This window comes from Molothrus aeneus, chromosome W (assembly GCF_037042795.1).
Source record: "Molothrus aeneus isolate 106 chromosome W, BPBGC_Maene_1.0, whole genome shotgun sequence".
Taxonomy (NCBI): Eukaryota; Metazoa; Chordata; class Aves; order Passeriformes; family Icteridae; genus Molothrus; species Molothrus aeneus.
Genome location: NC_089679.1, coordinates 3313391 through 3377798, shown reverse-complemented (window position 1 = coordinate 3377798; position 64408 = coordinate 3313391). Strand labels below are relative to the sequence as shown.

Here is a 64408-nt window from a genome sequence, read left to right as displayed (position 1 = left end):
CTAATAAGTGGGAGGGCCTGTACGACCTTATCACTTGGGGCCGCGGGTATGCATGTGTTCCCACAGATACTGGAGTATCTGCAGATACTGGGTACCTGCAAGGTGTGTCGGCCCTGATTTGTGACACCAAAACCAGAATGTGGCCAACAGGCAACCTCCGAACAATGATCAAGATGACAACCATCAATCAGATGGCCCCTTCATGAGTGGGGAATGAACATACTATCCTTTCCTTGTTTCTAGAAAAAAACTGTTGACAAGTTAAGACTGTCAGTTCTGATTTGTGGGAAAAAAACCTAACTCCACAACTTGTAAAAGTTGTAAAGCCGGTATGTTTATTACAGCGCTGGATGCATGTGGGGATCGTTCCCCCTAAAGGACATGTGCACCCCTGAGAATTCTGAACCATTTTTTATCCCCCTTACTTGTACATATGCATAGAATTCCACAATAGGTTCATGCATATTCATTTTACTGATTTTGTGTTACACTTGCAGCTAGTTTTTTTTATCAGTCCTTGTACAGAAAGAACTCCCGGGTCATCCTGTCTGTCTCCTGCAGCCCCAGCTTTGGCTCTCATCTTTGTTTCAAAGTTCAAGGCCCCCCCCTTATCTTTCTTTCCAGCTTGGAAGTTCGCATTCTTTTTCCTAGGCTGAGACATTTTTGTGAGCACAGGCTTTTTTTGCGAGAACAGGCAGTCTTAAGCACAGCACAGAGTTAACAGACTAAACAACATATTTCATCTATGCAAGCAAGCTACAGACTAAATAATTCAAAATGGCACATTTCACCTAAATCCGAAATGGATTTTTACCCTGTTAAATTTTCACTCTGTTTCAGTTCTTTGAACAAACTAATGATAAATTGCTACTCTATTAGACTTGATATTGTATTAGAATAAGTAACTGATTTTAAGATCATTAGTGTATTTCTTGTAAGAGGGAATCACAAGATTTGATCTCTCAAACCATTTCAAAATGGCGTCCGATTGAGGTTCTGATTGATAACTAGCAACTACTAGAGGAACCTCTGGAGCTGTGTTTGTTCTCCTTTCTGCAAGGGGCCCCACAGAGGATTACAAATACCGCCTCCTCCTTTAAACAAAAAGGGGGACCTGTGGATGTGACAGCCTGGTCAGAGAGTGAGAAAACTAGATAAGTTTTCCCAGAATCAGCCTGAGAGACTTTAGGGAGTTGAAGATAAACAATAATAGCCTATTATTATAAAAAACCTGCAGGTGTTGTTTTCCTACTGTCTGTTTTCTTGTTTTTCTCAAAGATTGTTTATAAGAAGGCCATCTTGTTAATTAGCCAATAAGGTGAAATGTATTAACTGAATGACCAACCAAATCTACCTGGATCAGAACAGCTTATAAAAAGGAGCAGTTCCAAATATATGGCGCGCACATTAGGCCAATCAGCCTTCTGATGAGTCTGTGTCCATTTCTTACTCAATAGCGACAGATATGGGATAAAAAAAAAACCAAAACCTTAAGACACCAACCCTCTGAACTCCAGTGATTTATGAGCATGAGGCAGGGTGAAAATTCCTTCTTTCTCCATTGCAGATCTGGTGCCCTGTTTGAGCAGGAATGGTTATAACAGAATGCCTCAGTGCCCACCCACTCTGGGTCTGGGGCTTCACAGGTAGCTCTGGCAGGCTGGAGGGCATGGATGCATAAGTTGTATATCCTAAGGTACTAGACTAATAACTGAAATGTGAAAGATTATACTTCCCCTCCACCCCCAAACAGCTTCCTATATATACAGAAACATCAAATCCTCGAATTTTCTGTGGCCAAGATGTTCCTGCTTAGTTGCAATCCCTCCATAAGCCACCTTAAAGCAGTTTTAGCTCCATACTTCTCCAGAGAGCTTTTCAGATGCTCCCTCCTGGTACTTAGCAATTATTTTGTAACTGGTGGCTAGTCATTGTTGTGACCAAGGTAAAAGCATTGGATAGCACACTGGTATTTGCTTTAGAGCACTGAGAAACTATATACCAGCACATGATGTGCATTTAAACCCTCTGATACAACCATGTGGCTGTAGGCATAGAATAAATCCATATCACAAAGCTAAAGCTGGCCCAAAATGTCTCAGTCCGAGCACCTCTGTGCTGCCCCAGGGGCTGAAAGATGGCCCCATATCAGACTCCAGCCCACACTGTTACTATTTGCATGTCCATGGGGGTACTGGAGTGACCCAAGGCTGGGTTTGCCACAGGGTGATGGCTATGCACCAGGGGGTTCTGTAGCTGCCTTGGGGCATCTGGGGTAGGTGCCACTAGATGTCCACTAGTGCTCCATCTTCTATGTCTGAAAACATGGGGGTGGGGGGTGGGGGGGAGGAGGGCAGCTTTGGGAGCATCCCACAGATGGTGTGGGTCATGTCTCCTTTTGGTCATGTTCTTCATAGATATAGGATGGCAGCAGAAGATGGGGACACCCTGGGGCAGACTGGCAGTTTGGGTTGATTTTGTTGATTACTTGAGTCAGGGTGAAGCATTGTCTTGAAGTCAATGCAGCCAAAGCAGTGCAAAGCAGCGCAAAGCAGCATGGCCATGCTCAGAGCAGGGAAGCCACATGGCCAGTACGATGGCAGGTGTAGGTGCTGCAGTGAAGCTGCCTCTGGGTGTAGTGACATGACCAAGGGCACATAGTATGGTGATAGCAGAGGTGGGAATGGCTGCTGTGGGTAGGGATCCATGGGGACACCTGGGCAGCTGGTGTCAGCAGCAGGAATGAGATGCACCACTGACATGCCACTAAGGTTAGCACAGGTTGAGGGAGCAGACCCCAAGTGGGGAGCAGGCATGGAGCATCCCAAGTAACAAGCAGTAGGATGAGTGTCATGTTGTGCCAGGGGCAGTTTAAATTGGAGATTAGAAAAAATTTCTTCCCTGAAAGGGTGGTCAGGCATTGGAATAGGTTCCTCAGAGTAGTAATGGAGTCACCATCCCTGGAAAGATTTAGAAAGCATGTAGCTGTGACACTTGGAGACATGGCTTAGGGGTAGACTTGGCAGTGCTGAGTTAACAATTGGACTCTGATTTTAAAGTTCTTTTCCAACCTATGTGACTATATGGTCCATATTTCTTTTCCCCCTTGACTTATGGACAGAGAATGGTTTAGATTGGAAAAGACCTTTAAGACCATTGAGTCAAACCATTGACCCAGCCATGCCAAGTCCACCACTACACAATGTCACACCCTGGGGCAGGTACCTGCCAGCCTCAATATTTTAGATTTCCTACAGTTCCTGGTGCAGCTCATTTGCCCAAAACCCATTTGTTTTCTTAGCAACAATCAGCACCCTCCCCTCAGCTACTTCAGCTCATTTTGCATGGATTTATTTTAAACTTTAACCCAGCAGCTCCTGGAAACTCTTCCATGCAACTTTGGGAAAAATTGGGCCAAGGGTATTTTGGGAGAAAAAACCCACCAAAAAAAAAACCCACAAAACCCCTCAATTTTTGTTTATACCAGTTCAACTTCTTTCAGGAGCGGAGCTCTGCAGCACTGGAATGGGATCCCACCAGCCTGAGCCCTGCACATGAAATACTAAGCACCAGGAATGCCCCTGCTTGCGTGGGGGACATCAGCCAGCCCCAGCCTGCCTAAGCTGCTCTAAGTAACAACTATGAAGAGAGCAAAACATTCAAGTTAATGGAAATAAGTCTTTATTAAGTAACTTTTAATATCAGAAAAATAAAACTCTTATAATTCTCTTTACAACAAATATATAATATCAGTGCTTCGGCCATCATAATTTAAAGGCCCTTTATCATAAAATATATAGTTTTTAAACTTTACCAAAATTTAATTTATAATCCCTATGACCTCCCTACATATACATAACAAAGAGTGTAGTAAAATTAGCAAATACTAAGCTAGATCAATAGTTTATCAGTTTATTCTTAGTTTGTTGTTTATAGAAGTGGTACACGTACCTTATGTCTATTGATTCCTTGGCTTATTAGTTGCAGTGTACAATGCAATAAAACAAAATACACGCTCAGTGAACATTTGTTTGCATCTACAAGACTGTAGCTAGAGATCAGATTTTAATACTGACATATAACTATCCTACAAGCAATTATAGCATTAAAGTTATGCAGTACGTAATATGCCTTCAAGGCAACTCCTAGTTGTAAACTTTTATACGAAATGTAACTCTTCAAGTGGAAATAAAAATAAAATTTTCTGCATATTTACTAGTTTAATACATAATTTCTTTTTTGTTGTTACACTGAGAAAAAGATTGTCTTGGGAAAATAATGCTTTAAAAAAGAGGAAAAAATACATCAGAACTCTACTTTTGTGTCTTTTTTTTGTTTTTGCTGTTTTAATATATCTCAGCACAGATTTGGTAATGTACTGAGGATGAAAAAGCTAGAAACATCCACAGGTTGAAATGTAAGAAGCTCATTCAAGAGACTTTTTTTTTTTGGAAAGACAGTTTTGAAATGAAGTAAACTGATTACAGGGCCACTGTCACAGCTGCTGTCATGAATAATACAAGGACATTACACAACTCCCCCTTTTTCCTTTTTCTTACTAAATATATATATTTATGTGTAAGACATGAATTTAACATAAAAATGCTTCACATTTTGAACTATATACTCTCTAAAAAAGGTCAAGAACAGCTTGATCAGACTAATGAACAGAATGTCAGCATCATCACTCTTAGTCAAAGTATGTGCATCCCAAAGCCCTTACTGTAACTAGATGAAGCCAGACAGACTTTTTCCACATTACACTAACAAAAGCAGTGGGTAGGAATTCACAAATTGAGACATTCCTGATCCTCTGGACATACTGTCCTTATCAAGGACAAAATGAAGGTGCATCTGGCAGTTTCTCTCTTCCCACCTGTCATTTATTATCTGAACCTGCCAAATAACACAATCCGTTTCAATAAATCAAACTATACTTTAAAAGATATTTGCAATGCTGAAGAATTAGGCATAAGTTGTCGCATAAAAAAAATATTTCCTCAAAGCTGGTAGAAGATAGCATTGGAAGTGTTGTTTGATATATAGATAAGACTACACATCCTCCATAGCAGACAAGTACTTTTGCATTTAGGCAACAAGGTTCATTGCTGCCAACTCACAGAAGCCAAACAATTAACAGAGATCCTTTAGAAAAGCCTGGAAAATTTTAGGGTTTTTTTCAGTTGTGTAATTTATGAAAACTTGCCCTCACTGTGCCATAACATTATACCAGATGTATCTCTGCTAAACATGCCATCTGCTTACACTGTACCAGACAGAGACCCCTTAAGTTTAGTGTTACCATAGCAGCCTTTTGAGAAAGTAAAAATTTATTAATAACTTCAGTCTAATCCCAAGGAAGTCAAACAGTCAGAATTCATTAGAAAGTTTACTAGAGGGTACCATTACATCTATGCCTTCAAGTCTTTAAAAGTCCACATATAATAATATCCCTATAATATCTCTATTTAAGAGTGAATTTGAATTGCCTGAGTAACAGCTATCTGGCAAACAGGACACAATGGGACTTCCTTTTCACAGATTTTGTTGGCACACTCCAGGCAGAAGAGATTGTGACCACAGGGGACCAGAGCCGCAACAACTTGGTTCTCGAAGCACATCACGCAGTCGAGCTTGTGTCTTGACTCAGGGGGTGAGCTGGACGTGGAGCCACCATTGGAAGATGAATAGCTGTTGGTGCCATTGGAGAATGCAGGGATGTAGATAGGAAGGCCTACTTGGTGGCCAGTGCTAGGTGGGTCATTATTCGCTCTCCCAGCCAGTGGGTGATCCAGGCTTTCTGGAAATGTGGGTGACAGGCAAGGAGTAGATGGCTGTCTCACTCGGCATTGAGGCTTAGTATTAATAGCAGGGTCACTACCAAAGCCAGGGAGAGGGTTTACAGGTTCAAAAGGAGTCCAAATGGTTTGGGAAGGCATTGATAAGGAGTCATACACAGGAGAGTCAACCGCGAGGTCTTCCATGCCCACTGAAGGCAATGTTTCTCCAAACCAAAAGTTGCTTTTGCTGAATGGACTTGTTGGGCTGAAATCAGCCAATCTATTGCTTCCAAAACAGGAATCTGTGGAACTACTTCCCAAGGAGCTGGAGCTGTCATTCCTATAATTAGAAATCATTCTGGTGCAACTAAGAGGGACAGGATTAGAAGCAAGCCATGCAGACCTGAGAGTGCCTCCTTCAAAACTCACATCTGTACCATTGTAGTGGAAATCATTCTCTTTATTCAGCTTGATGTGGTTCCCAGTACGCATGGCTATATGCATCTCTATCTCCTCACGTGCACAGTTGACATTTTCAGGCATTCCTGTGACTTCAAAGACTGGCTCCTTGTCCCTGCTGGGGGTGACTATGTAGGTATGGGTCTGCTGCTGAATTCTTTTGATTGTAGCTCCTTTTGGTCCAACCACCAGCCCAACTACACGGTAAGGCACCCTGACTTGGACTGTCATCTGACCTGGCAGATTAGGGGTACATGGCAGGCCTCCCAGAGCAGGACCACTCTTGTTGCGTGATGCTCTGATCATGGAGAAGTGTTCAGCAGCTGAGAGAATTTCCATTTTAGCCATGGCTACGTCCTCCTTTCGCCCAGTGACAACAAAGACTGGTTCTTCTCCCCGAACAGGGGTCTTAATGTAAGTATTTGTCTTGGCCCTTAGTGCTTTTATTTTGCAACCTGTTTAAAGGAAACATATACAAGTTTGGCAAGACATCCAAGTTTAGAAAGCCACAAGAAAGCCATCTAAGCTGTTTGAGTTTCAAGAAACCATAGGGTGAAACCAGAAGCAGCTGTTTGCATTTCTGCAAGCCACATCAGCAAAATCAGTATCAACTTATACCTATTATTTCCAAACAGCCCTCTGATACTTATAGCCACAAACTATTTTAGCAATGTTTCTTGGGCTGGTTTAGCCCAGCAACTCCTCAATTGCTATTAGATGGTGAATAAACATGAATGGCTTTTTCCTCCATCAGCCACCTTTGTGATTATCCCATACATACTAGTAGGTTTAAATTTTTTCCATTGATTTGGTACACTTCAGTTATTTCTAAGATCCTGCAAAAGGAGTAAAGGTTCACACACAAATTTGCTGATATATTAGTCTTCCACCAACAAGCATGACCTAAAAGCAAATTAAGCATTTACAAGTGAGAGAAGTGTCTGTATTGCAACCTGTATAGGGTATAGATAAAATCAATTAACTGAGAACTCTTCATTTGCTTCCTTTTATCAGTAAGTGTTATTTAAAACTTTATTCTTCCCTGGGAGATGAAGGAGCCACTGCTTGAACTGTCAAGTAGGAGTTCAAGCAGTTTGTTGCATGCAAATAAGGCTTACTCTGTTAATAGTATATGCCTACATGGAATTTCTCTCATTCATTAACTGAGTAAATACAGTCGGAAATAAAAGCAGAAAGTTAATGAAATATTTGTCTTTGATTTTTGGGGACTGAATTATAAAGTTTGCCATGACACAGTGACAACAGGCTCTTTCCTGAGATACTCAAGGCATTTTGAAATACATACAGAAGCCCCTTTTACCCATGACAGGACCAGAAAAGCAGGCATTGCACAATAAAGAGACACAAGCAGGTCCATGACATGCAAGACAGTCTACTGGATTCAGTCTTAATTGAATTTATCCTATTGTAAACAAATTCAAAAGCATGTAACAGTAAATGTTATTTTATAGTGAACCTCATCTTGAAAAAACTATAACTAACATTTTCAGATCAAGTGTTTTAAGCATCATTCCACTTGCAGCAATTTATTCACCTTTTCCTTATTTACTTTAAGCATCTCATAACCATTTGGATACTTAAAATAGTGTAAATAGTGTTTTGTTAGTCCTTTGCACCCAAGGTATCACAAGCAATAAATTGTACAGTTAGAAAACCACACAAAGGTGCACTTTATTCAGTACTATCTACTAATAAAAAGAAAGCAGCAAACATGCAGATGCTGGTTGGAATAGAGGGGAGGAAGAGCTGCTTCTTGAAGGGCCCCTGCACGTAGCAAGGACAAAGGCTGAACACAACAGTCCTTTGTTTTCGTGACACAGCTGGAAAGAAAGTTCATTAATCTTCAATAGCTAGTGAGGGCTCTGAGAGGCCCTACCTCCCCCAGAAAGCACATGGAGGAGCACAGGAGGGCTCCCAGAAGAGAGGGTGTGAGGCACAGACATACCTGTGCAAAGGAGGGGATACAGACCAGAGAGCCAAACATGTTGATCAGCAAGTGTCAGCAGGAGAGAGCAAACCCATAAGCCTCAACCTCCCACTACAGCCCACTGAGAAGGCATTAGTGCTCTACTAGATAAAAAAAAAGGGAAAATGGATATGAGATGCCTTACAGAGGTGGCAAAGCACACATCCTTTGAAGCCATGCCATTTCCCTACATGTACTAGAGAGCAGCACCTCACTGGCAACTTACCTTTACTCCTTCCATCTCTTTGTTTGCATTTTTCCCTGTAGTAAATCTGCTTGCTCACTCCATTCCCATTCTGAGAAACAACTGCTCACTTTAAAAATTGCAAATGTTTATTCAACATTAACAATAATACAACAAAAGGACTAAATAAGGAAGAACAGGCCTGGGAACCTCCCTCATGGCTGCCTACCACATGGCTGGCTCATCTTAAAGATGGATGCTTTGCCTTTTTACATCTCTAGCGCCTCCTAGAGCCTTTGTCAGTCAACTCCTTCCTTGCTGTCCAGTGGTAGAAGTCACTTTCTTACATTCTGATTGGAGGTCAGGTGCTGCCATAGTAACAAGCCAACCTTCCCAAATGCCCAGATTACCAAGACCATCCCATTATAACACATACTGGGGGGAGCACATTGCAGTAACATAACTATACATTTATAAAACTTCTTTTAACATACATATAATGTTTACCCCTTAATTATGAGAGCCAACCATTTACTCATCTATAACGATTCCTTCCCAGTTACTCAGAAAATATAGTGGGCTCAAACATTAAACCCTAAGGATCTGTAAAATGGTGTCACTGACGTTTTCACACTCTTTTTACTGAAACACCTAAACACAAAGTCAGTCTCCTGCTGTGTATCAATTATTCTCCAATATATACAGATTACTTTCATTTACTCCATTCCACCCAAGTATATATCCTTATTTCCCGAAAAATTACAGAGGCAACATTTAAAGAATACTAGAGGCATTTAGACATAGACATCTATATAGCAATATAATTCTATATTATATATCACAGTTCAGAGCCCACTTAATTCCAGATTCCAAACAGCCTTACCAAGTCTTACAGCTTACATTTTAAACAAGATTTTCCTGATATTTTAGAAATTCAAATTAAGTTAGAATTATGCACCTTCAACTCCATTCCCTGCAAATTCCCAGAGATGGCTTTGCCAGTGTCACATTTCCAAACCACTCTAGTATAAAGAAAAGCCTTCTTGCCTTTCTTCCTCAGGCTGCAGAACACAGACCAAGATGGGTATAGCTTTGCTTTTAAGGTATGAGTCACATACCTAGAAAGCAGAGGCCAAACACTGCCTCAAAACTTTGTAGCAACAGAATAAGACTTTTAAACATCAGAAAGTTTGCTTCAGTGGAAAGCTGACTCCCCAGACCATCAAGACCAACTCTCAATCTGTATCTGAAAAGTTAGGAAGAACTGAAGAAAGTCACCACATACAAAACCCAATATTTCTGAATGAGTCAGTCAATACTCACCGGATTTTGCCTACAAGGAGTGCTGGAAATCCCCACAAAAGACACTCATGTCAAAATACAAGGTCAGTAGCCCATAATACCACTCTAGCCAAATGACCTTTCTATTTGCTTTTACTCAGCTGCTCTGGTTTCCCACTCTCTTCCATTAGTCACTACTGAGGCAATGCTGCAAAGCACAGTTGATCCCATCCCCTCTACAACAATTCTGCAGCCACAATGACAAGTTCTGCCAGCTATGAAATCACAGGGCCAAAGGATAAATCAAGAAGTTTCTGTATCTAAGCTCAGGAGACTGGGAAAGACAAAGGGGAAGAAAAAATATGTCACCCACACTTTTGCAATAAGATTTTTGTATTCAAGATTTTGAAGTACATAGAAAAAAAAGCCTGAAAGGGGGACTTCTAGACCAGAAATTTCATCTAATCAAACCTTTCCAAGTGATTTTAGTTTGGTGTGATAACAAAAGTCTATTCAATACCAGTTACCATCCTTGGTTCAACAGCATAAGCATTCCTAAGCAGCACATTCAGCCATAAGTACATACAGACACAGTTAAAACAAGAATCTTTTAGTTTGTTTTTATTTAGGCAAAAATTTAGTGCTTGCATGCCCAGGCACCTGACGAGGAGCCAAGCCTGAGCCAAGTTCTGTAGGCAGTGTTCACCCTGTGCTGGCTGATTTGTATCATTCTTCTCAAGCCTTCTCCCCATTTTTTTTCCCCTTAAGAGGATTATTTGACTGTACATTTTAACCACACAATGAACATTATACTCCTAAAGAAACTTAAGGGTAGTTCTAAAGGAATAGTTTACCTCATACACTGCCAATTTGAAATGATCAAATACTTCCTAATTAAAAAGAGATTATAAGAAGACAGAATAATTTTTTTCCCTTGAAATGAGTTAAGTTTAGCAGCCATAGCACCTGCAGTCCTCATCCATCACACAGCAACAACCAGCTCAGCCCTCACTCCCCTTTTCACCTTTCATCATCACTAACAGGATGAGAGACATCAAACCCAATCTCAGGCCATTCAATCCATGAAGGAAACTCCCCAATGAAGCCAGCAGAGCCAAGTAACCACAGTGGGAAGCCTGTGCACACCTGCTTCACATCACACCAGCTGAGCTGCTGCCATGAGCCAAGAACCACCCCAAAAAAGCATTCCAGACTCCTGTTCTGCACAGCCATGGAGACATGTAACCTTTCCCCAGTTTCTTTCTTCTGCTGAATTCACCTCCATGTCACACAGTGGGAATGGGACAAGGATCAATTTATAGATGAGGTTCCCTTTGTTGTGTGGTATCCCCTCTCTCACCACAGGACAGAAGTCCTTAATCCTTCCAATTATCAACAGTAGCAAAATGCAACCTGTCACAGCAGGGACACACACCTTATACCACATTCCTCTTGCCAAGTGCTGCAAAACTGGGGTTCAGGAACACACAGGAACTTAAACCTTCTTACCATCATGTCTATTTCATTTTGCCTCCCCAATTACAGAGGGATCTAGGAAAAAAAAGCTGAAAGAAATTTATCCAAATAGAAGCCTGGAAGTCATGGTGGGTAAAAAATCAGTGAGCAGCCCCTGTGAACCACAATCAAATGAAATCAGTTTGTTTTCCTTCCCTGCTCCTGACAAGTAACTAGCTAAGGGGATCAAAACTGAGAACTTCCTGCAGCTCTTCAAACACAATTAGTGTGTGAAGCTACCAGTACAGCCTAGGCTGGAAAAGCAGCAAGCAGGGTGAAGCTGTATTAGCATCAACTCATCTCTTAAACAGGAGGGAGGGCTGATGAGAAGCCCTGACCAAGTCTGGCATCCTTCAACTTGTCCCCAGAGCAACCACAGATCTCACAGCCCATCAGCACTAAAGAGAAAGCCATAGTTTGCAGGAATATATTTTTCAGTAGCTTTGCAGTTATCTGATAAAAGACAATATTGTATTACAGCCTCTATTCTGAATACAGTCTTTAGTGCTCTGACCACCATAATAAGCTGACACCCAGTAAAAAAGCAGCAACAAAATAATTACTGACATCAACCCCAAACCATGAGCTGCTAGCAGAGCCATAGCTAATTTCTTGCCTAGAAAGCAAGGCCAAGGTCTGGGAAGTCCCTCCAGACCAGCAGGGGATGGCATAGCATTGCCAAGTGTGTTGACAGGAACATGCAGGGATTTGTTTTCTATGAGCCTGTGTCGTGGTTTGAGAAGAAGTGAGTTTTTTTGGGATGCTGTGGTCAAACCAATAGGTGCTCAGATTTGAATATTGGCACCTGGTGTGGCCACTGGGGACATGGATACGCCTCTGAGAAGACGGGAGGTTAAAAGCAGAGCACTCCCAGGAAAATTTCCTCTTGGGTTCCGGCACAGGTCAGACCTCTCCCCTGCCCAGCTGCTGTGGCTGGGCGGGAGAGGGGAAGCCATGCAGCCGGCTTGGACAGAGAGGGGAGGTGAAGAGGCCCTTGCAGGATGGAAGGGTGGAGGAACATTGGAGAGTCATCGGGCAGCCCCCCGCCCCCCCCCCCCCCCCCCCCCCGCCCAGGAGAGAGAGGGAGAGCTGGTGTCTGTGCCTGTGCCACCTTGAAATTTGATAGCAGGCCGGCTGAGAAGGAGAAGGGGGGGGGAGGGTGCAGCGAGAAGGTGCTCGGCAAGGCAGCTGTGGGAGTTCTGGACAGGCAGAGCCTGAGATTTTTAACCCTTTTCTTGCATGATGGAAACCTTACAAATGCTGATCCTTCTCCTGAATGAGAAGAGAGATAGGGATGAATAGCAGGAAATGAGCAAGTATGATGCAGGATTGTGCAAGTGAAAGATGTCCGAGAGAAGTTGAGAAGAATCCTAGGTGGCAGGAGATGATGGAGTGGCCTTTGGCTGGACTTTTCTTGTATAGCCATGGACAGAACCATTTTTTTCCTGTGACACAGAGACTGCATCTAGGGGGAGGCAATGGCTTGGAGCCAAGAGAGCGCAGTGATGTTATGGGAGTGCATGAACAGAGACAACGGATGAGGAGGGTGGTGGTTGGTGCTCTCGATCTTCAGTGGAGGAGAGGATCTCTGTTCCTGAGACCCCTCGGCCCCAGGGGGTGAAATCTGGGGGGGACTGGTGTCCTGAAAGTGAGAGACTGTGCTCTTTTTGGAACTGGACAAAGCACCCTTAAAAGGAAAACCCTAGAAGCAGCTCTGGTTCATGCGCAGTGGTGAGAGCACTGGGCATGGAAGGAAGATGTCACGATGGCAAATGATCTCCAGGCGGTGCCACGTGTGACATGGAAACACAAGAGGTTTCAACTGTGTTTCCAGGGGAAGCCTATGGCACAAGAGGGACTCCTCTCTACTTGATAAACTGAGAATTGATTATCTAAAGGGTGGTGATGGACCAAGAGTTGGTGATCTGAGGGATGGATGTATTGGAAATTTGGTGGGGGGAGGAGGAAATGTTTTTGGAAGGTTTTCATTCTTTCTGTGTGTTTCTTTTTACATATAGCTGTAGGTTAATAAAGTTTTCTCTTCTTTATTTCTAAGTGGGAGCCTACTTTGCTTATTCCTGGTCACATCTCACAGCAGACACCAGGGAGAATGTATTTTCATGGGGGCACTGGCATTGTGCCAGCGTCAAACCATGACAGCCTGCAACAGCTGTATATGGACACAGCTTTAAAGGGAGAGTCTGTTAAGCTGGCACAGCCCTTATTTCATTGCTAGGTTGCCACAAATTTTTAATCAGAAAGCAAGAACCCCTGTGACTATGTGCAAATCCTTTGTTACCTGACTGAAACATTGGATGGTAGTACCACAAGGCCAACAGCTGCTAGTCTGCAAAGCATAACACTGCACACCTGATTAACAAAGAAGGAAAAAATAATCTACTTCATTAAAAATGACTGCTTGACATATTTCAGAAGAGCTGTTCATTCCCAAGCTGCATTCTTTTGTTTAAACAGAACTCTTCCTCTCAGTTGTGAAATAACTAAAAGTATTTCTACAGTTTGTGATTATACAGAACAAAAAAGATAAATGCCCCATTTATTAAGCAGAGATGAAGCTGCATTGGGAGAAAAAATGAAAACCTATTCTAAATTGTTTAATGGCTAAACTTCCTTAAGCAGGCTGGCTACACAAGAAAATTAAAACCAGAACATTTGTGGCATTTTGCTGGGTTATTAAAGCCATTTTAAATACTACCTGTTGTCTAGTCAGTTGATAGACTGACTAGTTACTATCACCTTTCAACTAAGATCAAATAATTTCATCTCACACCTTGTTTTAATTAATGGAGTAGAAAATTTTAACTCTTGACAATTTAATTTTTTTTAACTGGCTGTTGAATATAATTAGTTGATTTAAGGAAGATGGTCATTTCTCTATACTTGCAAAAGATGCTGATCTACATTATACTGAGTTTGTGTGGCCAGGTTTTGGTAGCCAGGGGGCTGCAGGGGTGGCTTCTGTAAAAAGTTGCCAGAAACTTCCCCTCTGCCAGACAGAACCAATGCCAGCCAGCTCCAAGATGGACCCACATGGGAGCAGGTAGATGCTCAAAAAAAGGCTGTGACCCTGTAGGAAGCCTGCACTAGAACAGGATTCTGGCAGGGACCTGTGGAGAGAGGAGCCCACACTAGAGCAGGTTTCCTGGTAGGACTTGTGACCCTGTAGGGGACCAACATTGGAGTAGGTTGTGCCTGAAGGACTGCACCCCATGAAAAGGGGGCCACATTGGAACAGTTCATTGAGAATTGTTGCTTGTGGGATGGACTTACATTATGAAGCCCATCATCATTGTTATAAATGATCAACAAGAAAGCCAAATTAATAAATGTGAAAGATTTTATTTTCACGACCAAAATACAATCCTCAAAAACCACAGTCAAAGAGACAGCGTTGAGCCCGGGATTGGCGCTGGGTGAACCTAGATCCGACCTCTATAGCACCAGATCTCCCTCTGTTCATGAATGCCAAATGCCGTCTCCAGCGGGGCTGTTTTATACAGTTTTTTATGCCTGAGGCAGAGGTGCCCTGATTTCTTTTGTAACCCCGCATATATATGAAGTTTCTTTCACTGTGCAGGGTTGGACAATTGCTGTTTCCTGAGTAGTGGCAGGCGCTGATCATGTCAGGGGAGGTCATGTATTCAGATGTATGTTTCTAGACGACTTCTGTTATCTTGATTGATGATATCTATCAAGTGCTGATCTCCTTCGGTGTTTCCTGATGCTTCCAGAGGAAGCCCATCTCCGCGCCAGCCATGTTCTTTTATTAGTTAATGAGGCATTCTTCTCCTGCTGCCACCAGGAGTTTCATAATTCCAATGTGGTAATCTGTCTCCAGGTTGTTCGTGGTCAGAGGCTCGTTAGATGTTAAATTCATTTTACAATTTTTATTTTATGCATTTCCCCTTAAGCATGAATTATTTTACATTATATATTACAAGCATGAAGGACTGTTTCCCATGGAAAGGATCCCATGCTGGAATAGGGGAAGGACTCTTCTCCCTGAGCAGCAGCAGGAACAACATGTGATTGTTGGAAATTATATAACTTTCCTAATGATTTTTTTCTAATTAATGGCTTTAATTAACTTTTAAACTGTTTTAATTAATCATAAGAAGTTAAGCAGTGTAGTTTTCCACTCTGGCCAGCATATAGCTAACTTTCTTTTATTGTTAGAGTGTGATTATTAGATTACTGAAACTTATAAGTTTTGCTAAACTAACCCTGATAAGCTTCAGGGGCATTTTCTGTGCAGGGCTGCAGGGCCACCTCTGTTCTCAGCCGCATGATTTTCTGCGGTACCAGCAGGATGGCTCGGCAGCTCACAGCCAAAGCGGGGCCCAGCTCAGCTCCACCCGAAGCCGAGCAGAGGCGGCCTGGCCTACCGGCTGTGGTTGGAACTCAGCGGCGGCAGAATCTTAGCCGCACTGCGGGCTGAGCTGGCCACGCAGAAAGCAGCCCCGCGGCTGGAATTAAATGTGACAGGGGTTGGAAAACAGCCAGGAAACAAGAGCAGCCGCCACCCGCAGAGATCACATGACCATTCGCAGGCCTGAGCGAGATATTAACTCTTAGTGCACAGATGAAATTTGCAGACATCAATCCTCTCACGAGTGAGAGAAAAAGGAAAGGGTGAAGACACACAAAGAAAACAACATGGGGTCAGCGAAGGAGTCAAATACCAGATGGGAGGAGAATGAGGAGATGCCTTAGTTTTGGGCTGAAATTCTCTTGTAAGGCTATGGTGACAATATAATTGATACATCAGACTCTTTTTTTTCCCCTCCTAATTCATGGAATACATTGAGGGGATGTAGCGTTCTAGCCATAGTCGTGAGCAGAAGCACCAGTGTTGAAGCAAGCAGATGTTGATGTAGCTGTGATCTAATGAGAAGCTTGAACAGAGAGAGATGAGAAACCTGGCCCCAGGGATGGGAGAAGAAAATCTCTGTTCCCAGAGATAAAACAAAAAAACTTTTGTTTCTATACTAGAACAGCTCATCCTTAAAATTGCACCCCAATAAGCTGAGATGACCCATGGTGGTAGTTGTGGGAAGACTACCAAACCATGGGAGGGACTTCACAATTGCAGATTTCTGGGCGGCTGCTATTCATGACAATTAAAACCATGAGAGAACTGTTTCTTGTGGAAAAGTCTCCATGGCATGGCAGGAGATGCCTTTCCCTAAGTGAACTGAAGAAAGATTATTTTAAAAGTGGTAAACTGACTGAAAAAACCAAATTTGTCTCTTTATACAGTGTCAGTAGGAAAAGAAAGAGCTGGGGGGAGGAGAAGTGACCTGAAGGTATATTCTGATTTCTTACTATTTATTTTTAGTTCTGTTAATAAAGTTTTCTTTATACCCTTTAAAGTTTTGAGCCTGCTTTGCTCTCCTAATCCTTATCTCGCAGCAGAAAATGATAAAATAATTCTAGTGGGTGCACTGGCATTTGGCCTGCACTAGACCCGGTACATTAATTGGTGCATTGGCCGGGAAACTCGGATTGGCTAACCAAAACCACTACACTTAATTGGTGTTTCTGCCTGGTTCAACCAAAACCACCACACCTGACATTTTTGGTGACATGATGAACTGACCATAACCCCCATTCCATGTCTCCCTGAAATGGTGGGGGAGGAGGTAGGAACCCAGGAAGGAGGGAGGGGTGGGGGGAAGGTGTTTTTAAGGTCTTATTTTACTTCTCATTATCCTGCTCTGATATTGTTAGCAATAAATTCAATTAATATCCACAAGTTGAGTCTGTTTTGCCAGTGATAGCTATCTGTGAGTGATCTTTCCTGGTCCTTAACTCTTGAACCTTTCACTACATAATAAAAAAAATCAGAGCATTTTATACTAAAGATATTTTTCCTTGCCTCCTGACCCATCAACAACTCACCCCTGCAATCACAAGCTTTTAGATACACTGCAATGTCCTAGGGTGACTTTATGATGCTTGTATCCCCAATCATCTGTTTTGTTTATGCTGGATATTGAGTTCTGCGCCTTTAAAACTAGATCCGAGAGCGAAGGGGGGAGAAGAAGTGCGCGCAGTTTGTCTGCAGAAACTGCACTTGCTCCCCCGCATTCTCTCACTGACTGTTGCCTGCAGCATGGACAGCAGAAGAGAGCTCTCCTTTGCTGTTAGTTTTTTAGCTAGCTAAGGCAGAGAAGTTCCCCAGACTGTGGCTTTTCTTTTTCTTGGAACCAATCAGCCCTGCTCTGGACCAAAAACCCAGAAAAGCACCGTGAGCTCACACCTATGGCTCACTGGGGCCCAGGATGCGGCATTTTCCAGTGCAGGAGGGACTGATAAGAGACTGAGCGAGCTGAGCTACACCCCACGAGAAGGACTCTCTCTGAATTTGCCATCTCGTCAGAACAACGAGAGGTTCCATTGTTTAATATTATTCATTTTTTCATGTTTGTGAGTACTTAGCTTGTTAAATAAACAGTTTTTTCCACTTTTCTTGAAGGAGGCTTACCTCCCAAACTGGTTGAGGGAGGGGCTGCTTGAATTTGCTTTCTAGAGGAGACCTCTTCAGGAAGTTCCCTCCCAAATCTGTCCCAAATCAGGACTTGCAGTTACCAAACCTCTGTGCCTGCCTGTGGAACATATCAACATGGCTCTGTATTTGGTCTGGCTGAGCCAGAGTTCATTTCCCCAAAGCAGTCCTCACAGTGCTATGCTTTGCATTGGAAGCTAGAAATGTGTTGATAACACACCAGTGTTTTGGCTACTGCTGAGCAGCTCTGGCACAGCATCAGTGCTGTCTCTCAAAATTCCCCCCATTAGGGGCTGGGAGTGGGCAAGATCCTGGGAGGGGACACAACTAGGCCAGCTGACCCAAATTAACCAAAGGGATATTCCATAAGGGATATACAAGCTAAGAAAAGAAGGAGGAAGAGGGGTATTCCTTACTTATGATGTTTGCCTTCTGGAGCAACTGCTACACATGCTGAAGCCCCGCTAGACATCACTTGCTGATGGGAAGTAGAAAATAAAAAATTTTTCTTCCTCTTTGCTTGTGCACACACAAGCTTTCACTTTTGCCTTGGTAAATTGCCTTATCTCAGCCAACAAGTTGTTTTCCATCTTATTTTCTCTCCCCTGTCCAGCTGGGAAGCAGAAGTAATAGAGTGGCTTGATGGGCACCTCGTGTCCAGCCAAGGTCAACCCACCACAGACTCACCTCAAGTTTTGTGCACAGTTTTGGACACCTCAATATAAGAAAGCTATAAAGCTATTGGAGAGTATCCAAAGGAGGGCAACAAAGATGGTGAAGAATCTGGAGGGGAAGCTATACAAGGAGCAGTTGAGGTCACTTGACTTGTTCAGCCTAGAAGATACTAAGGGGAGACCTCATCACAGTCTACAACTTCCAGGGAAGTGGAGGGGCAGGCACAAATCTCCACTCTGGTGACCAGTGGCAGGACCCAAGGGAATGGCCTGAAGTTCTGTTAGAGGAGGTTTAGGTTGGACATTAAGATAAGGTTCTTCACCCAGGGTAGCTGGGCACTGGAACAGGCTTCCCAGGGAAGTGGTCACAGCACCAAGCCTGACAATTCATGAAGTGTTTTGACAATACTCTCAGGCGCATGGTGCAATTTTTCCGGTTGTCCCATGCAGGGCCAGGAGTTGGACTTTGATGACCCTTGTGGGTCACTTTCAACTCAGGATATTCTATGTTTCTATGCTATACATAGGGATCAAGACTGCTCCCGTTATAATTCCATCACACCCATTTCTGAGGAGCAACCAACCACTTACTTAGCATTAGCACATGTAAAAAAATACAAAGCAAAGATGATACATGACTTATCTACTTGTCATTATCCAGCTGGAGCTGTAGAAGTGTTTTTATATGAGATACTTTCCAGACCAGCACTTCAAGTTCAAGTGCACCAGAGGTGCTGCAGCCACACAGGCTTTGCCTAGGTACCAGGACAGAGGACTCAGGAGATCTCAAGTGCTTTAACCAAGAGCCAAGGAATTGAGGTCGACCACTTGGCTGTGCCAGATCAAAGGAAGCAGGACTTTGTTTGATCCGATTTGTGCCAAGCTAAGAGATGGGAAATGTGGGCAGCTTTAAGAGTCTCTGATGATGTTGAGAAAGCTTTCCAAGAGAAGGCTACTCAAAAGCTCTCATGAATATTTCCCTCTTCTAAAAAAAAAGCTGTGGTTCAAGAACCACATAGAAACTCTTTATTAAAGATTTCTTAGGCATCTATTAATTTATCAATTTATATATATATATATATATATATATATATATATATGTATAAATCTAGTACAGAATGAAGTAGTCAGTCCAGGACACTATCAAATAAATCAGCAATCTCACAGGCAGAAGAATACTCCAATTCCCAAAACAGATGGCAACTTTGTAAGCAAGTTCCATGGAGCAAAAAAGCCAGAGGGCAGCAACTTGTATAATTAGTTACTTGCACTGCTGTAGCACCAGGACTAAGGTAGCAGCTGTTGAGCCAAATTAGGAAGGTACAATAGCAGAAAAGCAATAGTTATAAGAGAGGGAGTACATCCAACAAATAACTACAGGAAAAAAGTTGTTTTGATTAGGAACACTGATCTAGTGAATGAAACAGATTTGTGTGAGCAACAGCATTGGGAAAGCTGACCTGCATGACAATATTAAAAAGAAACACTATTCATGCCATGCAGTAAATGGTCAATGTAGGAAAGACATTCTGTGCTGTTCTTGTGAGGCAGCAAAGGCTTCCTGAAGATAAGGAAAGCCCCGTATCTCTCTTGAGGAAGACACCAAGGTTGTCACCATGGAGACATGATGAAGGAGAGAAAGTTAAAAGATATGGACTCTAGCTGGCTCATAGAATGACAGTGGCTCCTTGATCACCTACTGAGAATTTTGTTTCTTTCTTATAACCAATGGACAGTGAATGTGTATGTTAAGTAAATGTAAATATCTTGAAAAAGTATAAAAGCAACATGTTACTATAATAAAACTCTCTTGCACCCTTCTGATGGAGTTGTGGTACTTTGTGCTGTGTCGCGCTCTATAACGACATGTCAATAAAGGAAGGTTGCAAAAGACTATGCAAATCTTCACCTACACCAAAACCTTGATTCAAAAATGCTACTAGACCTGTGTTTTTATAGACGAAATCCCACAATATACTGTCAAAGGTTAAATGATCTAGAAGGTAAAAAGTATCAGATAACGTGTCTGTTCAAAAGAGAAACTGAGAACCTGATGCAGACTGAGAACTACTGACTCACACCAGTAAAGGAAACAGACACTGACAAAATCTCATGCTTTTAAAAGAATACATGAAAGATAAAATGAAAACATTAAGGAGTAACTGAAATTGGAAACAAATGCTTGATTTAGAGCTCTTTGACCTTTTCTTTTGATTAAATAAAAGTGTATTAGGACTCAGCAACATTTTTTGCTACAGGAAGTTTGCAACCTTATCCCTGCTAAATTTTTTGCCTGCAATGAGAAATTGGCTGTATGGGATGGAAGCATTGCATGAAAAAAAAATTTAAGATCTTTGAGATAGCCAACACCTTGTTTAGAACAAAGTTTCTTTTCCAGAAATTCAGACCACAGTGTACTAGAAGAGAGGGTAACAGGATGAGACAGGGAAACACACAACATCTACCGACTTTACAAACAGCTTAAAAGAATTCATCCATTTTCTCATGCCAGACAAGTTAATCCAGTGCAGTTCAGAAGCACATTAATCAGGATTTCTTTTTTATGTGTATGTTATAAATATAAAAAAGAAAACCATACTCTTTTATAACACAGCAATTTTCCAAGAAAATCAAAAGGACCAGACAATTAGAAATTGGTATTTTACCTTCCAAGATTTTTAATTTCAGCTTCATTAAAAAAATAATCTTATGATGCATTCACACATTAAAATCTACAGAATTTCTGGCAGACTACACAAAGTCTCCTGAGTGTGCACTGTGTTTGGTGTCCTTCCCATCCAAGAAGCCAGACAAGAACAGCATTTATGAGCAAGGATTTACAATCCCAGCTGGAAAACTTGCACCTTTCTAACACACTCCACAACTTGAGTTGGATCTTTGCATAGCAGAAATGACAAATAACAACTGAAATCACATTTGTTACATGGTATCAGAGCAATAGGCCACTGAAAATTCAGCAGTAATTTCAGATTATGCCAGGCCACAGTATGCTCACATGTTTCAGATCCTGAAGTTCCAGGCTCTAAAAATGACAAGACTTCAACTACCTCAAAAAATAGCTTTCCGACAAATACCTCAAGTTTTATTTCAGTCTTTAGAACAAGGCATTTAATATAATATTTAATAACTGGCTTCTTATAGAAGATGCAAAAAAATAATATGAAGTGTAATTGCCTTTTTCACTTAAATTAGTTGAACCTGTGGTCTGTTGTCTGTGGCAATCAGTTGGCACCGAGATACATGACAACTTCTGTCATACAAATTAAACTTATCCATGAAAGTAGAAATCTTAAGAATCCAGTTTAAAAAAACCCCCAAAAACAACAAACATGCAATTCAGGTTAGTTAGCTATGCTTATGCTGACTACTCTTTACAGGTAATTAATAACCAGTCAAGGCTATATAAGTACTGTCAATAATTCAGTAATACTATTATCACAACACATCGAGAGATAAAACCAGATATTCAGTATTTTTGAAAGGACTATAATTACTCCCTCAATAGCTACATACAGTACAGATATCCTAACATAAGGTCTAGGATTATATTACTATTATTATATTTTATTATAATATATCTAACTCTAGGGTTGCTTTAGCACTTTTCTACTACCTGAGTGATAGCTATTGCTTTTATTTGGCTGTTCAGCTATGTTAGATAGTTATCAACTGCCAACTTATCAGAATTATGGTTTTGTTTCAATTTCCAGGATTATTTTAAACAAAGTAATATTTTGCTCAAGAGCCCACACTGAAAAACAAAGAACAAAAAAGAGTCCCGGATCATTAAATCTGCATAGAAGCGTTGCTTTAGAGTTAAGCAGCTCCCAACTCTAGTGATGTTTTAGGGAGAAAATCCACTATTGTCAGTTTTATCGAGGATATAAACACTTGGAAAAACCACATTACTTGGATAGTCAAAACACCGGAATGTATTAAATATATTCCAGCAATCACTATCTGAAGACAGTCAATATACTCAGGGATGCAGCATGTCTACAGGACACTTTGTCCCTTCCAGCATCTTTCAGGTTTTCTGTTTGTCTTTAGACACTACCCCTCTTTTTGCATTATTCAAAAGAGATTTTAGTGTTTAAATGTGTCTTACTTCAAGTGCAAAGTGCAGGAGGCACTGAAGACTTAGCATCACCAACTATACATAAGGGAAACAGTTTTCAGGTGATCCACAGAAGACTTTCACAAGTCCTTCACATGATTTAGAGATTAAAACAAAACCTTCAAAATTAGACCTCCAAAAGCTTTTTAAGTCTGGATACCTGCTTATTTAATTCCAGCTTTTCTCATGCAAACAAGGTCACCTCCTCAGCAACACAGCTTTCTTGCTACCACTTCTCAAGAGCACTTTCTCTAACTTGATTTTAGTTTTTTAAACCAATGCAACTTTGTGCATGCAGGATTTTTAGCTGCTGACAGCAAAGGAAGTAGCTTTTCTGCTCAGCATGATGACTGGCCAAGTTAGCAAAGGGTAGATTCAACAGCTAGTTCAAATTCTCACGGGAAGCCTATACACTGCCAGGAATAGAATCTAGTTTTCTTGGCTCCCAGTCACATGCCTTTAAAAGAATAAAAGGATACAAAAATATTTTCCTTTGTTGTTCACTTTTGAGATTTTGCTACCTCAAAGACTACAAAGAAATATATTGCACTACCTCAAAAAGTGTCTGTCAACTTCATTTCTCGAGGGGCAAGGGGAATAAGAAAAGGCTGAGAACATTTAAGATTAATAAAAATAACATTAAAAAAAAGAAAACAAAGGCACAAAAATCTGCCATGTTTTAGAAATAATACACAACTTTTAAGGAGCACTAAACTTATTCATTAAAGTCTTAATCCTTTTCCAGTGATGTAAATGCTTCCAGCAGCAACACATTGAACTACTGTCACAGTAACCCAGCAACCTCTAACATAGTTTCAACTATCAACCACAAAGTACATTTCAAGCACTCCACACCTTCTATAGCTGTGGCATCCCACATCTGTGCACAGCTGCCAGCAAAAATGCCCACACGAGACCCTGGGCTGCAGCAAAAGACATGCCCAGCATTCTCCCCCTCTACTCTGCCCTTCTGAGACCCCACCTGGAGTATCACATCCAGGGGTCTGAGGTCCTCAGCACAAGAAAGACATGGACCTGTTAGAGTGGGTCCAGAGGTGGCCACAAAGATGATCAGAGGATTGGTGCACCTCTCTCCTATGAAGAAAGGCATGGGATTGTCCAGCATGGAGAGGAGAAGGCTTTGGAGAGACCTCATTGCAGCCTTCCAGTATCCTAAGGGGCTTATTAAAAGGAGAGAGGGGCTCTTTATACAAGCAGATAGTGACAGGAAAAGGGGCAATGGTTTTAAACTGCAAGAGGGCAGGTTTAGAGGAGATGTTAGGAAGAAATTCTTTACTCAAACAGTGGTGAAGCACTGGAACAAATTGTCCAGAGAAGTTGTGGATGCCCCATCCCTGGAAGTGTTCAGGGCCAGGTTGGATAGGACTCTGAGCAACCTGATCTAGTGAAAGGCACCCCCACCCATGGCAGGGGAGAGGGTTGGAACTAGATGATCTTGAAGGTCCCTTCCAACCAAACCATTCTATGATTCTAATCTGGAATCCAGAAACCTAGAGCAGGGCTGTGGGAACACCACTGCCTTAAGTGCTGTATTTATTTCTGAAACTCACACACAATGGAAAAAATGTTAAATGCGTGCACCATAAGGTCTTTGCTTGTTTACAGCTTGCTTAGGACTCAGAAGCTCCTTTGGTCTGATAAAGTGTCTAGAGAGTCTCTTCCACTGTGCAAAAAAATTAAATTTGGATAAAGAATACTGTGGAATTCTGGTTATCATTACTTTTTCAGTTAGGACTTACAAAAAACATGCTCTCAGACACAGCAATGAGGCCTCAAGCAAAGCCTAACTCAAACTCAGCATTCCTGGTATTTCAGAGCTGATGTTTTTAGACTACAGACTTTCAAGTTCTTTTTATACCTCAGACAGAAACAGAAAGAATATAAACCTAATCTTTGTAGAAATCTATCAGAAGTAGCATTTCAATCTCATCACCCCTACATAATTAAAGTACTGCAGTACAGAGGAGTCTGGCATAAAACTTACCTGAATTCATTCAAGATAATCCTGGGAAGATCATGGAAGAGATCCTCCTAGAAGCTATGCTAAGGCACATGGAAGACAAGGAGGTGATTCAGGACAGCCAGCATGGCTTTACCAAGGGCAAGTCCTGCCTGACCAACTTAGTGGCCTTCTATGATGGAGTGACTACATCAGTGCACAAGGGAAGGGCTACAGGTGTCATCTATCTGGACTTCTGTAAGGCCTCTGACAGAGTCCCACACAATATCCTTCTCTCTAAATTGGAAAGAGATTGATTCAATGAGTGGACTGTTAAATGGATAAGAAATTGGTTGGACAGTTGCATCCAGAAGGTAGCAGTCAACAGCTCAGAGTCCTGATGGACATCAGTGAAAAGTGGTATCCCTCAGGGGTCTGTACAGGGACCAGTGTTATTTAATATCTTCATTAATGACATAGACAAAGGGATTGAGCGCACCCTCAGCAAATTTGCAAATGACACCAAGCTGAGTGGTGCTGTTAACACACCTGAGGGATGGGATGCCATCCAGAGGGACCCAGACAAGCTTGAGAAGTGAGCCCATGAGAATCTCATGAGGTTCAACAGGACTGAGTGCAAGGTTCTGCACCTGAGTCAGGGCAATCCAGGCTGGGAGATGAAGAGATCAAGAGCAGCCCTGCCAAGAAGGACTTGGCGGTGCTGGAGGATGAGAGGCTGGACATGAGCCAGCAATGTGCACTTACAGCCCAGAAATCTAATTGTATCCTGGTCTGCATCAAAAGCAGCCGGGGCAGCAAGGCAAGAGAGGTGATTCTGTCCCTCTGCTCTCATGAAACCCCACCTGCAGTGCTACATACAGCTCTGGGGTCCCCAGCACAGGAAGGACATTGACCTGTTGGAGTCCAGAGTAGGCCACCAAGATTACAGGGATTAAGCACCTCTCCTATGAGGAAAGGCTAAGAGAATTGGGATTGTTGAGCCAGGAAAAGAGAAGGCTTCAGGGTGACCTAATTGTGGCCTTCCAGTACCTGAAGGGAACCTACAAGAAAGATGGAAAGAGACTATTTACAAGAGCATGTAGTGACAGAACAAGGGGGAATGGATCCAAACTGAGAGTAGGTTTAGATTAGATATTTGGAAGAAATTCTTTCCTGTGAGGGTGGTGAGGTACTGGAACAGGTTGCCCAGAGCAGCTGTGGATGCCCCATCCCTGTAAGTGTTCAAGGCCAGGTTGGATGGGGCTTTGCACAACCTGGTCTAGTGGAAAGTATGATAATGTAACCAGCTGGTTAGGATGTCTGCTAGGAAGAGAATATGCATCTTCATTTTTACAGAGAGCAGAATGATCTGTGAAGGATGCAGCTCTGACCAGCTTTGCTCAAGGCAGATCAAGCTGCACTACAACTGACAACACTTTGTGGGCTAGGGCACAGACACATGCAAAGCAAGTGGATGAAAAAGCAAGAGCCTCGAACCCATGCAATGAGCCAGCAGAGTTCTGTACCATAAAAGGGGATGCAAGGACTAGTATGTCTTAAGACATTTGACAAATATTTAGTGGAACTAATACAACTTACATGAGGCAGTCTTTAAGCATAAGTCTCCCATTAATGAGAATTTTGAAGGGCCTCCTTGCACAAAGTTTTCATGCAAGTATATTTGGTAACAATTTTTTAGTGCTCCCTCTACTCCTGCTCCTTCCTCTTTTGTAGCCGTAATTCTTGGTATTATAAAATCCCTCCCCATCAAGGCTAAATATTTTATCACAAGCCAAACAGCATGACACCAGATAAAAAATAAAAGCAGAAGCAGCAAATGAACCCTCAGGAACAATGATCCTATTTTTATGCAAACCCCATTATCTTGTCATTAAGTGACTCAAAGTATGGAAAAATATACTACAGAGAACAACCCTGATCTGGTGGAGAATAAACACGGCAGCCTAACCAGTCCTTGAAGCCCAGTAGTTTTTATTTCTTTAGAGAACTGTAGCAATCGCAGTTTTCATTTCTGTTTTCCACCCACCCCCCTCTCCTCTGCCTACCATCCCCAGTAACACATGAATAGTCTTAAGACATTGAAACACCATTTCTTGGAAAACAAATTTTCTGCTTGAACAGAACAGACCTGTCTGCATCAGAGGAAGCTACCTGAAAATTTCTGCTGCACAGCCTTCTATTCTCCTTTGACACATACAGCAAAAACCCCACCCTTAACTGCTAAAAACCTAAAATAAATGTAGAAAGAGAAAACAAGTTCGCCTAAGCATTGGTGCTCAGTGGGCCTTTCTTTAGTACCACATTGGTTTAGACCAATCTTACTATTTCTTCCATACTCAAGGGAAAAAAACATTCCACACTGGTGTAGAGAGACTAGGCAGCATAACTGCTCATTAGCAAAGGAGACACACCACCCCCAAAACAATAAAAAATAACACAGAAAGGGAAGAGAGAGTGGCAACTTCATTGTCCGAGTTTCCACACCTACACTTGACACTGCTCAGTGCTTCTTCCAATATATAAAAAGGGCTTTTAAAATTAAGTTCACCACTAGAAAGATGATGCAAAACATCTAACTCCTCCAAGCACCACTCCTACAAGACCATATAAAAGGCACAGAATGATGGTGACATCACTGATGACCTCATCCTAATGACATAATAGAGACCCACCGAGTGTAGCAACAGCAATCAACAGGAAGCCATAACCCAAACAGAAAGACAAGGGCTTTCACACAGAGGAGGGCTAAACATGGCTCCTTTCTCCATCTCGTTGACTCTTCAGGTCTTTGCAATCGGTGAGCACCATGAAAAGCTGTAGGAACAGTGTCAGCCCATACCTTGCTCTCCAAGGCAAATTAAAGCCCTTCACTCAAAAATCTTTGTAAAACATAATACTAAGTTCCTACAGTGAAAGTCAGCTTCTCACTAAAGACCACGAGCCAAGTGTCACTGAAAAGCAAAGCCTATGCCAACACTTACCTGTACGTTGCCAGGCTATCTACTGCATTTTACAGCTCAGATGAACAAAAATGGAAGGTTTGAGCTAATCCAGTCCTTGCTCTCGCCTTCTCAAGCTGGGCTGGCCTGGTGCCAGCATCCTATACCCCATGGGGAAGCTAGAGGCTGGGAGGGAGAGGTCGTCCCCAGGGGGCATAATGCTACTACCGAGGCAAGGGGCTCCTGCAGCTAGCCTCGAAGGAGCATGCCCCAGGGGCGTGCGGGGATAGGCCTGCCACGAACCCCGGGGAAGGGCAGCAGGCCCAGGCCGCCCCACAACCCATCCAGTCCTCCACTCACCCTGGCGGCCCACGATCTCAGCCACATGGTCAGAGCTGGGCACGGGCACGCACTCGGTGGTGTTGACGCTCTTTCCGCAGAGCAACGCCGTCTGCTCGCCGCTGAGGCCCACCGAACCGCCGCCACTCAGGCCACCGCCGTAAGCGTGGGACAGCATTGCCGCCATCATGCCCTCAGGATCGTGCGCCCCGGCCGCTACCTCCTGCTCATCGAGAGCGGGCGAGAGCAGGACGGATCCCAACGCCGGCAGAAGCGGGAGCGGCTGGGAGGGCGAGGAAGACGTGGAGAGCAGCAGCAGCGCGGCCAAGTGGTCCTCTTCGTCCTCTTCCTCCAGCTCCAGATCTCCCTCGCCCCTCGCCGCCGCCTCCCCCGCTCCGCCAAGCCTCGGCTTCCCGAGGGAGTCCGGCGGCGGGCAGGCCGTGGTCGCGGAAGCCGAGGCCGGAGATGTGCTGCTGGAGCAGAGGCAGCGGGGGGGGGGAGAGGCGCGGCAGCTCGGCGGCACAGGAAGCCGCGGCGGCGCTGCTGCTCGGCATGGCGGGGGAGGCACGGCAGGCCGGGCAAGGTCTAGCGGCGCGGAGCCGCCATGCCGTGAGGAGCACGACCCGGACCCCAGGGGCCGCGCTCTCAGCACGCCTTCTGCCCCATAACCCGCCCCGCAGCAGGCCTACAGACGGCGCTAGAATAGAGGGATCAGCGGGGAAGAGGTGATCCCGCCCCGCGCTCGCCGAATCGCAAAGCCGGTTCCTGGGCGGCGCCAGGGATGGATGGGGCCTGCGGGGTGTCAGGAGGCCCCGCCCTCGACCCCGCCGCCTCAGCGCTTCCGTGAGCCCTGGGACGGTGGGGTGCTGTGAATTAAGGTCCGGTGAGACGGGGTGAGCCCCAAAACAGACAAAAATGACAGACACCGTCTGATGGACGTGGTGCCCTCTTTCCCCTCATACCTTGTTGTGTGTTTCCCCGCTGAGGTAAAGGCTCTGTGATTTGACAGTTACCATCCCCAACAGAGCCCATCTCCCTTCTCTGTGGTAAAAGCAAAGGCAATTGGCTGTGGACATCTTAATACAACCATAATAAAGTGCTTGAAAGCGATCTCTCACGGAGTTAGTTGCTTTATTAAACAGAGCATCTTCAAGGGTAGCCCAATGTGTCAGGGACATTGGTATGAGCACTGTGGCTTGAACAATTTATAGCCCATACTACAAATTAGAATCCAATAAAGCCTTTATAAAGTCTGTTTTAGGAATATCAAGTTATTTCTACCGTGCTCATATTTGAGGTGATAGAATTGTATAATGACTTTGCAGTCAATAAAAAAATATGTAATGTCGCAGACATCTTTTTATGAAAATCCTTTTCTCAGGATTTTTCTTCCTGAGAAGCTGAGAGGCTTCAGGAACAAAATGTAAACAATGGTTATCTGCTGCTGTGGAATGCAACAGGTGCATCTGTGATTGGCCCATCTTAGATGTTTATAATTAATCGCCAATCCCAGCCCAGTTAGCTTGGACTCTCTGTCTGAGACACAAACCTTTGTTATTCATTCCTTTCTATTCTTAGCTTAGCTAGCCTTCTGAGATGAAACTTTTCCTTCTATTCTTTTTTGTATAGTTTTAATGTAATATATATATCATAAAATAATAAATCAAGCCTTCTGAACATAGAGTCAACATTCTCATCTCTTCCCTCACCTGAAAACCCCTGTGAACACCATCACAATGTAATTCTCCAAACTTCTGTCCATATTGGTTGTAAAATAGCTACATGAATCTATTGTCTGAAGGAGTTGGCAGTACGGAAGGATTATGGGGTATATCAAATGTAGATGCAGGTGGAAGCCAGTTGATGTAGCTGAAGTTCTGCCTTTTGGTTCACTTCAATTTGCTCTTTTGAATGGCAAAATGAGCTCACAGCTTCAGGACCATCCCTGCTGTGACAGCAACATGACTTCACACACAACAGATGCTCCCCATAAATCCTACATGGCAACTCCTACCAAGGCCAGGTTGGATGAGGCTTTGAGCAACCTGGTCTAGTGGAAGATGTCCCTGCCCCTGGCAGGGATCTTTACAATTCCTTCCAACCCAAAACATTCAATGATTCTAGGATTCTATGGTCCTGGGAACTCTCTGGGGGACACATCCTGCTGCTCACCCATAAATGACCAGCTCATTTTTGAAACAGATTAGAAGTGTCTGGTTTCCAGCACTATCTTGTAAATTCCAGTCATTTCCAAGGCATTTATAACCCCCAGGAGGACTATATTTCTAACGTGCAGGTGAAGTAAATTCCCAGTTTCCTTAGCATTCTCCAAAATGATGTCTCACCAAAAACTGTTGGGATTCATTTATTCAGCTAGACTGTCATACAGGGTAAGGGAAGTAAGTCCTGTACCTGGATCTATTTAACACCATCCCAAGCCCTGCCATGACACCAGAAGTTGACCTTCTCCCAGAAGAGAAGAGGGACCTACAAGGTTCACACACATCTGAATCTCTCAGCCTAGTCTTACTCTTTTTTTTCCTGTTTTTGGTGGAACAAAGAGAAGATGTAGAGTGAGGTATAAATATCAAAGCAAGAAGGATTATGTGCTTAACTGTAAACTGAGATGGAAGATTAAGTCTGAAAAAAGAATTACTTACCTGATGGCTTGTTGGGACCTGTTCCTCACAGCTCACTTCACACCAGGGAAGCTATTTTAACCCTCTGTCTTCCCCCATTGCTTCACTCACCCCCATCATGGCTGAAGGAATTTATTAAAGAACATCATTAAAAGCTGAACTACATTTTGATTGACCCAAGAGGGGTTGTTCAGGCTTGTCACATTTTCTTTCATAAAACACTACTTCATAAAATCATAGAATGGTTTGGGTTGGAAGGGACCTTCAAGATCATCTAGTTCCAAGCCCCCTGCCTTGGGCAGATATGCCATTCACTAGATCAGGTTGCTCAGGGCCCCATCCAACCATGCCCTGAACACTTCCAGGGATGGGGCATCCACTTCTCTGGACAACTTGTTCCAGTGCTTCACCACTGTTTGAGTAAAGAATTTCTTCCTGACATCTCCTCTAAACCTGCCCTCTTGCAGTTTAAAACCATTGCCCCTTTTCCTGTCACTATCTGCTTGTATAAAGAGCCCCTCTCTCCTTTTAATAAGCCCCTTAGGATACTGGAAGGCTGCAATGAGGTCTCTCCAAAGCCTTCTCCTCTCCATGCTGGACAATCCCATGCCTTTCTTCATAGGAGAGAGGTGCACCAATCCTCTGAGCATCTTTGTGGCCACCTCTGGACCCACTCTAACAGGTCCATGTCTTTCTTGTGCTGAGGACCTGGACACAATACTCCAGGTGGGGTCTCAGAGAGGCATACAGCGGGAGAATCACCTCCCTCGACCTGCTTGGCATGCATCTTTTGCTGCAGCCCAGGATGTGGTTGGTCTTCTGGGCTGCAAACATACACTTGGCTCATGTCCAGCCTCTCATCCACCAGAACTCCCAAGTCCTTTTCCACAGGGCTGTTCTCAATTACTTCTTCTCCCAATCTATGCTCATATCTGGGATTGCCACAAATGACTTTCAGAATTCAAATAATATGTGCACTCCCCAATCAAGGGACTTGAGAAGGTACAACATGAGCATGCAGACAGGTGTCTTGGATTGAAAGACAGGTGTCTGCTAAGGAAGGCAGGAGCCTCCCTTGGAATGGAGAATATGACCCCCTTCCCTCCAAATTATTTAAATTTTGAAATTAAGGGGCTTTCAGGCAGAGATATGAGAATAGGAGTAATGGAGTAACAGTTCTTTACTAGTATATATAACAAAGCAAACAAACAACAACAACTATGGTAGCAACAACAAACAGAACCAGAAACCCAGTAACAGCCTTCTCTGCCGCAGGCACTTTCCCCTTTGGTGTAGTGATGGTCACAGCTGGCAGGGGCGCTGGCGGGCTCTTGGTGGGGAGGGCAAGTGCGATAGTTCCTCGCGGCTGCAGGGGGTGCTCCGGTATGAGCTCAGACACCACGTGGTAATGGCGGACTTGACTGAGACGGGAAGGGATGGAAGAAAGGCTTGCTTCACAACCACCCAGGGGCAGCTGATCCCAGTACCCCAGCAGGACTCTCAGCAGCAGCAAGCTAGGCCAGCAGGAATGAGCAACAATCCCAGGTGATAGACAAGATGTATCAAACTCTATAGCTGTAGCGAGAACCACGGGATGTCTCGGCAGGCTGGGGTGCGGGGCTACAGTGTAGCGAAGACTCAGAGCAGTGGCAAAGAAGTGGCAGAGGCAGGGCAGCGACAGCCCGGCTCCGAGCAGGGCAGGGGAAATGTGGACTCGGAATCCCGGGGTTTTCCCCTGAGGCACACAAGCAGATGGTGAAAAGTCCCTCTTTTAGTGAGGTAAGGTCCCAGTGTGTGGAAAAAACTTAAGTTCACTTTCCTGTAAAGATTTAAAAAGTTTAATAAAGGACAATAGGAGACAAAGACAATAAAACAAAGATTTAAGGCCATATGCCTCTTGGCATTCAGCCAAGAGCACACCGGCTGTTTTGGAAGCACCCTTTATATACCCTTTCTATTGCATCAGCCTGTTACATACTCATAAACAATTATGCATATTAAACTTTTCCCCAAATTCATTTACACATTTCAAGAACTGTTTAGCATGGCTTATCTTTGGGTCCACCTTTTTAGAGCATGTGTGTTTCTTGGTTGTGGTTTTAGTCCGTTCTTATCACTGCCAGTTATGGGCTTTGGTCCATACTTTCTACTGATGGTAAGTGTTGATAGTCATATCAGTAGCAGGGGTCTTCATCACATGTTCCTTGAATATTATCCCAACCAAGCAGGCATTTTAACACAAGCATATCTATATCAGCTATTTCAGTACTGTCTAAGCATAATTAACAAGAGAATTAAAAACTATATCTTTATAGCAAAGTTACTTTAACATTATATATATATAGCATCTGTCTTGGTTTGAAAAGACAGGTGTCTGCTAAGGAAGGCAGGAGCCTCCCCTGAAATGGAAAATGTAAACCCCCTCCCTCTGAATTGTTATAATGTTGAAATTAAGGGGGGCTCTCAGGCAAAGATATGGGAGCAGGAATAACAGTTCTTTATTAGGGAAGAAAATTTTAAAAAATAAAATAAACAATGCAGTAATACAAAACAACACTGTTAGAGTCAGAATACAACCTGACACCCTGTGAGTTGGTAGCAGTCCAATTAAATGGTGGCTGCAGTCCTCCTGGAGTTACAGATGTGGTTCTGTTGAAGCAGTGATCCTGTAGAAGGGTATAGTCTTCCTCTCTTCATCTACACCCAGTGGTGGTGTAGATAGGCCTGGTCTTCCTCTGGGAATCCAGTGAAGAAGAAAGCTGCTCTTCTGGGAATCCAGTGGAAAAGGCTGCCTATGGTCTTCCAAATCATTGATTATATCCCGTTAGGAATGCTTGGCTCCTCCCTCTGGGTGGAGCTTCTCACAATGGGATGATGTAATTTTATCAGTCATGCAGTGAGACTCAATGGTCCATTTAACAGAAGGTATCTCCCTGGAGGGAGGATTGGTTTGTGGAAGAGATAAAGAAAACTGCTCCACAGATAGGAATACAATACACACACTTATTTCCAACCTAAGGCAGCATCCATTCTAATATTTGCAAAAAGCCAATATTATAATATATATCTATAACAACCCCTCCTTTTTTATAAATAATTTGGCTTGAGCAAAAATTCTTGTTTTCTAACCTCCATTATTTGTTCATTTTTTTCACAAATCAATTTTGCATCTTCAAAGGGTCTTCCATATTATTTTTTTTCTTTAACACCATGATTTTTTGTGCCATTCCAGATGTAGCCAATTTTGGGTCCATAGGCATTGTTACCACTTGCATGCCTTGGACTACGCTGGTGATTGGCCAAATAAAACAGGAGATCAAGCAAGGAAGAAATATCAAACCAGCTGTAGCACATAAAAGGAAGAAGCCTAATTTCTTCCACCATTCGATCCCCAATACATTATCCCACCAGCTAGTTTTTAGCATTGGTTCACAATTTTGGACCGGTACATGGGCTATTTTTCTGATATTCTTGGCTATATCCAAGATGGCATTTCCATAGTCATCTATTTTCAAACAACAATGTGATGTATTAAATTTTCCACAAACACCCCCTTCTTCAGCTAATAAATAGTCTAAAGCCAACCTATTTTGATACACTGCAGCTCTTGTCTGGCTTTGTTGACTTGATATTAATTCCAATGCCTGACCAGTTCTGTTATTATCGTTGCAACTGCTTGGAGTCTTGTAATACAATTTAACACATAAATTGGGGTTCAATATCCCCAACTCCCATCTTGTGCCCAGGTGGCTGGCCCATATGTTTCCAATATGCATTCAGGAGGCCATTCCTCATCTCCCCATTTTTGGAATCCTCTGATCAATTCTCTTTTATTTCTTTTTAGGTCCTCATAAATTGGTACTCCTAACTGATCTGCATCTGGTCCTGGTAAAAGAAAAAAACCTGGTTCTATGATTCCCAGAGTACAACTCCCTTTCCACAGGGAGGGGAGTCTTGGGTATGCTCTTTTCCCACATATCCAAAATAAGCCATCTGGTGCTTTCCAATAATAATTTTTCTGTTGATTTATATTCTCCCAAAATTTGGGTATTTCAGGGATCCCAAAATAAGGATCCTTACCTGTATCATTACATTGGCAAGTCTAATTTCATTATTATACTTGCAATTTTTTTCTTTTGTTTTTTTCTGAGTCCAATGCAGTTGGTTCCTCTGGAATCCACCATGTAAAAGTTCCATTACTGACTTTACATCTCTTACAGGGAGTATTTCCTACTTTGTTAAAAAAAACTGTCCTGGTGCACCAGAGACATTCTTTTCCTATCACTGTTGAACTTAGAATCCACCCTTCTAGTCGGTTTCCCCCCCCTTATATTTGGTTCGATTCCACTTAAGGAGTTCAACTGAGCCTAAGCTACTGCCTTTCCACTGCCATTCCTCTATCATCAAAGCCCCTCCACAGACCCAACAGTTGGTTATGTTAAGTCCCTTACTTATTCTTTCCTCCAGTTTCACAAACAGGTTTTTCCCAAATCTCGAGATATCTATTTCCTTTTCTAATTGTTGTTTAAGTTTCATATACCAATCTTGATGTGTGGTTGATAGAGTTAGATTACTGCACTGGCTTTGCCTTTTTGTTTACTAATTGTTCTTTTACCAAATTTTGGACTCTACCCCTAAGGATTAATGTGAAACTGTCCTGGTTTAGGGCAAATTTGGGAGAAAACCTCCAAAGGGGGCCCCTCCAGAAAGCAAACCCACACGGCCCCTCCCCCCAAGTGGTTCAGGAAGGATTCCTTGGAGACAAGTGGAAAGAACCTGTTTATTTAACAGGCAAAGCACCCCCCAGCACACAAAATGAACAATATCGAATGACACCACTCTTTCACTGCTCTGAATAAAGATGACAAATTCAGAAAGTTTCTCTCGGGGGTGGTCGCTCTGTTATAAGTCCCTCCGGTGCTGGGGCAGCTGCTGCAGCCACAAGGTGCAAACTCTCGGTGTTTCCCAGGTCCCAGTCCAGAGCAGGTTCGAGTAGATCGAAAAAAAGGGAAAGGAGAAACAGTCCAGGAAAAATTTGGACTGCTTAGCTAAACTAACTAATGAGCAGAAGCAAAAAGCAAGGAGCAAAGCAGAAGCAAGAGCACAGCAAAAAGCCAAGCAAAAAGCAAAAGCAGCACTATGTACTGCCCCGTCTGTGTGTCCCGCCAGCCGTGGGGGAGCAGCTGATAGCAAAACCAAAACAAAACATTCACTCTTCAGAGCCAGTCTTGAAGGCACAGAACATAATATCCAGCATAAACAGAACACACGACTGGGGATACAAGCATCATAACATCACCCTAGCACAGTGACATTATGCCATCTCTCCCCTTTTGGACATTCACTTCCCAACCTATTACCACTTGTTCCTCAGTTTTCCACAATCCAGTATTTTTTCCCGTTCTGCATACAGGCACCTAATTGGAATGGGTTCCTGTCTTGGTTTACAAGATGGGTGTCTGATAGGGAAGGCAGAAAACAAAACCTCCCTTGGAATGGAGAATGTACACCCCCTCCCTCCAAATTATTAGAATCGTGAAATCAAGGGGCTCTCAGGCAACGATATGGGAATAGGAATAACAGTTCTTTACTAGTATGTATAATAAAGTCAATAAACAACAACTACGGCATTAATAACAAACAGAACCCGGAACCCAGTAACAGCCTTTCGGCTGTGGCACTTTTCCCTTTGGTGTAGTTATGGTCAGAGCCAGCAGGGGTGCTGGCAGGCTCCTGGTGGACAGGGCAGGTGCGATGATCCCCACGTGGCTGCAGGGGTCCCTCCGGTGCGGTCTTGGGGAGCACATGGCAAAGGTGGCTTTGTCCGAAGACGGGAAGGGATGGAAGAGAGTCTCCGCTTTACAAAACCCTGGGGCAGCTAGCTCTGGTGCCTGTAGTAGAACTCTAGGAAAGCAGCAAGCTGGGCCGGCAGGATGTCTCGGCAGGCAGGGGGGTGAGGGGCTCCCAACAGGGCAGGGAGAGCCGAGCTCAGGATCCCAACCACCCAAGCAGACGGGAATAGGTCTCTCTTTTAGTGAGGTAGGTGTTAATAAGGTCCCAGTTCAGTGGCTGTTCTCATGAGCACAGGCTCACCCTATGGCAGAAGAATCAGCTCTGGTCCGGGCTCTGACAGCAGCAGTGGAAACTCCCTTTCCCAAGAGCAGAGGCTCCAATCCTTCTCCTCTGAGAAAAAAAACAAACTGAGAGAGGGCCAGCAGCTTAGCCCGGCCCCTTCCCCCAAGGGAAAACACCCAAAAAACCACAGTTCCCCCTTTGTCCCAAGCACCCAGACATCAGCTCCCATCAGCAACTCAGTGGGAAGAAATTCCCTGTGTGAAAAATGCATATTTATATGATTGGCTCTTTGCAAATATTAAAATGAATACTACATGTGTTATGTTGGAAAGTTATGCTGTAATAATCTTTTTAAGTAGTGTGGTAAATATAGTTTTTAGGCTATAGCATAATATTAAAATAGAAACTTTGTGATGTAAGATACTTTTTGTAACTAGCTCAAGGAATGGATAAGATAATCAAGAAATTCTTTGCACAGCGATAACAGCAACAAGACACCAAAATTGCAAGAGAAGAATTATTGCCTCCTTATCTGGACGACTCAGACTTCGAGGGACCAAGGTGACTGATTTATAAGGTGAGGGGGGGAAGTAGACATTAAGCAGAAACACCCTTAGTTTTGAAAGGAATGTTTGAATCATATATGAGATATATGAAGATGCAATAGGCTATTGCTTTTAAGGGTTAATCCTTTATTAGGAAAACATGCTTTGTGGCAGAGCAAAGCACCCGGATGTCCATAATTCTTTGTTTTTTATTGTCTTTTATTGTTCTATCTTTAATTGTCCAAATTCTTATTGTCCTAATTTTTATTACTATTTTCATTACTATTTTATTACTATTAAACTTCTAAAATTTTAACACAAGTGAATGGCATTTTTCACAATTGGTACCATGACTCAGATATAACAGCTTGCTGCCGAAACCTCAGAGGATTCTGAGTGAGGAAGGCACGCCCTGTCAAGTTTGGCAGCCTTGCCAAACTTCTTCTGGCATGATTGGCAGATGCAGGTTCCAACCCGGTGGACAAAAAGAGACAATAAAACAAAGAAAAAGGGAAAAGGCTCCTTAAAACCGTGGTAATTGGCCCCCTAAGACTAAATGTACATGAAGACCCAGAAAGGAAAAAGGATTCTAAGTACTTTTTCTGGGGGGCAGGTACGGGGGAGATGAATGTGTGTGACTGAGAGGCGGGCTGGTTATCCCAGACCTGCTATGTGGGTGAGGAGTCTCCCATGTGTCATGATCCATCCTTACGAACGGGTTTTGTGATGGTTCGTTAATTGATCTCAAAGTGCAAAAAACCAACATGGCAAGGGGATTTGCAGTAATAATCAAAAAACAAATGCACCTTTATTGAATGACCACAGCAAAATGCATTGGGGGAAATTGGGGAAAAAGGGAAGAATAGGAAAAAAGAGGGAGGAAGAGAAGGAAGGTATATGGCTACCAAACGTAGAACAACAAAGTCCTTCGAAGTCCAGCCAATGGAGTTCGTTTGGTCACGTCAGGGGAGATCTCGGAGATTCTAGTTGATTCGAACTCCTATTATACTCTTTTTTGATGGGGAAAGGGGATGAGTCTTGAAATCAAATCAAAAGTAAGTAAAGAATAGTCTATTGTAATTTCTGGGGAAAAAAAGGGTGTTGAAGAAGGGTACAAACAGTCCATGTTCTCAGCAGTGGGCGAGAACCATTGTCTTCTTGGTTTGATGGTCACACCTGAAGGTGAATATCTTGCTTTGGTCAGCTCACCTCCCCCACACACCTCCCCCGGGTTAGGGGTTTCAGTCTCAGTCCTTGGAAGGAGGGGGGGCTTTTCCACATAGGGGTTTCATGTCTCAGTCCTTGAGGGAGAGGCTTCTCCCATCTCAGTCCATTCATCATGGTGGTTGTAAAACAAGTGAGGGGTCTTCTGTGGGGACCACAAAAAGCTACCAAAGGAAAAGTCCCGGCAAGCCAAGGGGTGGGGAAATTCCAGGGCCGTTGTTGCAAAGTGGGTGCAACTGGAGAAAGGGCAGAGTGCCCCTTTCTCCTTTCACTGGGCTCAGTGTTGCATACAGCAAACACACCTGTGAACAATAGCTTAGCAATGCCAGAGGCTGTGCTCAGGCCTCAGGATCTTGGCAAGCAACCATCTCCAAGGCCAGGATTTCAGGCAGGGTCCTTTTTCCTCGGTGGTCCTAATCTCTGTCCTTTTCATGACGATCGTAAGGCAGATGAGGGAAACTTCAGACAGAGACTTACACCATGCTGCATTTCCAACTTTTCACGAGAAAAACGGCCAGTAAAGGGACAAAGCGAGAGATAAAAGGAGTGAGAGAATCCCCTGGGGAAACTGGGACTGGGTCTCAGGGTAGGGGTGGGACCCCTTGGAGAGAGGGACCGAAGGGTTTTCCTGGCATAATCCACTGGGAAAGTGGGATAAAAAAAGTGGAGGGGGCCCCTAAAAGTTCTGCTGGGTTGAAGGATAAAAATGCCCCAGAACATCCAGGATTAAACCTGCTAGCTTGAGGGATTAGTATGCCCAAGAGCATCCAGGGTTAAGCAAAATTCTGCCGGACTGAGGATATGCCCAAGAGCATCCAGGGTTGGACAACACAGCTGGATTGAGGGATAAAAATGCCCAAGAACATCCAGGGTTGGACAACACAGCTGGATTGAGGGATACCCAAGAGCATCCAGGGCTGGCCAATAATATCTGAAATTTGAGCAAGTGATTTGAAAGTAAAAGGTACTTTATTGTTGTCTTGTTGTGTGTGAGAGTGAGTCACACACAAAATCAGCTTCAGCTTCCCGGGTGGGTGGGGGGCTGTGGCAAAAGGTGTATGTGACCCGCAAACAAGCCATTGTTCCCCAGGCGTGTGGGAACTGTGGGGAGAGAGAGTGAGTCACACGCAGACAGCCTCACAGGTGAACTGGCACCAGAGGCGACCAGATTCAGGGTCCTTCCTGAAGGCCCGGTGGTCCTGAAGCCTGGAGAGGCCGACCCCAAGGCAAGGGGGGCTACAGTATTGTAGGACTTTTATAGCACTGCAGCTGTGAAGGGTGGTCGTGTGACCCATTCCTCAAGGGTACGAGGGTGGGAAGTCCAGCTTGGGCAAGGTGTGGAGGTCCAAACCCCTGACTCTGAGGGTATGTCTAGGGAAGAGGGATAGCCAATCCTCAGGGGAGGTGGAAGGAGTTGGGGTTGGGGGGGGCCTACATGGACTAGTGATTCTCTGGCAACAAGGGTTCCCTTTGTGTAAATCTAAGAGGCTTGCTAACATTTCCTTTCTCTGTTAAAAAACAAAAAAAAAAAAAGGAAATTCACAGGGTGCTGAACCTAGGTCAGTGGGGAAAATTAGGTGTATCAGTACTTAAGGTTCTGGGGTGTCGAACAAAAGATACCTTACATAGTCCAGGTGGGCAAGGCACAAGAACCAAGAACTCAGCTAAGCAGAAGTCGAGAAGTATGAATGAACAGGCCTGAGGGTGTGAATGAATGTGTGAGAGTGAGTGAGAAATAAAAGTGAGTAAATGTAGATGAATGAAAGTATATGCAATGTAGATTGTTTATTTTAAGCTTCACTATATCTACTTGGAGGGAGGTGTATTGTATTGAATTGTATTGTGAGAGGAAGGTTTTTTTTCCATTGTGGGAAGAAGGTGGTATTTAGGTTGTTAGAGAAAGTGGGAAAGAGAGGCAGGGGACGAATAGATAAGATCTTGAAAAACAGAACAAAAAACCAGTAAGTTTGGTACAGGAAAAAAAGGGGAATAAAAGGGTACCAGCAGAGATACCCCAAGATAGCCCTCTGAGAATTATGTTAGCTAACAGGGATACAAATCCTTGTATAAGGAGAAAGGACAAGGTAAAGATGATCCAATTTTGTATGATAGAATGGGCAAAGCAGGAAATAAGATCTGACCATGTTTATTGGCCTAGATACGGTTTTTTGAAGTTTGGATTTGTCAGGCTCTAAATGTATTTATAAATTCAAAAGAACCATTTAATCCAGAAGAAAGAGAATATGCCACATGCTGGATGGGAGATTATAGGACAATAAAAATCTTTAAAATATCAGAAACCCCTGAGACAAAGCAAGAAAAGAAAAAGGGGAAAGAAAAGAGCTAGAAACAAGAGGGGGAAAAAAAAGAAAGATCCTTTCCAGGTATTACCTCCTCCATTCCTGCTTGCTCCCCCACTGTTTGTGGCTGCATCACCCCCCCCCCCCCCAGCCCCCGTCCTGGCTCCGGTCTCACCACTTGTGGCTGCACCGCTTGATTCAGCCCCTGTGCCGGCTCTGGCCCTGCTGGTGAATTTGTCTGCTCCAGTCCCAGCTGCCTGGCCAGCGGCTGCTCCGCCGGCCATGCTGAGGGTCCCTCTTGCCTTGTGGTCTGTGGTTGCCGAGCTGACCATGCCGAGGGCCCTGTCTGTCCGGGCCGTCCCATCCCTGACCGCTTCTTCAGCAGTTGTCCCCACTGCCCCACACCCAGCTGCTCTGCCCATGCCGACTGCACTGGGTGACACCACTTGCTGCCGCCCCTGCCCTGCCTACTTTGTCTATGCTGATTGCACTTGGAGCAGCCAACCCAGCTGCCATGAACCATGTGCGGGCTATCCACGCTCTGGTTTGGTTTCCACCGGAAGACCCCCCTTCTTTGGCAGTTCCACCAGCAGACCCCTTGGAGGACCAAGCCTTGGTGTGAATATCTCTCCTCACCCCCCTTCCTCCGACACTTCCATCTGTCCCTGCCCTGGGTTCCATTCCCTTGGTAATGACAGCTCCTGCTGTTCAAGGAAATGTTCTCCCTGAAGAAGAAGCACCTTATCGAAACACAAGAAGCTCAGCCAAAAAGACAGCCCTCCCTTAATCTTTCCTCAAAACGAGGGAAAAATCGCATAGGCACAGCTAAACAATTAAACCAATTCTTAAGTCCAAACATTTTTACTTAAGAAGAAATACAATCTATAATAAAAATAGTTTTTTCTCAGAAGGGGAGGAAACACATGAATAATTATTGTAATTTGATAATCAAGGGAATACAAGAGAGGGCACCCCGAAAGCAAAATGCTAAAAAGGCTTTTAAGGGACAGCAGGGGAAAAAAGAAACTCCAACTGAATGGTTAGACAGACTTAAGAGAAATATGAAACAATATTTTAAAATAGACCCTGAGACTACTGTGGGACAAGCTCTGTTAAGGATTAATTTTGTCACTAATGCCTGGCCAGATATTAGGAAAAAAACAGAAAAAAATAGAAGACTAGTATGATAGATCACTAGATGGGTTATTAAAAGAGGGTCAAAAGATTTATGTCCAGAGAGATGAAGAAAAAGCTAAAGGGAAAACAAAAATTATGGTAACCACTATGCGAGAAAGTAATTTCCAGAGGAATCTAAAACCTCCAGGCACCACTCCTAGACATGAAGGTCGTAGAGACAGGGGAAAGGAAAAGAACAGAACTCCAGTACAAACCAAATATTGGGAGCATTCTTGAAATATCTGCTTTTACTGTTGGGTCGAAAGACATTATAAAGGAAATTGCCCTGATCGGATATAAGATCTGAAAATCTTCCGAGAGATGGACCCAGAGGAGGAATAGAGAAGTCATAAGCTCTATTTTCTGGGGGACAAATACTATCTGAAGCCTGTGATAACTTTAAAAGTGTGTCTCCAAGAAAAAAAAAATAGAATTTGTTGTGGACACAGGGGCAGAAAGGACCTGCCTATTAAATATACCAAAAAGTTGTAGTCTAAGTAGGGACACTGGATGTAGCAAGGGCAAGGGGAGAGAGTTTTGCAGTTCTTGTCATTAAAGATGTGGTAATTGAGAGAGAAACTAGAATTTAGATAGGCGATGTTGTGTTAGTTCCTGGGGCAGGTAGCAACTTATTAGGAAGAGACTTACAAATGATATAAAGTGGACCAAGGAAGATGATGTTAAATTAGAAGACTTGAACCTAAAACTGGCCTCAGTACCAGCTTTAAGCTTACCCTCACTAGAAAAACCCTTTCATCTGTACGTAAATGTAGAAAATGGGGTAGCTCATGGGGTTCTAATTCAGGAGTGGGGAGGAGTAAAGAGACCAGTAGCTTACTGATCAAAGATGTTGGACCCAGTGAGCCACAGATGGCCAGTATGTATTCAAGCTATAGCAGCTACTGCAATCCTGGTAGAAGAAAGTCGTAAGCTTACGTTTGGAAGTAAACTAGTTGTGTGTACACCTCGTATAGTCCGAGGTGTATTGAATTGGAGAAAAGAGGAAAAGGTAGGAAAAAGAAAAGTGAGAAGGGAAGGAAGAGAGGAGTTGAAGAAGGGGGAGAGATGATTGGCAGACTCTGGGATGTTGGAATGTGGAGTGATGATGTCTTGGTGCTGGAGGAGGACAGGAGTTTGAGTGCGGTTTCTGTATGAAGGGCAAGGAAGTGTCTTAACACATGGTTGTTAGGAGGTTGTTCAATGCTGAACTGGGGTCTGGGAAGGGTTAGCAGAACAGGCCTTCCTTGAAGGGAAAAGAGGATATGTTGACTAAGGAAAAAGAATGTCAGGAGCACCTGGGGACGCCAGGTTTGGGGTTGCCAAGGTTGGAAGGTGTTTGGCTGCTCTTGTACGAGTGGTGGGGTCTCAGGGGCTGCGGCAGGGACCAATTCATGGGGGTGACCCGGCGCAGCAACTCCCAGTGTCTGCCCACCCAGTGGAGGTGGCGCAGGGCTCAGTTTGCATGGGGTACCGCTGGGGTTTGGCGGCTGGCTTGGTTGTGCCAGGGTCTCAGAGGGCGAGGGGTTGCCAGATGCACTCGCCAGCCCGGTGGCGGTGCTGGGTGCAGATAGCGCAGGTTTGCTGCCCAGGAGCAGGCTGGCTCAGTGGCAAAGCTGCCGAGGGTGGCTCCCAGCCTGCCGGGGTCACAAGTCCAGGATGGCTGCCTTGGCCCTAGCAAGTGGGTTGAGAGAGAGAGAGAGAGAGAGAGAGAAAGAGAGAGAGAGGGTGAAAGGGAGCCGGGGCATGCCCCCAGGGTCCTTGCACTGGTAGCTGTCTGTGAGTTCCCCCCACTAGTGCAGAGTCTGCCCTGGCCAGGGCCGCTGCAGTAAAGTGGTGGTGGCAGCGGGGGAAGGGCAAGGGACAGCATTAAAAGCACTGATGTGAAAAGAGGAAGAGGGGCCAGCGCAAGAGATAAGATCAAGGCAGAGATAGCCTTAATCTCTCGCTGGCTCTCCAAACCTCACAAATTTTATTTTTTTAAAGCAAGATTTCTTTTTTTCTTTCTGTTTTCTTGCTGTTAAGAAGAGAAGGCTTCTGTTCTGAGGAATGGGTCTGTAATGCCAAAATAGTTAAATGTTGCCCAAAGGGTTAAAAGCAATAGATGTGATTCATCTCGCGTTTAAATCAGTCTGGCCCTTCTTGTTTAACTAATTGTAGCTCACAAAAAAAGAAGAATTTGCCTTTGCAGCTGTTGGCACAGCTGGATACAAGAAGAAGAGATGGCTGTGGAAAAAAACTTTTTGCTAAACCCAGAAAGTTTTGGGACAAGCTGATGGCAAAAGCTGATATAGTATTGTCATCCTTTTATCACCATCCCTGTATCATTGCTGGGAGCCCCCAACGCCACAGTAATGCGCTCCAACTCCATGATTCAGAAGGCTGAACAATGCTTTATTAAGCTAGGTTATATTATACTAATACTATATTAAAACTATACTAAAGAGATACTATACTAAAAAGTTACTAAAGAAAAACGTGACTGAGACAGTCATGACACAGCTTTGACCCAATTGGCCAATCAATCCAAACAACCATCACCAGAATCCAATTAACAAATCACTCTCGGGAAACAATCTCCATAACACATTCCACATGTGCCAAACAACAGGCGCAGCAAGTAGAGATAAGACTTGTTTTCTCACTGCTTTCCCTAGGAAAAATCCTGGGAGAGAGAATTATGTCTCTCTTTGTTCAGAGAATGTGAATAGCACAGTCCCTGTGTTATTAAGAAGTCCTTTTCAGGTACTACTGAAGCAGCAATCCGAACCAGGGAAAGAGGGTAGATTCATGCCAGCAGAATGAAAGGACTTGTGAAGGAACCTGAGGAATGGACTATCACTTCTAAACTGGGTGATACCAAATTGACTTTAAAATGGGGACTAGGTGGTAATGGTTTGGGAAGACCCAAATGATCCAAGGAATGTACAAAGAATCACACCTAATTGAGAAATAAGGCCAAGCTTACATCATTTGTTTCATAGTACTGCCTGAATAAGCCCAGAGATGCCTCCACAACCTCTTTGGGGAGGAATACTTCAAACATGAGAGATATCAGGACTGTTTTGGTCAAAGAGTTCTTATATTCTGGCCTTAGCCTGTGACTTGTACAGGGAAGAGGGGGAATTACAATTTCCATCAGTGCCATACTGTATACTTTATTTGATTCATACCAGTACTGGACACACTAGCTGGGTTATAAGTAAATGTTTAAATTGCGGAAAAAATTGGTATTGTAGTTCACAAAATCTATGCTCTCATTGCAGGAAGTGTCGAGTACTAAATTTATTCCCTATCCAGATAGAACTAAGAACAACTGAAATAACTTTGCTTTGTGGATGGGAATTACTAGTGCCTTTTGAATGGGAGATATTTGAGGAACAGTGGGAAACCACAGTTAAGGAGTGTCAAAAACGATTGGCCTAGAAATTAGTAAAAAGGAAGTGACAAGGGAAAACGAGGGCAAGCCTGGGTTGACCACTGTACTCGCCACCAAGATCATATATACCTGCTATGGGTTGCAACCCCATAGGCAGGGAAGATGGGGGTATAAGCCATACCAGACCTCTGTTATTCTTTTTTCTGTTACTCATTTGTTGTCTTTTCCCTTTCAGGATAGTGGCAAGATCGTGTCACAAATGCTTCCAAAAGCTGTGCATAGAAAGAAACCAAAATTCCTCTTTCATTACACACACCCATGTCAACAGTCACTGTTATAACCCATCCAAATTAAGTACCTGTAGGCAAAACAAGAAAAAATATTGGATTACAAGAAACTCAGGAAAAAGTGGTAATAGACAGGGGATTGAATGTCCAAAAGGAGAGAGATGGATTTGTTTTACATTTGATCTTAGGGATATAGTCCACGATTCGGTAAAAAAACAACTAGTAAACAAAAAGGTAAAACCAGCACAGCAATTTAACTCTGTAATGGCCTCAAATTATATGCTGAATCGTATTCTAAGACTCCAAGCAGTTATAGAGATGATGACAAACAAAGCTGCTCAGGCATTGGAATTAATATCAAGTCAGCAAAGCCAAACAACAACTGTAGTGTATCAGAATAGGTTGGCTTTAGACTATTTATTGGCTAAAGAAGGGGGTGTTTGTGGAAAGTTTAATATATCAGATTGTTGGAAATAGATGGCAATGGGGATGTCATTCTGAAAAAAGCAAAAGATATCAGAAAAATAACCCAGGTACCAGTCTAAAATTGGAAAACAATGTTAAAAACTCGCTGGTGGGGTAATGTATTGGGGATAGGATGGTGGAAGAAATTAGGATTTTTCCTTTTATGTGTTACAACTGTTTTGATATTTCTTCCTTGTTTAATCCTGTCTTGGTTTGAAAAGACAGGTGTGTGCTAAGGAAGGCAGGAGCCACCCCTGAAATGGAAAATGTAAACTCCCTCCCTCTGAATTGTTATAAATTTGAAATTAAGAGGAACTCTCAGGCAAAGATATGGGAGCAGGAATAACAGTTCTTTATTAGGGAAGAAAATAAATATAAAATAAACAATGCAGTAAAACAAAACAACACTGACAGAGTCAGAACACAACCTGACACCCTGTGGGTCAGGGTGTTGGGAGAAATCCAATTGAAATGGTGGCTGCAGTCCTCCTGGAGTGGCAGATGGGGTTCTGTTGAAGCAGTGATCCTGTAGAAGGGTGTAGTCTTCCTCTAAAGATCCAGTGGAAGAGGCAGCTGCTCCTCTGGGAATACAGTGGAAAGGCTGTGCTCGTGTCCCAAAAATCTCAGATTATATCCAGTTAGGAATGCTTGGTTCCTCCCTCTGGGCAGAACATCTCACAATGGGATCCTGTAATTTTATCAGTCATGCAGTGACATTCAATAGCCCATTAACAGCAGATGTCTCCCTGGAGGGAGGATTGGTTTGTGGAAGAGTTAAAGAAAACTTCACAATTAACAGAAGATAACTACCACACTTCTAACAGATAGCAAATAGAATACACATTGCCTTGCAGTCTAGAACAAATCCCCTGTTTTATTTGATTACCAGCGTAGTCCAAAGAAAGCAAGTGGACAAGAAATATTGCTCAAGCCAAATAATTTATAAAGAATAAGAGGGGGGTTATGAAAAATGCATATTATATTATTTGCTCTTTGCAAATATTAAAATAAATACTATATGTGTTATGTTGGAAAGTTATGCTGTAATAATCTTTTTAAGTAGTGTGGTAAATATAGTTTTTAGGCTATAGCATAATATTAAAATAGAAACTTTGCGATGTGAGAACTTTTTGTAACTAGCTCAAGGAATGGATAAGATAATCAAGAAATTCTTTGCACAGAGATAACAGCAACAAGACACCAAAATTGCAAGAGAAGAATTATTGCCTCCTTATCTGGATGACTCAGACTTCAAGGGACCATGGTGACTGATTTATAAGGTAAGGGGGGGAAGTAGACATTAAGCAGAAACACCCTTAGTTTTGAAAGGAATGTTTGAATCATATATGAGATATATGAAGATGCAATAGGCTATTGCTTTTAAGGGTTAATCCTTTATTAGGAAAACATGCTTTGTGGCAGAGCAAAGCACCCGGATGTCCGTAATTCTTTGGTTTTTATTGTCTTTTACTGTCCTATCTTTAATTGTCCAAATTCTTATTGTCCTAATTTTTATTACTATTTTCATTACTATTTTATTAGTATTAAACTTCTAAAATTTTAACACAAGTGAATGGCGTTTTTCACACCCGGGTGATAAGGAATGAACAGAAAAGAAGATCCAACCTTCAACAGTAATAGCAGTGACTGTTGACATGGGTGTAATAACAAAGGAACCTCGGTTTCTTTTCATGTAAAACTTCCAGTAGCATTTGTGACAGATATTGCTGGTATCCCGAAAGGGAAAAGACAACAAATGAGTGACAGAAAAAGGAATAACAGAGTTCTGGTATGGCTTGTATCCCCACCTCCCTTGCCTATAGGGCTGCTGCCCATACCCGGTGTATATGATCTTCTTGGTGGCGAGTACAGCGGACAATCTGGGGTTGCTTTCTATCTCATCGTCACTTCCTTTTTGCTAATTTCCAGGCAAATAGTTTTGTCACTCCTTAACTGTAGTTTCCCACTGTTCCTCAAATATTTCCCATTCAAAAGGCACTAGTTATTCCCTTCCACAAAGCAAAGTTATTATTTCACTTCTTCTTAGTTCTATCTGGATAGGGAATAGATTTGGTTCTTGACACTTCATGCAATGCGAGCGTTGACTTTGTGAACTACAATACCATTTTTTTCCACAATTTAAACATTTACTTATAACCCAGATAGCATGTCTGGTGTTGGGATGAATGAGACAGTGTACATGGTATGGCACTGATGGAAGTTGTAAGTTCTCCTCTTCTTTATAGAAGTCACAGGCTAAGGCCAGAATATGTAGCAGGCTCCATGGAGTTGGCTAGGGCCCTATGGAGGGCCGAGGCTTAACGATAGGAATTGCTGAGTCATGATGAAATAGCAAAATAAGCTCCTGTCTTCTGCCTTTCGGACCCTAGTTTATCTCTGTAACCCCATAGGTCACTTTCCCCTAACCCCTACTATTGGACAAGTTTGGATCCCTTTATACCCTATAAAAAGGGGTGTTTTAGCCCATTCCGCAGAAGAAGAGCCGTCGCTGGAACCCTTCACAGACCCCTCAATAAAACCATCGCTGTGGAACCCCAGGACATTTGCTTCTCCTCTCTCATGTCTGCTTCCCCACTAGCCTGCCAGGCGCCTTAGCAAGCAAAGAGCTGGAATCCTAAGAGAGCTGAATTACTAAAGAGCTGATATCCTTTGGGCTTGCTAAGGTAGCCACGGCTACGAGCGGCCTGGGTATTCGGACACTCTGTCCCCGGGAGGGATTGAGCTATCCGGCTCGTGCTGCCTGCTCGGGGGCAAAACCAGCCCTGCAGGCTGTCGGGTTTACGTGGCGCATCGAACAGGAGGAGAATACCTCAGGAGAGCAGCGTTTTCCTTGGAAAACAGTAACTGCCTTCAGAACGCCGCGTCCTCTTGTGGAGAGAGCTCTTCGTTTTAGAAGATCTCTGCAGGGGGTGTCAGTTCGACACTCAGAAATTTACATCTAAACGAAATTGTTCGAGGAGACTGACGAAAGCAGACTACCTTCCAGCAGTCCTCGGACCCCACACGGCTAAAGTGTGTTTTAAATCAGCCTCTACTGCGTGCTTTTTTCTTTGGGTCCTAATTCCCTTTTTGTTTTTTTTCTTTTTTTTCTCGTTTTTATCTGCTGGAAGGGACACGTTATTATGGGATCAAAACTTCGTACTTTGAAATGATCCCAGAACGAGAGAGATTTATATTTACTAGTCCTTTCCTCCCCCACCCAACCCCCCAAACGCGGCCTCCCCCTTATCTGAGAACGCAGCCATGCCCTTTCCCTCCGGCTCGGGTTCGCCCACCCCTCCCACCTCCACCCATATCGCCATTTCCCCCGCCCCCGCTGCAGCCCCCCCACGGTGGCTCTGCCTCCCTCCGCCGCGGCTTCCCCCACCCTCCCTCCCGGCCCCCCCATCCCCGCTCCGGTCCTCCCCACTCCCGCCGCTGGTCCCCCGATCCCAGCCCCAACCCCTGCTGCCACCACTCCCGTGTCTGCTTGTATCCCCGCCCCCACCCCTTCCTGCCTGCCTGCCACATAAGGCTGTCCCCCTGCTTGCTGCCACACCACAGCTCTGGCACGCCACCCTGTACCCGAGGCACCCCAGACCGGTCTCACTGGCCCCTCACCCCCGCTCCCCCCTTGCCCCCACCCCCAGCTTTCCCAGCACCCCACCCACCCTCAATGTCACCCAAGTGGAATCCCAGACAACCCCCACGGTACCACCCCTCTCCCCCAGTCCTGTGCACGCGGTGCTGCCATCCCAGCCCCAATGGTGCCTCCCTCTGGCCAAGCTATGCCATGTGCCTCCTCACAGCCCCCTAAGCCCTTGAAAAATCCCACTTCTACATGCCATAAAAAGCATAGGACACGGACTGCTCGCTCTCACTCCTCCTCCTCGGACAACAGTAGTTCCAGTGACTGATTTTAATACAGTGGACATTGATCCATGGGCTCTAATTAAGATAGAAGCGATTAAGACGGGTGATTGGCAGCTGGCGCAGAAAATGAATGCTTTCCATGTAGAGTATAGACAGGGAAGAAATGGCGAGGGATCCGCTATAAAGATGTGGAAACCAAACTCAAATAAGGAACTCATATAATTAAGAAATATAGCCAAAGAACATGGCAGAGGCTCACATATTTTTCGAAATTTCTTAGAAGCTACGTTCTTAGCACGTTTTACTTCCCCACGATATTAAAAATATTTCCCATTGCCTCCTGTCCCCAGCAGAATATATGTTATGTGAAAGGCATTGGAAAAAACAATTAAAAACATTATCAGACTCATATTCTGCAGATGTCGATAAGACAAATTTTACAGTAGAACAGCTGGCTGGGGAAGGGGATTTACAGAAACCGGGGGACCAATTGGAAACTTTGAATAAAGAGGCACTGCAAGATGTGGCACTTGCAGCAAAAACCTCTCTACTTCTCATGCATGATGAGTCAATGCCAACAATGCATTTTTCTACTATTAAACAAGGGATAGATGAAAGTTTTATCAAATTTGTGGACAGACTTAGAGATGCTCTGGAGAAACAGATAGAGAGCTCAGAGGCAAGGAAGGAACTCTTATGTAAACTTGCCTTGAGTAACTCAAATGAACAATGCAAAGCCATTCTGAGGTCTCTACCCGTGGATACAGACCCTACCATAGAGCAAATGCTGGAATGCTGTACACGTCACATGTCCACTGAAAATACAGTGGCCCAAGCAGTTGCTAAGGGTATTGCTGAAGGAGTTTCTGGTGCATATGCAGTAATGGCTTCTAAAGACCAAGCTAAATGTTATCACTGTGGAGATCTTGGACATTATATAAAGGACTGCCCAGACAGGTCACCTCCCCGATACCTCCGCAATACCTATCAAAGACCCCAGAATCAGCAGCACTACCAGCAGTGTTTGGGAAACGCCCCGCGCAGCCCGGTGGGGCCCCGGGCTATGACAGCAAATCAAAGGCCACCCGGACCCAACCCTGCACCATCCCAGGAGATTCCGAACCACAAGAAGAGGATCCAACACACAGGGCGATACAGATGGGAACCTGCCGCCAACTGGTAACTGCTGTGTCCATTGACTTTGCTAATGAGAATGTTTATCGTGTTCCCACAGGCAAATATGGGCCAAAAGGTGGTCCTTCGGACATCTTAATTTAGGTGACTCTCTCCATAGCCCAAAGGAAATTTTTGTTGTTCCAGAAGTGCAGACCGTGCACCCGGGACAAGAGATTCTTCTCCAGGTGTACTGCATGGACTTACCATTTTTCCTTTCAAAGGGAACTCCAATCGCACAAGCCTTTCTACTCCCAAAGAATCACAGGGAACAGATTCCTCTCAACCCTACAGCAATGTGGGCACGAGTTGTGGGACCAACCAAGCCTACCATCGAGTGTGGTCTTACCTGCAGAGGAGAGAAGATCCACCTACCGGGGATGCTGGACACCAGTGCTGATGTGACCATCATCACTCGCTCCAAATGGCCAGCACGCTGGGATCTTCAACCTGTTGCAGGCATGATTTCAGGGATTGGTGGAGCTACGGTATCCATGCGAAGCAAGAACAACATCCTCGTCGAAGGGCCTGAAGGCAAGCTGGCAACCATCCACCCATTTGTGGTAAGGGCTCCCATCACCCTTTGGGGCAGGGATGTTCTATCCCAGTGGGGGGCTTCCCTACGTATTCCCACTCGGGATTTCTAATCGGGGCCACTGAGCAACACGCACTGCCAGATACACCTCGTCTCACCTAGAAATGCTATGACCCAATCTGGATTGAACAGTGGCCACTCTCTAAAGCCAAGCTGTGCGCACTACACACCCTCATGGAAGAACAGCTCGCCAAAGGCCACATCATCGAATCCTCCAGCCCTTGGAACTCTCCAGTCTTCGTACTGCAAAGCCTGGAACAAACAGGTGGAGGCTCCTCCACGACCTTCGCAGAATCAACGAGGTCATTGAGGACATGGGCCCCCTCCAGCCTGGCCTGCCCTCCCCATCAATGCTGCCTAGAGACTGGACACTTGCTATCATAGATATTAAGGACTGTTTCTTCAGCATTCCACTGCACCCTCAGGATGCTCCACGGTTTGCTTTCTCCGTTCCCTCTCTTAAGAAAGAGGCCCCACTCAAAAGATATCATTGGCTTTTTCTTCCCCAAGGACTAAAAAACAGTCCCACTATTTGCCAGTGGTACGTGGCTCACATCCTGTTTCCCGTCTGGAAATTATTTTCAGATGCTATCATCCACCACTATATGGATGATATCCTGGTTTGTGCATCAGATAAAGCTTACTTGGACAAAACAGTTAAAAGGACCATTGAAACCATAGAAAAGACAGGATTTGAGATCCGTGAGGACAAAATCCAGTACACCAACCCATGGACTTACCTTGGAGTCCAGATCCGGGAAAGAACCATCGTACCCCAGCAGCTCGCCATCCGAGACAACCCAAAAACCCTGAGAGACTTACACAGCCTGTGCGGATCCATCAACTGGGTACATCCACTGCTAGGAATTACAACAGAGGACCTTGCTCCCCCGTTCAATCTTCTTCATGGCAACGAAGACCTGGACTCTCCATGCACTCTCACAACAGAAGCCCGAGGTGCCATCACCAAGGTCCAGGAAGCCCTGTCTTCATGCAAAGCCCATCGTTTGAGCCCAGCCTGCCTTTCCAGTTTGTCATCCTGGGAAAAGCACCTCGATTCTATGGACTGATTTTCCAATGAGACTTTCAGCTTTGAGACCCTTTGCTGATACTGGAATGGATTTTTACAAACAACCAACCTACAAAGACAGTTACCACCTTCCAGGAAATCATGGCACATCTAATAAAAAAGGCTAGAACTCGCCTCTGCTCTCTTGCACGGTGTGAGTTCACATGCATATACTTGCCAATAACCACTGGGGACTTGGAGGATTTGCTCCAGACCAATGAAAATCTCCAGTTTGCCCTAGATAGCTATACAGGCCAAATTTCAGTTCAGATCCCAAAACACAAACTTTTTAACCCTGATGTAACCTTTCATTTGACCCCAAAATTAGTCCAAAGTAGAACACCTCTCAAAGCTCTAACCATCTGTACAGATGGCTCAGGGTCTTCCCACAAGTTGGTAATGACATGGAAAGACCCCCAGACACAAAAATGGGAATCTGACATACAAATAGTGGAGGGATCTCCACAGATTGCTGAGTTAGCAGCTGTTGTCAGAGTCTTTGAAAAGTTCAAAAACGAACCCTTCAATCTGTTTACAGATTCGGCTTATGTTGCTGGTATAGCTATGAGAGCAGAACATGCTCTTCTCAAAGAGGTTTCCAATACAAAGTTGTACCAGTTGATTTCTAAATTAATTCACCTAATCTCCCACAGAAAGCAACCTTACCACATCATTCATGTGAGGTCACACACGGACCTCCGACGTATCATCATAGAAGGGAACAGGAAAGCAGATGCATTAGCCATGGCAGTACAAACTGCTAATGTCCCTAACATCTTTGCCCAAGCAAAGTCGTTGCACGCATTTTTTCATCAAAATGTACCTGCCCTTATCAGAATGTTCAAGCTTTCAAAAAATCAGGCAAAAGCTATTGTTGCTACGTGTCCAAACTGTCAAAACTATCAGATACCATCTATGGGGATGGGAGTCAATCCCCGAGGTCTGAACAGCTGCCAGCTGTGGCAGACAGATGTGACTCACTTCACACCTTTTGGAAGGTCAAAATATGTGCATGTATTGGTCGACACGTTTTTGGGAGCAGCAGTTGCATCATCACATCCAGGAGAAACTACGCAGCACACAATAAAACACTTCCTCCTCACCTTTGCCACCCTGGGAGTACCAAAGGAGATCAAAACAGATAATGGACCTGCCTATACATCCCATAAGTTAAAAGAGTTCTTCAGTGAGTGGGGAATAGAACACAAGAAAGGTCTACCTGCAAATCCCACAGGACAATCAATTGTAGAGAGGACACATCAAACCCTCAAAAGAGTCCTCAATCAGCAGCACGGAGTCATGAGAATCATATCTCCAGTGGAAAGACTTTGCAAGGCTCTCTACATCATCAACTTCCTGAACTGTACAACATCAGAACCTGACCCACCAATACTTCTCCACTTGGCAAATACCACCCAAGCAAAGCTCACTGAGAAACCACCTGTGCTCATGAAGGACCCTGAAACACACCAAATTTCTGGGCCTTTCCAGTTGATCACCTGGGGTAGAGGATATGCGTGCGTGCTATTACCATCTGGTCCAAGGTGGTACCCAGGAAAAAACATGAAGCCATACCTAGGCACTGCAAACACTACTCTGGCAAATGGTGACAAGAACTCTCCTGAGTCAAACACAAGACCTCCTCAAAACCAAACCAATTCAGCCTGGAGATGAAGACATCGCCAAATACCCACAAACACAAGAACAGACCGCCCCATTGTTTTGCGGAGATATAGCTAAAAACTCTACAACTTTGTGAAAGTTGTAAAGCTGGTATGTTTATTAGAGCGCTGGACACATGCGGAGATTACTTTCTTTAAAAGGCATGCGTACTTTTGGGAACTTCAGGTCTTTTTTTATCTTTCTTTCAGATACATATGCATACAATTTTACAGTAGGTTCATACATGTTCATTTTTACGAATTTCGCGTGACATTTGCTGCTAGTTCTTCTTTATCAGAAAGAATTCCTAGGTCAGGTTGACTTGCTCTCACTGCAGTCTCTGTCTCTATCACCTTCTGTCTCCCTTCCTTTATCCTTCACTGAATCTGAGCCTAGGCTTTGCAGTCAGGCTACATAGCTATTTTTCAAACTACAGACTTAATTCAAAGATGTACATTTCACCTAAATCAAAATGGATTTCTATCCTGGAAAATTTTCACTTTGCCTCATTCTCTCTTTTCTTAAAAACGAGGAAGTAAATTCTTTTACTTCATGCAAATTCTTATGACAATAAGTATACTTTAGTGCTTTGCTATTTATGTTTGATAAGGAAGTTAACACAGCTATGCGCTGTAGTATTCTCTAATTCTAAATTAGCAATATAATGGATAATTTTAAACTTATTCTAACTAATATTAACAAAACTACAATGGGATGACACAACTTATTAAAGATTCTATTTGCAATTGGTGACTACTTAAAGATCACATTTCACCAGTGATGATCTGCATTTTGTTTTATTCTTTGCAGAATTCTAGTTATTTCTTTTTGTATCATGTTGGACAGTTCTCTCTGCTTTCTTGGGTTTTTCTTCAAGATCTCTAGTAGGTCTTGGTGCTTAATTACTAATGTAAGGTCTATTCTAATAGGAGTAGGTGATAGTCTGTGATACATTGTGTAATTGGTTTTAATCAACTGGTGGGATGTCACTCGGGCTAAGTATGAAAAACTACACTCAATAATCTTAACAAATTACAAATACAAAAATTAAAATGATTTCAAAAAAATTTAAAATTATTAAAATGACTTTTCATTCACTTTTTGTGCCCACACCCTATGTTCTGAAGGGTAGAGCACTGTTTTTTCATGATTTAATCTTGGTGCAATGATGGGATGGATAATGTAAACAGTGGCATTACATATGGTAAGCACAAAGGCAGTGGCCACATTAGAAGCAGGATCATAGGTGAAATTTACTAAAGTCTACTAGGATTGAAACTTCTTTTCAAAATCAATCGCATTATCTCAGACAACTTTCTGAATTTCAGCTGGAAAATTACCTTCACCCCCTTCCCATATGATCAGAGCTGCTGTTGCCTGTCGCAGACATCTTTCATGAAAAATCCTTTCTTAGGATTTTTCCTTGTGAGAAGCTTCAGTTTCAGCAACCAAAAGTAAACAATGGTTATCTGCTGCTGTGGAATGCAACAGGTAGACCTGTGATTGGTCTCCTGTGGATGTTGGGATTTCCTGACCACTCATGGCAGAGCTGGCTCTTGCTCTGTCTGAGACACAGATCTTTGTTATTCATTCTTTTCTATTCTTAGCTTAGCTAGCTTCTGAAGAAACCTTTTCCTTTCTATTTCTTTTTAGTATAGTCTTAATGTAACATATATCATAAAATAATAAATCAAGCCTTCTGATCATGGAGTCAACATTCTCGTCTCTTCTTCATCCTGAAAACCCTTGTGACCATGGTCACAGTTGCCTGCATCCATAACTGTGCTTGTATACAACTGAAAGCTAAAGACACATTATCTTGAACTGTACTAAGTGCTTCTACTATTAACTTGTGGTCTTGGTCTTCAGCCTTTTCTTACTTTGGAAGTACTTTTGAAATCTGCCACTGGCTAGTTCTTAATGCCAATAGAGATGACTGTAAAGGCTGCTTCAGTTTTGTTAGGCCACTTGCTGCAGTGGCCAGCTTATTCATCAGTATTTCTGAATCAATTCTATTTAAAACTCTCTATCTTGTCCTTAATATATCAGTTAGATATTTTCTTATTCTGCTCTTGAGATATACTTGTCTTTGTAACCAGTTTGTCTAGCCTTCAAAGAATGTTTTTAGGAAAGAGGAGCAGGCTGGTTGGATTTTTGAGATGTTAATTTGCATTAGCAACTCAACACGTTTGAGAGACCATTCTGGATTGAACAACAGTTGTTGTTCACCCACATTCTTCACTAGTAGGGGCCTATTTCATACACTTCAGGTTCAAGTTTGGGTTGGGTCTGAACTATTTGAGTCTCAGTGTGGGTTGTATAAGGTCTTGCTGTTGTAAAAAGTGCAATGTCTATTTTAAATTTAAATGAGAGCCTGATAGCATCTCGAGCCTAAAGGCAGGTCACTTCTACAGGTCGTATCAAGGTGAAATTACACCAACAGTCTGATTCACTTAGGCTATCACAAACTTCTTGGTGCCTGTATACGGGAGAGGTTGAGACACTAATTGCATCTGGTTTCTCATAAGCCATCTCATTGATGACCCGGCACTTTACTTTGATTTCTTCTCTTCTGATCCCTTGAAGTGTCTACAGTTCTCATTCTTGCCATTATTGCTCCTTATATACTTGATTCCTGTGGATTACTACAGTGGATAGGTTTAAATCTTTTATCTCAGAAAGTTCTCTCGTGGATCCAGTATACTGATTAAAAGCCTGGGACCAAGGCTATTCAGCATCGCTTTGGATAGAGGTACACTTTAGTTCTAAAACTTCAGTTATAATTACATAAAAAACTGTAGAGAGCTTTTTGGATAATTGGTTAGCTGAGAAAGGACATTTCGATGTGATACCAATGGATAAGGATAGGGGAAACAAGCTGGGAACTGAGCAACCAGTGTCCAATCACTGACAAAGGTCACAGTGACCTTCCCTGAAACGGGAAGACGGGGGAGAAAATCGCTTGCCAGAAAATGTAGTTATCTTAGGTAGAAAAGTTAGAATGCAAACTGAAGCCATTCATTATATTGAACAATAAGTTTTGAGAAATAAAAGAATTAAAAGACACTTAAAAGTATATCAAGGGAATCGCAGAAGTTAATAAATAACCTAAAATACACTATTAGGAAGAACTTTGATCAGATATTTGGATAAGTTAATAAATAGCCTAAAATACACTATTAGGAAGAGCTCTGATCAGATATTTGGATAAGTTAATAAATAACCTAAAATACACTGTTAGGGAGCCCTAACTTTGATCATATATCTAGATAAGTTAACCAAAAAACACACACAGAAGAAACTTTGGAATTAGAATATTTGAAGAGGAAACATTGGAATTAGAATATTTGAAGAAAAAGCAGAAATGGAAGCCAATAAGTTAAAGTGACCTGCCAAGCCATAGAATCAAGCCAACTACAACAATAACTTCTGCCAAGCCATGGAAAAACATGCCAAGAATAACAGGAAACTGCCCAAATTAGGAAAAGCTTAAAATTTAACTAAGGAAGACCAAGAATTCCTGGAAGACTCCGACTGTACTCCTGCCTACCTATGAATATGCATGTAATAATGATGTAATCCTTTTCAAAATTGTATAAAAACCTGCTTTTGCTGTACACAATTCGGAAATCCATTTAGTGATTTCTCCAACGCGTTGCCAATAAATACCTCCTGCCTATAGACCTCAAATCCAGTCTCTGGGCAGCTTATTCTCGCCTTTTGGGGCAAAATTCGGCATCATTTTTGGCGACCGCGGCAGGACAGAAAAGGGTCCGTCCGAGCCTTGACTCGGGGGACCGGGACCTCTTCAGGGCCCCTGACGGAATTCTGTCAGAAGAGACCCCCATCCCCCAGCCAACGCGCATCGGTGGACAAGGACTTTCTGCATCTCCTGCTCCAAATTAAGAGGTATTTATCTTTGCTTATAGGTTTTATGGTAAAGCGCTTTATTGGGAAACGAGGGTCAGACGTGACCGCTCGAAGGGATTCCGGGGGACGCCCTGGTAAAAATATCCCAGCTGGGTTAGAGTCCCGGTAATAGAAACGCAGGTTAGAGTCCTGCTGGTAATAGAAACGCAGGTTAGAGTCCTGCTGGAAGGAATATTTGTTTTTCATTTATCTTGGTATTTTTGGGTTCTTCATATTGTGTGGGAAACTGTTTTAATATTGTGTTTAATGTTATATTTACTGTGAATTAAGGGTCAAGAACTTTTGGGTTCTTCTTGTTGTGTGGGAAACTGTTTTAATATTGTGTTTAATGTTATATTTACTGTGAATTAATTGCTCTCTGAGACCGGGAGAGAGGTCGGTCAGTTTGTGGTGTTCTATGTGTCTGTTGCAAATTTTACAGGAGACATTTTCGGTCAGTTTGTGGTGTTCTATGTGTCTGTTGCAAATTTTACAGGAGACATTTTCGGTCAGTTTGTGGTGTTCTATGTGTCTGTTGCAAATCTTACAGGAGACATTTTCGGTCAGTTTGTGGTGTTCTATGTGTCTGTTGCAAATCTTACAGGAGACATTTTGTCACTCTATGTAATCTTGTAGATAAAGGTGTGTGGGTATGGATGAGAGTGAATGAGACGCAGCATCGCTGCGAAGCGAGAGGGAGTCCCGCTCCGCAGTTCCTGTTCTTCGCGAGAAGCCAGGTCGGAAACGGACGAAGCGATTGGAAATTGTGTGTGTGGAGTGTTGCAATAAATTGGCAAACAGTACTTGTGGGAAAGGGATTGATCCGGTTAAACAGTAAATACAGCCACAGGGAATAGTAATGGGAGGTCAACAGAGTAAGGACGTAAATATGAAAACCCCCTTAGGATGTATCCTAAAGCACTGGAAGGACTTGGGAGGGATTCCGGGGGGAAACATAAGTAAAAAGACACTCCTTAAATATTGCACACAGTGGTGGCCATTGTATAAGTTAGATGACGATGAGAAATGGCCACCGGAGGGAACAACTAATTATAACACTATCTTACAACTGATGCTTTTCCTTCGTCGACTTAATAAATGGGACGAAGTGATGTATGCTGATATGTTCTTTACCTTAAGAAATAAACCGGAGTGGCAAAAAGAGTGCGGGGTAAACGTAGCACCTCAAGACCCCCTAGTACTAGCCCTTGAAAAAGATAAGAAAGGCTTAAAGCCTAAAGAACGTTGCTGTGATGCATGTAGCATTGGGCAACAATGTCTTAAGTTAACAAGAAGGGACAGTGGGAAGGAGAGCGAAATAAGCCTGTGGGAATACCATCCATTCGCCCCAGGACGGGAAGGGCCTCTTCCCAGGCCAAAAGAGGAACAAGGGGATCCTAGCCCATTAAAGGAACTGGAACGATGGTGGAAATCTAAGTTTGGGCACAGCCCTCAGAAGCTTGACAACAGTTGGGAGGGGGGTGGCCCATTAAAATCGGGGACTAACAAGGGGGAAAGCAGCCCACGGGGACTGGATAGTCCACAGGGGTCGGGGAGCTACAGGGATGTTGGCAGCCCACCCAGACTAGAAGTTGAGAGGGAAGGGGGCAGCCCACATGGGGAAGAGAGCCGAGGGGAGACACGCAGCCTGCCCGAACTAAGTCCATGTGGGGATGGTGGCACACCTGGGAATGGAAGTTTAAGGAAATCAGGTACCTGTAGAATGGAAACCAGCACACCGAGGACTGGAGACAAAGGTGACTCACGGGGGGGCGACGTCTCTAAGTTGAAATATAGTGAAAAGAATGACAATGAGACATGCGAAAGGGGGGTGGAGAACGACTCACAAAAGCTGAATATAGTAATTCGTATAGAGGACAAGAGGGATGGAAGGGGAACAGAAGATGAGGAGGACGGTAGCCCGGAACAGGATAGGCACCGGCAGATGCGGGAAGAAAGGCGACAGATGCAGAGTGAGAGGTGGTTGGAAGATCCCGGGGAGGGGATTGGTCATTCGTATTATACCAGATCTGTGGCACGGAGGGAAGCAGAGCAAAGAGAGGAGGGGAACCATACGATAGCTCCTCTCCGACAACTTATGCCAATGGTAGGGGAGAGGACTAGAATAAAGGTGCCGTTCTCAACGAGTGATCTGAACAATTGGAGGGATGAGGCAAGGAACTTCAGGAGGAATCCAGAGGGAGTAGCGAAGAGGTTTGAATTAATGGCAAAGAATTTGGATATTGATTGGGAAGATATAGAGGTGATGCTGTCAGAGTTGACAGATACAGAAAGAGAACTCGTATTGGAAACCGGAAAACGACATGCTCAAGTGTTATCGGGGAGACTAGAAGATAATTTCCCCAGCAGTAAACCAGAATGGGACCCGGGCAATGAAGAGCATTATCGGAGGCTGGTGCAGTATAGAAAACTGATAGCGATGGGCTTGCGTAATGCGATCCCTAAGGCTATCAATTGGTCGATGCTATATGACATCAGGCAGGGAAAAGATGAGACCCCATCAGAGTTTTTGGATAGACTTCGGGCAGCCATGAGACAATACACACCCCTGGACCCAGCAACGGAAGAAGGTAAACAACACCTGTTGGGATTAATGATGGGACAAAGTAACCCGGACATTAGGAAGAGATTACAAAAGCTTGAGCATCCAGCAAACAAAAACCTGGAGGCGTTGCTGAATGAGGCGTGGAAAGTGTATAATAATAGAGAAATAGAGGAAAAGAAAAAGGAAGATAAGAGGCTTGGTCGAATAGTGGCTGCAGCAATAACAGCCCAAAATACAAACCATTTGGCACCTAATACCAGGGGTAGGGGAAGGGGCTACCCAGTGGGAGGGGGAGGGAGGTTCCAACCCCACCCAACTAGAATAGGGCCAAACCAGTGTGCCTATTGTTTCCAAACGGGACACTGGAAACGTGAGTGCCCTCAACTAAGAGAAAGATCAATGGACACTACTACTATCGCACATCAGGGCAGTGAATGAGGGGGACCGGTGGGCCGTACCCTAGCAGACCCACTGGTTAAAATGGAGCTAGGGGAAGGTAAAAAGGAATTGGATTTTTTGATTGATACAGGAGCAACATTTTCGGTTTTAAATCAAGAATTGGTACCTAAGAGTGATGAATTTGTACAAGTTGTGGGAGCAACAGGCCAACCAGAAAAAGCTTACTTTTTGAGACCTATCAAATACAAAATTGGGAAACAAATGGGGATTCACCAGTTTCTGTATTTGCCAAATTCACCAAAGCCTCTATTAGGAAGAGACTTACTGGAGAACTTGGGAGCCGTAATAAAATTCAACAAAGACAAATTGGAATTTCAAGTAAGGGAAGAGCAACTGATTACAGCCCTAAGCCTAACAATCAGTTGTATAGAACCGAAGTCTGAAAGTCACAATATTGAGCGTATCCTGAGTGAAACATATCCACTAGTATGGGCTACTGATGTACCTGGGAAATCACAACAAGCAACACCTATCATTATTGAACTTATACCTGGAGCAAGGCTGGTAAGTAGGAAACAATACCCACTGAGGTTAGAAGATAGAAAGGGAATTGAGCCCATAATCACAAGGTTTTTAGAATTGGGGTTATTGATAGAATGTGAATCGGATTTTAACACCCCAATCCTGCCAGTAAAGAAACCTAATGGAACTTATAGATTGGTCCAAGACCTGAGGGCAGTAAATGAAATAACCAAGACACTACATCCAGTAGTTGCTAACCCTTACACACTCTTAACTAAATTAAAAGATAATTTGACATGGTTCACTGTGTTAGATTTAAAAGACGCATTCTTCTGCCTTCCTTTAGCTCCAGAGAGCCAAAAGATCTTTGCATTTGAATGGGAATCTGTAGATAGGGGAAGAAAAACCCAACTTACCTGGACGGTGTTGCCACAAGGGTACAAAAACAGCCCTACAATTTTTGGGAATCAACTAGCCAAAGAACTAGAACAATGGGAAAGGCCGCTGGGAGATGGTACTCTTTTGCAATATGTAGATGACCTCCTAATAGCAACAGAAACAGAAGAAGAATGCATTGAATGGACTATTTCCCTGTTAAACTTTCTGGGTTTAAATGGATATCGAGTTTCTCAACAGAAAGCACAGCTGGTACAAGAAGAAGTGGTGTATCTGGGATATGAAGTTTCCAGAGGACAGCGATCCCTGGGAGCAGCCAGGAAAGAAGCCATCTGCCAAATGCCTAAACCAGAGACGGTAAGAGATTTGCGTGCCTTCCTGGGGATGACCGGTTGGTGTCGGCTATGGATCTATCAATACGGGATACTTGCCAAACCACTCTATGACTTACTAAAGGAAAGTAAGGGTGTTCTAGTTTGGACTCCCGAGGCAAAGGGAGCCTATAAGAGACTGAAACAGGAACTCATGAGAGCACCAGCCTTGGGTCTTCCAGACGTGACAAAACCATTCTGGCTGTTTTCTCATGAGCGACAAGGAATGGCCCTAGGAGTCCTAGCACAACAGTTAGGACCACACAAAAGGGCTGTGGCCTACTTCTCCAAACAGTTGGATGAAGTGAGTAAAGGATGGCCTGGCTGTCTAAGAGCAGTAGCCGCAGTGATAATCAACATTGAAGAAGCCAGAAAGCTCACTCTGGGCCAGAAAATGACTGTGTTAGTAGCTCACACTGTATCTGCTGTGTTAGAGCAGAAAGGAAACCACTGGCTGTCACCTTCCAGATTCCTAAAGTACCAAGCTATCTTGGCTGAGTCAGATGATGTTACTATCCAGGTAACTAACGTTGTGAACCCAGCTTCATTCCTAGAAGGGAAGACTTCAGCAGAACCCATCGAGCACGATTGCCTGGAAACAATCGAAGCCGTTTACTCCAGTCGCCCGGATCTCAAAGAAGAGCCATTCGAAGATGCAGATGACTGGTTCTCGGATGGTAGCAGCTTCGTAAAACAAGGAGTAAGAATGGCTGGTTATGCAGTAACTACCACAGAAGAGGTAATCGAGTCAAACCCTTTGCCTGCAGGGACCTCAGCCCAGAAGGCAGAATTGATAGCTCTGACCCGAGCTCTGGAATTGGCAGAGAACATGCGAATAAATATTTGGACAGACTCTAAATATGCCTTTTCTGTTGTGCACGCTCATGGAGCCATCTGGAAAGAAAGAGGACTGTTGACTACTCAAGGGAAAACAGTCAAACATGCGGAGGAAATCCTACGATTGCTAGAAGCAGTCCAACTCCCAGCACAAGTGGCCATAATGCATTGTAAAGGACACCTAAAAGGTAACACTACTCCAGAAGTTGGGAATAGAAAGGCAGATGCAGAAGCTAAATTAGCTGCTGCAAGGACCAGAGAGGTAAATATAACAGCTCTAATACCAGGAGAGCTGGATGTAAACCTCCAACCAAATTATCAGGAATCAGATCATAGATGGATTCAAAGGAATAAAGGTAAACTGTTAGACAGTGGATGGGGACAATTGGAGACAGGACAGTTGATAATACCAGGGAACCTAATGTGGCAGATTGTAAAGACGGAGCATGAAAAGGCCCATTGGGGTCTAGATCCGCTTTACCAATATTTGCAAGCCAGGATAGCAGGACCGAAATTATTTACTACCATAAAGCACGTCACATCCCAGTGCGAGCGGTGTCTGAAAAACAACCCAAATACGGGAACCAAGGTACACCAAGGAGCCATCAATCGAGGTAAATTCCCAGGTGAAGTATGGCAAATTGATTTTTCTGAACTCCCAAGAAAAGGGGGGTTTCGGTATTTGTTAGTATTAACTGATACATTTTCTGGGTGGCCTGAAGCATTCCCTTGTAGGACAAATAAGGAAAGGGAAGTAACTAAAGTACTGTTGAATGAAATTATTCCACGGTTTGGGGTACCGAAGAGCATTTCTTCGGATAGGGGTACACATTTCTGTGCAAAAGTGGTGAGAGCAATAAGCAAAGCATTACAAATCAAATGGCAATTACACACGCCTTACCGTCCACAGGCCAGTGGGCAAGTGGAAAAGATGAATCATCTCATCAAACAGCAAATTGCCAAAATATGCCAGGAGACTAATTTGCAGTGGTATCAAGCTTTGCCTATTGCTCTGCTTAGGCTGAGAGTCAAACCAAGATCAAAAGAAAAGTTAAGCCCATTTGAAATTTTGTATGGTAGACCTTATGCTATGCAAATTGTAAATGGGGACGCTATAGACCAAATCGGTAACCAGTACATTTA

At 43.6% G+C, this 64408-nt stretch overlaps 1 protein-coding gene across 1 annotated transcript; it reads right to left on the bottom strand.

Annotated features, from left to right (window-relative positions):
* Positions 1 to 3664: 3664 nt before the first annotated feature.
* LOC136568558 (RNA-binding E3 ubiquitin-protein ligase MEX3C-like) lies at positions 3665 to 28548 on the bottom strand. The gene is given in 3 exon segments (XM_066568578.1): positions 3665 to 6694; positions 27828 to 28249; positions 28251 to 28548. Coding segments are annotated over 3 exon segments (1758 nt in total). The 5' UTR covers positions 28361 to 28548; the 3' UTR covers positions 3665 to 5468.
* Between the last annotated feature and the right edge of the window lie 35860 nt (positions 28549 to 64408).